The 71,620-nt window shown below is 42.7% G+C and overlaps 3 protein-coding genes and 2 long non-coding RNA genes across 7 annotated transcripts; 1 reads left to right on the forward strand and 4 right to left on the reverse strand.

Annotated features, from left to right (window-relative positions):
* Nucleotides 1-574: 574 nt before the first annotated feature.
* Nucleotides 575-25,549, reverse strand: LOC115183049 (pre-mRNA-splicing factor SYF1-like). Of its 2 annotated transcripts, XM_029744399.1 has the most exons (19): nt 25,391-25,549; nt 24,952-25,100; nt 22,042-22,165; nt 21,637-21,834; nt 19,642-19,776; nt 19,383-19,547; nt 18,903-19,047; nt 18,308-18,459; nt 17,676-17,795; nt 17,280-17,411; nt 16,731-16,862; nt 15,881-15,994; nt 15,415-15,577; nt 14,746-14,936; nt 8,015-8,137; nt 7,341-7,506; nt 6,955-7,081; nt 6,548-6,660; nt 575-768 (listed from the first exon to the last, which is right to left on the reverse strand). In XM_029744399.1, exons 1-19 carry the CDS (start codon nt 25,424-25,426, stop codon nt 701-703), a joined length of 2,553 nt encoding a protein of 850 aa, XP_029600259.1. In that variant the 5' UTR covers nt 25,427-25,549; the 3' UTR covers nt 575-700. The 2 variants fall into 2 exon arrangements, with proteins under 2 accessions (XP_029600259.1, XP_029600260.1); XM_029744400.1 differs by lacking the exons at nt 24,952-25,100; nt 25,391-25,549 and adding an exon at nt 22,477-22,705.
* A 139-nt stretch (nt 25,550-25,688) lies between these two features.
* Nucleotides 25,689-27,639, forward strand: LOC115183057 (uncharacterized). The gene is made up of 2 exons (XR_003873938.1): nt 25,689-25,949; nt 26,148-27,639. It is a non-coding gene; the product is annotated as an uncharacterized LOC115183057 (long non-coding RNA).
* A 211-nt stretch (nt 27,640-27,850) lies between these two features.
* Nucleotides 27,851-32,452, reverse strand: LOC115183058 (uncharacterized). The gene is made up of 3 exons (XR_003873939.1): nt 31,242-32,452; nt 30,716-30,959; nt 27,851-29,554 (listed from the first exon to the last, which is right to left on the reverse strand). It is a non-coding gene; the product is annotated as an uncharacterized LOC115183058 (long non-coding RNA).
* Nucleotides 32,453-38,528: 6,076 nt separating this feature from the next.
* Nucleotides 38,529-58,790, reverse strand: LOC115183056 (syntaxin-binding protein 2-like). 2 transcript variants are annotated; one of them, XM_029744417.1, is made up of 18 exons: nt 58,725-58,790; nt 57,530-57,579; nt 57,309-57,390; nt 56,862-56,938; nt 56,649-56,724; nt 56,340-56,443; nt 55,980-56,128; nt 54,089-54,173; nt 53,132-53,262; nt 52,714-52,821; nt 52,359-52,482; nt 50,295-50,375; nt 48,784-48,925; nt 48,315-48,421; nt 48,068-48,166; nt 45,890-45,975; nt 43,907-44,064; nt 38,529-38,967 (listed from the first exon to the last, which is right to left on the reverse strand). In XM_029744417.1, exons 1-18 carry the CDS (start codon nt 58,759-58,761, stop codon nt 38,888-38,890), a joined length of 1,776 nt encoding a protein of 591 aa, XP_029600277.1. In that variant the 5' UTR covers nt 58,762-58,790; the 3' UTR covers nt 38,529-38,887. The 2 variants fall into 2 exon arrangements, with proteins under 2 accessions (XP_029600277.1, XP_029600275.1); XM_029744415.1 differs by having other exon boundaries at nt 43,907-44,067.
* Nucleotides 58,791-69,532: 10,742 nt separating this feature from the next.
* On the reverse strand, nt 69,533-70,575 carry LOC115183054 (protein PET100 homolog, mitochondrial-like). Its single transcript, XM_029744408.1, has 3 exons — nt 70,489-70,575; nt 70,079-70,111; nt 69,533-69,628 (listed from the first exon to the last, which is right to left on the reverse strand). The coding sequence occupies exons 1-3, from the start codon at nt 70,573-70,575 to the stop codon at nt 69,533-69,535; spliced, it is 216 nt and encodes a 71-aa protein (XP_029600268.1).
* Nucleotides 70,576-71,620: the final 1,045 nt, after the last annotated feature.

Genomic DNA, 71,620 nt, shown 5'->3' on the forward strand with positions numbered 1-71,620 from the left:
AGCTTGCTATCATCGACAGAAAAATGAATTCCTAAGTTTATCAAGACATTTTGCAGGAGAATGTTGGGCTTTCTGTCCGCCAATTGAAGCTCAGCAGAAGTTGGGTGATGCAACAGAACAACGACCCAAAACACAGAAGTAAATGACTTCAACAGAAGAAAATACGCCTTCTTGGACTGGCCCAGTCAGAGTCCTGACCTCAACCCGATTGAGATGCTGTTGCATGACCTCAAGAGAGCAGTTCACACCCCCAAAGTATATTACTTAACTGAAACAGTTTTGTAAAGAGGAATGGTCCAAAATTCCTCCTGACCGTTATGCAGGTCTGATCCGCAACTACAGAAAACATTTGGTTGAGGTTATCCACCCTGCACTGTGAATGTTTATATGGTGTGTTCAATAGACATGAAAACTTATAATTGTTTGTGTGTTATTAGTTTAAGCAGACTGTGTTTGTCTGTTGTTGTGACTGAGATGAAGATCAAATTTTATGACCAATTTATGCAGAAACCCAGGTATTTCCAAAGGGTTCACATACTTTTTCTTGCCACTGTAGAAAAGATCAATGACAATGTTCACATTCCATACAATCTATTTTCATCATACATTTTACAGGGGTTGAAAAGGCTCCATTCGTAGACCATGGAGCTCGTCTGTGATGCCATGTCTATGGGACAGATACCATCCCAACATTCTGTATTCAATCTTCTCCTTCTTTCAGCCCTCCAAAGACAGCAGTGGGGACAGTCTTTTGTTCCAGCTGCACCTCTGGAGACAAACATAATCAAAGCACACATTTACATAAACACCATGGCAGTGTCTGAAATGGCACCCTGTCCTCTATATAATGCACTACCTTTGACAATATCAAAAGTAGTGCACTATATATTATTTAAAAAAAAAATATATATATATATATATATATATATATTTTTTTTTACATCTTTATTTTAACAGGGAAAACAGACAGACCTGGATCTCTTTTATGGCTGTGCCATGTGTAAACATGTTGACATGTACAGTTTTAGGCATACAGACAAGAACATTTCAAACATAGAAAACAAAGACACAATTCAACAGAAACAATCACAGACATCATCATATTGATCCTCCATAACATTTTTGAAATGGGCAAGGGACACCAGAGTGTCTAACTTAAGTTGGATCTGCAGTTTGTTCCATAAATAAAGTGCAAAGGAACTAAAGGCAGTCCTACCCAACTCTGTGGAGACCGCAGGAGTCTCTAATGTAATCCACATCTGTGATCTGGTTTTAAAATTAGTATATCTAGTGGAAATTAATTATGATATATATGGAGGTAGTTTTAAAAGAAGTGCTTTATAAATAAGAGAGCATGTTGCTCTCGCCTCACAGATAGAGTGGCCCAACCCACATGTTGATAAAGGATACAGTGATGAGTTTTGTAACTATCACCCGTGATAAATGGTAAGTAACTATCACCCGAGTGCACAATGGTAAATAGCATCCAGTGGTTTTAATGTGTTTGCCGATGCATGCATATAGATAATATCACCATAATCTAAAACGGACATAAAAGTAGCCTGCACAATTTGTTTTCTATTAACGGAGGACAGACAAGCCCTGTTTCTGTAAAGGAACCCTATCTTGAATTTGAGCTTTTTTCCCAATTCAGTAACATGTTTTTTAAAAGAAAGCCTATCATCTAACCATACCCCTAAGTGTTTATTGCAGAGACCTGTTTGATTTGAGTACCATCCAAGCTAGTGATTACAAAAGTGTTTCTAACTGAGAGTTGAGACCTAGAAAAAAACATGACATTTGTTTTCTTAGCGTTTAAAACAAGTTTAAGCTGTAAAAGAGACCCCTGTAGTATCCTAAAATCAGACTCCAACTGCATTAAAGCTTGGTCCGCTGTTGGAGCAATAGAGTACATCACTGTGTCATCTGCATATAAATGGAATTTACAATATCTGACATCATCACCAATGTTGTTTATATAAAGTGAGAACAATAGTGGGCCAATTATTGAACCCTGAGGGACCCCTTTAAGTAACTGTAAGGGGTCAGACTTGACCCCGTCGACCATGACAGCCTGAGTTCTATCTTTAAGATAGTCATAAAACCATCGGCAGGCATCAGTGCCCAGTCCTATAGATGACCGCTTACTCAAAAGGATAGCATGGTCTAGTGTCAAAAGCTTTTGACAAATCTACAAACAACGCAGCACAGTGCTTTCTATCATCTAAGGCAGGTGTGTCAAACTCATTTTAGCTCAGGGGCCACATGGAGGAAAATCTATTCCCAAGTGGGCCGGACCGGTAAAATCATGGTATATATAACTTAAAAACAACAACTTCAGATTGTTTTCTTTGTTTTAATACGATCAACATAAAACATAAAGCTGGAGCCTGAGGACAGTGTGTCCACAATAGTACAAGCACAACATCACTATTAATCATAAAACACCTCAAGTTTATTTGAAAATTCTAAAGAAAAAGAACACACAATGCCTCAGTGATTCACAGAAGTATATCACAGATCACAGAACTATATCAGGGTGTCTCATGCAGCACTTTAAGTGGGGTTGCATAGTTTATTTGACTCCTGATACCTGGCATCTTTTAGCTTTCACCAGCGCATCAATATCAGGCGTCACATCCTGAGTGGCAGCCAACTTCAGGATGTGATTCAAGTGCTTGTGCGTGAGCCTTGAGCGCAGCTGTGTTTTATTTATGCTCATTAGAGAGAACTTGCTCACAAAGATATGTGGTTCCAAACATGCACAACAGTTTTGCAGCGAGGGCTGTCAAGTTGGGGTAACCTGGCAAGAGATTCTGATAAAATGTGTCCAAGCCAGCTGCGGCAAATTTGCCCTTCATATCCGAGTCACACTGCAAGTCTATTATTTCAAGTTGGATGCTGACGGGCAGATCAGAGGGATTCACGGTGAATGGCGAGCAAAAAACGGTGTCTTTCTCCAGTTCACCAAAAATCTGAAAGCGTTGCTCAAACTCCCGTAACAGTCCCGTTATTTTATCTTTGAACCGCTTCATGTCTGCCACATGTTGGGTCGCGCACACATTTTTCAGACAGGGGAAGTGAGCTGCATCACCACCGGCGAGTTGCGTCTCCCACAATGACAGCTTCAACTTGAAAGAATGTATGTTGTCATAATACTGCGTGGCGACTTTGTTGCGCCATTGCAGCTGTTCAAGTTATTCAGGTGCTCTGTAACATCCACCATAAATGCAAGGTATTGCATCCATTCTGCGGAATGAAATTCTAACACTGGTTTGCCCTTTTCTTCCATGAACTGTTCAATTTCTTCTCGTAAATCAAAGAAACGCCTAAGCACAGCACCTCGGCTTAACCATCTTACCTCAGTGTGGTATGGCAGGCCATAGATGTGGTCTTTCTCTCTGAGAAGGCTGTCAAACTGACGGTGATTCAGGCTTCTGGATCGGATGAAATTAACAGTTTGGATGACCACCTTCATGACGTTATCCATCTTTAATGACTTGCAACACAAAGCCTCCTGGTGCAAAATACAGTGAAAAGTCCAAAAATCATGTCCTCCATTTGCAGATTGCACTTTCTCTCTGAACTTTGTCACAACGCCTGCTTTTTTCCCGATCATTGAGGGCGCACCATCTGTAGCCAGGCTGACAGCGTGGGACCAGTCCACTCCGACCCTGTCCAGCGCGCCGACGAGTGCGGTGAAAATATCAGCTGCTGTCGTATCTGTCATCGGCACCAACTCCACGAACTCCTTGGTGACGGTCAATGTGTCATCAACTCCGCGGATGAAAATGGCCAGTTGTGCAACATCTGTAATGTCCGTGCTTTCATCAATTGCAACTGAAAACCCAATAAATAACTTTACTTTTTGCTTCAACTGGCTGTCCAAATCCACTGAAAGATCGGAAATCCTGTCTGCAACTGTTTCTTGTCAGGCTGATATTTGCAAAAGCCTGGCGCTTTTCAGGGCACACAATCTCCGCTGCCTTCATCATGCATGTTTTTACAAATTCACCCTCACTAAATGGTTTTGAAGCCACTGCGATTTCATTAGCAATGAGGTAGCTAGCTTTCACTGCAGCGTCACTGATGTCTCGGCTGTGAGTAAACACAGACTGCTGTTTCTTCAGACCCGCCAACAGTTCATTCACCTTCTCTCTTCTCCGCTGTCCTTGAAAGTTGTCATATTTGTCGGCATGAAGACTCACATAGTGGCGACGAAGGTTATACTCTTTCAGCACTGCAACATGCTGTGAACACACCAAACATACAGCTTTCCCATTCAATTCCGTGAATAAATGAGGATGACCAGTTTTCTTGGAACACTCTGCGTCCACTTTTCTCTTTTTTGACAGAGACATATTGGGGCAATGAGGGTGCCAAAGCACATAATGTTAAAAGTAGAAGCCGTAATAAATATCGCGGGCAAAACAAAGTAGCTCATCCGGACTGGCTGCACTTGCTCTGCTCCGGTATAAACAGTTTGCTTGCTTAACACAATTGCTATTGCGCCATCCAGTGGACACAATTGGAACAGCAGTTTCTTTTATTGAAAAATTGCAGCTCATGTTTATACTTTACAAAATCATCCCGCGGGCCGGATTAAACCCCTTTGCGGGCCTGATCCGGCCCGCGGGCCGGACGTTTGACACCCCTGATCTAAGGCATTTGCAATATCATTTACAACAAGCATAGTGGCCGATGTGGTACTGTGTTTAGATCTAAAACCAGATTGATTGGTGCTAAGAATACTGTTAGCAGAAAGAAAAGATTGTAACTGTCTGTTGACTATAGATTCTAGGATCTTTGCCAGACAAGGGAGCCTAGAGATGGGTCGATAGTTATCCAAATCACTACCGTCACCTCCCTTATGTAATGGCAGAACAAAAGCTGCTTTCCACACCTTAGGGATATTTCCTGTGCTTAATGTTAGATTAAAAATGTGTGTCACTGAACCAGCAATGACAGGTGCAGCACACTTAAGTAAGTACGGGTCTAAATTGTCAGCGCCTAAGGATTTCTTAGTATCAATGGCACACAGGGCAGCTAGAACCTCTACTTCGGTTATTTTCTGGAAACTAAAAACAGGGTTACCATTTTTCATATAGGGGATTAGGGTGCCATTTGGAACATTGACACCACTCTCAAAGTAAACAGGTCACATGCTTGTTGCAGCCATCACGCTGTGCTGCAAGGCATCTCTCGCTCTTGCGAAAAGTATATGGACACCTGCTCGTCAAACATCTCATTCCAAAATGGAATTCCAAAATCAAACACATTTGGGATGAATTGGAACCTAATCAGCCAACATCCGTACCCGCAGCAATGTTCCAACATCTAGTGCAGTTGGTCCCCCCTTTGTTGCTATTTACAGCCTCCACTCTTCTGGGAAGGCGCTCCACTAGATGTTGGAACATTGCTGCGGGCACTGATGTTGGGCAATTAGGTTCCAATTCATCCCAAAGGTGTTTGATGCGGTTGAGGTCAGGGCTCCACCCTGATCTCGACAAACCATTTCTGTATGGACCTCGCTTTGTGCACGGGGGCATTGTCATGCTGAAACAGGAAAGAGCCTTCCCCAAACTGTTGCCACAAAGTTGGAAGCACAGAATCGTCTAGAATGTCATTGCATGCTGGAGCGTTAAGATTTCCCTTCATTGGAACTAAGGGGCCTTGCCCAAACCATGAAAAACAGCCCCAGACCATTAATCCTCCTCCACCACAAAACTTTACAGTTGGCACTATGCATTCGGGCAGGTAGCGTTCTCCTGGCATCCACCAAACCCAGATTGTGAAGCGTGATTCATCACTCCAAAGAACACATTTCTACTGCTCCAGAGTTCAATGTTGGCGAGCTTTACACCACTCCAGCCGATGCTCGGCATTGTGCATGGTGATCTTAGGCTTGTGTGCGCCTGCTTGGCCATGGAAACCCATTTCATGACGCTCCCAACAACAGTTCTTGTGCTGATGTTGCTTCCAGAGGCAGTTTAGAACTCAGTAGTGAGTGTTGCAACCGAGGACAGATGTGTGGCCTACCTCTTCGCGGCTGAGCCGTTTTGCTCCTAGATGATTTCACTTCACAATAACAGCACTTAGTTGACCGGGGCAGCTCTAGCAGGACAGAAATTTTACAAACTGACTTGTTGGACAGGTGGCATCCTATGACGGTGCCACGTTGAAAGTCACTGAGCTTTTCAGCAAGGCCATTCTACTGCCAATGTTTGAGATTGCATGGCTGTATCCTCAATTTTATACAACTGTCAGCAACAGGTGTGGCTAAAATAGCCAAATACACTAATTTGAAGGGGTGTTTATATATTTATTAATATTTTTTTTATTAGGGTTGTCAAGAAAACAGCTGGAACATATTCTATCAAGTGAAACACTCAAAACATTGCAGATAGAAATGTAATGTATAGAGTTGTCATGCTTCTATATTATATGACAGAATAATTTTCTGTAATCTACACAGTCCATTTCTATGTGAATGTTCTGTAGCATTGCTCCCTCCTGAACAGCGCCCCCTGGTGGTGTTGTAACTCACCCTCTGGGCCCTGGTCTTCATCATCACCATCCTCATCCTCATCATCAATATCAATCTCATCAGGGTTGGCTTGTTTGGCCAGTTCAGCCAGCTCACTGCGAGATGTGTCACTCCTAAACAAACAGATTCACAATGACACAGAGTTGTTAAGACCAGTATTGAACCATTTCTGCATGGTTGTATTTATATTAAATGACTGGCTACTTACTGGGCCCGTATCCACACAGCATCTCAAAATAGGAGTGCTGATCTAGGATCTGTCCATATTACCTTATTCATTATAATTTAAAATATTAGATCAGCACTAATATTCTGAGACGCTTTGTGAATACGGGCCCTGGTCTGCAGTTGGGTTTTCAGAGGTCAATGGAAAGGATGCTAAATGGGTGGGTGGATGGATGACAGACCTGACGAAGAGGATCTTCTCTTTGAGTTTGGGTTTGTCCTGTTCAGCTTCGGCGGCCAGCTGTTGGGCCTGCTGCTCCAACAGCTTCATATCATCCAGCCCCAGCTGGCCCGGGGCAAGGTCTGAGACTGCACAGACACAGAATAACAGAGTTCGATACAGAGGTACACCCTAACCAAGCCCCATCTGGCCTGTGTTTTTCATGAAAAACATTTACAGCTGTAAGCATGACACTTCCAAATCATGTTAAAAATCAACATGGAAGATTAATCAATTAATCAATCACTTATAGGAAAAACATGTCATGCTTGATTACAAGATTGTGTCATTAGAGACCGAAGGTGTGGGTGCGTATATGTTTGTATGCGTGTGTGTGTGCGTTCTTACTGGTGGCGTTGGTGGTGGCCTTCATCATCTGTGAGGACATGAAGTTGACCTGTGTGTTGTACGTGGCCTGGACGCTGCGCTTGATCCTCAGCATCTCCCGGATAGTGTCTTCGTTCCCGTGGCGGATCTCAAACTCCTTCCACGTCTGCCAGAACGTCGCCGTCATCTGAAGCAAACACACACACACACAGGAAGTAAAACTTTTTATCGCTACTGTGCACAAACCTGTGTTTCCACAAATTGAGGAAAGGACTGAAAACAGGGAAGGAGTACGTGGATTGTCCAATAAGAACAGCTAGCTTTCTGTTCAATAACATTTTCCTACGGTGTGCGTTACAGCGGGGACGATAAACTACAAATTATCGACACAGACCATACCAATAACTTAGCGCAGGCATTTTGCTTATATCATTAATTATGATAAGTAGCCTACACTAGAGAAATGTGAAGTTTGAAATTAAATAAGTTTGCCGAGTGATTGTTAATGGCATAATTTGTGGCTTCAACCACCAAACTCGTAGTAGTGGTAGCACATTAATGTTAAAAACGTATCATTCTATTTATTGTTATCACATCAATTGAGGCAATTTATTGCAATACGGATTTTTGTTCATATTGCCCAGCTCTAGTGTGCACTAATGAAGAGGACCCTGGGTCAGAGTGTGAGAGCTCACCCTTGGGTCACAGATCTGAGAGCAGTAGGAGTAGATGGCTCTGCCCCGGTCGATCTCGCCCAGTTTGCTCTCCATGTCAGCGAAGCGCAGGCACATGTCCCTGGAGTGTTCGTCTGGAAGTACCTGTAAGAAAACAACATATGATATTATATATTGGAATATATTAGTTGCATAACCATATACACCATCTCAATAAATAAAAATCACATGATTAATTTAGGGGTGTCTAACTCATTTTGCCATGGGGGCTGCATTCGTTCTTGAACGAGGTCCGAAACAGAAAATGTGTTATCTTTCTTCGCCGTCAGAATTAGCAAAATATTTTCCAACATCCATCTTTTGGGAAATGTTTTATGCTCACTGACTGTCTAGCTTTCATTTCAGTGATTATTAGCGAGCTGGAGACAGTCAAGAAATGGAATGAATATAGGTCCCTTATCATTTTTACAACATTTCTATTTGGTTTTAGTAATTTGAAAATATATTGAGTTTGTCGTCTCCCCCCATTTTTTTTTTATCTATATAAGTTTGGACACACCTACTTATTCAAGGATTTTTCTTTATTTTTACTATTTTCTACATTGTAGAATAATAGTGAATACATCAAAACTATGAAATAAGTGTTAAAAGTGTTAAACAAATCAAAATATATTTTACATTAATCAAATAGCCACCCTTTGCCTTGATGACAGCTTTGCACACTCCTGGCATTCTCTCAAACACCTTCACAAGGAATGCTTTTCCAACAGTCTTGAAGGAGTTCCCACATACGCTGAGCACTTATGGCTGCTTTTCCTTCACTCTGCAGTCCAACTCATCCCAAACCATCTCAATTGGGTTGAAGTCAGGTGATTGTGGAGGCCAGGTCATCTGATGCAGCATTCCATCACTTTCCTTCTTGGTCAAACTGCCCTACCAAGCAAAAAGGCAGTAACTGCTCAGAGTGGAACTAAAGAAAAATGGCTTTTATATACCTTGGTATCACAGTAACATTATGCAGTTACTGCTAACAGGACCCCCATTTTCTTCAAAACACAATAGAGGCAGGATACTTGTCCACATGATTAAGCATGTATTTAATGTAGCAAAAATGACTAACTCAATTTTGACCAAGTGAGCAGTTACTGCCTTTTTGCTTGGTAGGGCAGCATAGCCCTTACAACCTAGAGGTGGGTGTTGGGTCATTGTCCTGTTGAAAAACAAATGATAGTGGGACTAAGTGCAAACCAGATGGGATGGCATATCGCTGCAGAATGCTGTGGTAGCCATGCTGGTTAAGTGTGCCTTGAACTCTAAATAAATCACTGATAGTGTCACCAGCAAAGCAACCCCACACCATCACACCTCCTCCTCCATGCTTCATGGTGGGAACCACACATGCAGAGATCATCCATTAACCTACTCTGCGTCTCACAAAGACATGGCGGTTGGAACCAAAAATCTCACATTTGGACTCATCAGACCAAAGGACAGATTTACACCCGGCTAATGTCCATTGCTCGTGTTTCATGGCCCAAACAAGCCTCTTCATCTTATTGGTGTCCTTTAGTAGTGGTTTCTTTGCAGCAATTTGACCATGAAGGCCTGATTCCCGCAGTCTCCTCTGAACAGTTGATGTTGAGATGCGTCGGTTACTTGAACTCTGTGAAGCATTTATATGTGCTGCAATCTGAGGTGCAGTTAACTCTCATCCACTTATCCTCTGCAGCAGAGGTTAACTCTGGGTCTTCCTTTCCTGTGGCGGTCCTCATGAGAGCCAGTTTCATCATAGCGCTTGATGGTTTTTGCAACTGCACTTGAAGAAACTTTCACAGTTCTTGAAATCTTCTGGACTGACCTTCATGTCTTAAAGTAATGATGGATGGTTGTTTCTCGCTGCTTATTTGAGCTGTTCTTGCCCTAATATAGGTATTTGGTCTTATACCAAATAGGGCTACCATCTGTATACCACCCCTACCTTGTCACAACACAACTGATTGGCTCAAACGCATTAAGAGGGCAAGAAATTGCCCAAAATAACAAGGCACACATGTTAACTGAAATGCATTCCAGGTGACCTCATGAAGCTGGTTGTGAGAATGCCAAGAGTGTGCAAAGCTGTCATCATAGCAAAGGGTAGCTTCTTTGAAGAATCCAAAATCTAAAATATATGTTGATTTGTTTAACCTCTCTAGGGCCGGCGGGATGAAATCGTCCCACCTACTCAACAGCCAGTTGAATCCTGTGGCGCGTTATTCAAATACCTTAGAAATGCTATTACTTCAATTTCTCAAACATATGACTATTTTACAGCATTTTAAAGATAAGACTCTCGTTAATCTAACCACACTGTCCGATTTCAAAAAGGCTTTACAACGAAAGCAAAACATTAGATTATGTCAGCAGAGTACCCAGCCAGAAATAATCAGACACCCATTTTTCAAGCTAGCATATAATGTCACATAAACCCAGAAGACAGCTAAATGCAGCACTAACCTTTGATGATCTTCATCAGATGACAACACTAGGACATTATGTTATACAATACATGCATGTTTTGTTCAATCAAGTTCATATTTATATCAAAAAACAGCTTTTTACATTAGCATGTGACGTTCAGAACTAGCATACCCCCCGCAAACTTCCGGCGAATTTACTAACAATTTACTAAATTACTCACGATAAACGTTCACAAAAAGCATAACAATTATTTTAAGAATTATAGATACAGAACTCCTCTATGCACTTGATATGTCCGATTTTAAAATAGCTTTTCGGTGAAAGCACATTTAGCAATATTCTAAGTAGATAGCCCGGCATCACAGGGCTAGCTATTTAGACACCCAGCAAGTTTAGCCTTCACCAAACTCCGATTTACTATTAGAAAAGTTTGATTACCTTTGGTGTTCTTCGTCAGAATGCACTCCCAGGACTTCTACTTCAATAACAAAATGTTGGTTTGGTCCCAAATAATCCATAGTTATGTTCCAACAGCGGCGTTTTGTTAGTGCGTTCAAGACACTATCCGAATGGTAAATAAGGGTCACGCGCATGGCGCATTTCGTGACAAAAGATTTCTAAATATTTCATTACCGTACTTCGAAGCATGTTAACCGCTGTTTAAAATCAATTTTTATGCCATTTTTCTCGTAAAAAAGCGATAATATTCCGACCGGGAATCTGCAATTAGGTAAACAGACGAAAGAAAATAAAGCATGGGATCGACTCGGGCACGCGCCTAAGCCCTTTGTCCTCTGATCGGCCACTTGTCAAAGGCGATAATGTGTTTCAGCCAGAGGCTGCCTCGATATCGTTCAGCTTTTTCCCGGGCTCTGAGAGCCTATGGGAGCCGTAGGAAGTATCACGTTACATCTAAGATCCACAGTCTTCAATAAACAGAGACAAGAAGAACAACACCTTGTCAGACAGGCCACTTCCTGCATGAAATCTTCTCAGGTTTTTGCCTGCCATATGAGTTCTGTTATACTCACAGACACCATTCAAACAGTTTTAGAAACTTTAGGGTGTTTTCTATCCAAAGCCAATAATTATATGCATATTCTAGTTACTGGGCAGGAGTAGTAACCAGATTAAATCGGGTACGTTTTTTATCCGGCCGTGTAAATACTGCCCCCTAGCCCTAACAGGTTAACACTTTTTTGGTTACTACATGATTCCATGTGTTATTTCATAGTTTTGATGTCTTCACTATTATTCTACAATGTAGAAAATTGTAAAAATAAAGAAAGATCCTGGAATGAGCAGGCGTGTCCAAACTTTGGACTTGTACTATATGTATGTATGTATGTATGTATGTATGTATGTATGTATGTATGTATGTATGTATGTATGTATGTATAACAAGTATTTGATAACCTGCAAAATCGGCAGTGTTTCCTACTTACAAAGCATGTCTAGAGGTCTGTAGTTTTTATCATAGGTACACTTCAACTGTGAGAGACGGAATCTAAAACAAAAATCCAGAAAATCACATTGTATGATTTTTAAGTAATTCATTTGCATTTTATTGCATGACATAAGTATTTGATCACCTACCAACCAGTAAGAATTCCGGCTCTCACAGACCTGTTCGTTTTTCCTGTTCTCCACTCATTACCTGTATTAACTGCACCTGTTTGAACTCGTTACCTGTATAAAAGACACCTGTCCACACACTCAATCAAATAGACTCCAACCTCTCCACAATGGCCAAGACCAGAGAGCTGTGTAAGGACATCAGGGATAAAATTGTAGACCTGCACAAGGCTGGGATGGGCTACAGGACAATAGGCAAGCAGCTTGGTGAGAAGGCAACAACTGTTGGCGCAATTATTAGAAAATGGAAGAAGTTCAAGATGACGGTCAAATCACCCTCGGTCTGGGGCTCCATGCAAGATCTCACATTGTGGAGCATCAATGATCATGAGGAAGGTGAGGGATCAGCCCAGAACTACACGGCAGGACCTGGTCAATGATCTGAAGAGAGCTGGGACCACAGTCTCAAAGAAAACCATTAGAAAACACTACGCCGTCATGGATTAAAATCCTGCAGCGCAGGCAAGGTCCCCCTGCTCAAGCCAGCGCATGTCCAGGCCCGTCTGAAGTTTGCCAATGACCATCTGGATGATCCAGAGGATGAATGGGAGAAGGTCATGTGGTCTGATGAGACAAAAATAGAGCTTTTTGGTCTAAACTCCACTCACCGTGTTTGGAGGAAGAAGAAGGATGAGTACAACCCCAAGAACACCATCCCAACCATGAAGCATGGAGGTGGAAACATTCTTTGGGGATGCTTTTCTGCAAAGGGGACAGGACGACTGCACCGTATTGAGGGGAGGATGGATGGGGCCATGTATCGCGAGATCTTGGCCAACAACCTCCTTCCCTCAGTAAGAGCATTGAAGATGGGCCGTGGCTGGGTCTTCCAGCATGACAACGACCCGAAACACACAGCCAGGGCAACTAAGGAGTGGCTCCGTAAGAAGCATCTCAAGGTCCTGGAGTGGCCTAGCCAGTCTCCAGACCTGAACCCAATAGAAAATCTTTGGAGGGAGCTGAAAGTCCGTATTGCCCAGCGACAGCCCCGAAACCTGAAGGATCTGGAGAAGGTCTGTATGGAGGAGTGGTCCAAAATCCCTGCTGCAGTGTGTACAAACCTGGTCAAGTACGACAGGAAACGTATGATCTCTAATTGCAAACAAAGGTTTCTGTACCAAATATTAAGTTCTGCTTTTCTGATGTATCAAATACTTATGTCATGCAATAAAATGCAAATGAATTACTTAAAAATCATACAATGTGATTTTCTGGATGTTTGTTTTAGATTCCATCTCTCACAGTTGGAGTGTACCTATGATAAATAATTACAGACCTCTACATGCTTTGTAAGTAGGAAAACCTGCAAAATCGGCAGCGGAACCCCTAGATGTAAGAAGTTAACAAGAAATTTGTGGAGTGGTTGAAAAACGAGTTTTAATGACTCCAACCTAAGTGTATGTAAACTTCCGACTTCAACTGTGTATGTACAGTGAGGGAAAAAAGTATTTGATCCCCTGCTGATTTTGTGCGTTTGCCCACTGACAAAGAAATTATCAGTCTATAATTTTAATGGTAGGTTTATTTGAACAGTGAGAGACAGAATTACAACAAAAACATCCAGAAAAACACATGTCAAAAATGTTATAAATTGATTTGCATTTTAATGAGGGAAATAAGTATTTGACCCCCTCTCAATCAGAAAGATTTCTGGCTCGTTGGCAACAACTCAACTCGCCGTGTTTGGAGGAGGAGGAATGCTGCCTATGACCCCAAGAACACCATCCCCACCGTCAAACATGGAGGTGGAAACATTATGCTTTGGGGGTGTAAAGTGGTTGTTCCACTGGATATCTTAAGGTGAATGCACCAATTTGTAAGTCGCTCTGGATAAGAGCGTCTGCTAAATGACTTAAATGTAAATGTGTTTTTCTGCTAAGGGGACAGGACAACTTCACCGCATCAAAGGGACGATGGACGGGGCCATGTACCGTCAAATCTTGGGTGAGAACCTCCTTCCCTCAGCAAGGGCATTGAAAATGGGTCGTGGATGGGTATTCCAGCATGACAATGACCCAAAACACACGGCCAAGGCAACAAAGGAGTGGCTCAAGAAGAAGCACATTAAGGTCCTGGAGTGGCTTAGCCAGTCTCCAGACCTTAATCCCATAGAAAATCTGTGGAGGGAGATGAAGGTTCGAGTTGCCAAACGTCAGCCTCGAAACCTTAATGACTTGGAGACGATCTGCAAAGAGGAGTGGGACAAAATTCCTCCTGAGATTGTGTGCAAACCTGGTGGCCAACTACAAGAAACGTCTGACCTCTGATTGCCAACAAGGGTTTTACCACCAAGTAAATAAGTCATGTTTTGCAGAGAGGTCAAATACTTATTTCCCTCATTAAAATGCAAATCAATTGTATAAAATTTTTGACATGCGTTTTTCTGGATTTTTTTGTCGTTATTCTATCTCACTGTTCAAATAAACCTACCATTAAAATTATAGACTGATCATTTCTTTGTCAGTGGGCAAACGTACAAAATCAGCAGGGGATCAAATACTTTTTTCCCCCTCACTGTATATATGTGTATATTATATTTTTTTATATGTAATCAAACCACCCACGGGCCGGATTAGACGCCCCTCACGGGCCACTGATTTAGCTTATTGAGATGCACCTGTGTGTGTGCATAACAAAATGAGCCACTACACTCTTACCTCGATGGCTTTCTGGTAGATTGCTCTGGTGTAGGTGACGCCATAGATCTCTGCAGCCCTCTTGATGTAGATGTTGAACATGTGATGCCTCTCCGTGTTGTCCACCGCCTGTGTGGCTCTCTCGTACACCGCCATGGCGTGACGCGCCAACCCAAACTCCTCCTCCAGTTTGGCGTACAGCAGGTAGATGGCTGTCAATCACAACAGAAAATAGTTAACGTATCACTCGTCATTCCTGTAGCTGGGGGGATAGTACCACATATATAAGGCCATTATTACAAATAGAACCCAGCAGCAAACTGATTATAAAAACTGACAGAGGCTGAAAGATACTTGAACACCCTTTTCATACGATCATGCCAACCTGAACCATACTGAGCTGGCTCGGTCATGGTCTTTTAACATCTGTCATTCCCAGCACGGTTCCTGCAACTGTGGTGGATGCGTAACCAGGCCAGCACAGTACAGCTTGGCTTCGTAGTGTGAAAAGGATTGTATTTTCCTTGGTGCTTCTCAGTACCTAAAAAGCAACTGTGATGATGATGACTTCATTGTATCAGTCAGGAAATTATTTTTTCATCGTACAGCATGTCAGCTTAGACAGACATGCCATTCGTCACAAACATGCATTAGACATAAAGAAGTCACGTAGACAACAATGTCCCTTACTCTTGGCGAACTTGGCTGGACAGCCATCCAGCGCCTGCTCAAACAGGTCCCGGGCCCTCTCCAGCTTCTTGCCCCCGTAGCGGTCGATGAACTTGGTGAGGTAGGTGTTCCAGATGTCATAGACGTTGGGCCACCTGAAGAGGGCGATGCCGCGCTCGTACGCCTGCAGAGAGCGCATGGAGACCATCAGCAACAGGGATTTAGACCTGATCAAAATGCTGTAGTTTTAAGGGTGAAGGTATGGTTAGGGTCGTGTTCAGTAGGGAACTCGGCCCTGAACATGACCCAGTTGTAAAGTAACAGTTTGAACGCAGTATGAGTTAGAGTTTATATGCTAGGCTGTGAAATGTTAGACTGGTCCCAGTTCAGGCATCGTGACAATGGCAATAAGAGTTGTCAAGACAGCACAACAGAACTGGGACCAGGCTAGTGAGATGTGTGCAGCAGGGCAGGTGGTTGGTGTCACCTTGAAGCTCTCCTCAAAGTAGTTGTGCTCCTCCAGGAACATGGCATAGTTGATGATTATCTGGGGCGTGGCTATGCGCAGGTCAATGATGCGGTCGTACACTGCCTTGGTGGACTGACGGGGAGAAACGACCAAGACAAAAGGTAGGGTTGTTAGTTACATCGTATGGTCGTTACATGCATTGTTGTTACATGTTTGGTCCCTAAAACTGGGTCATCACTATGCACAAGATGCAATTTTCAGGTTCTCCTATTCTAACAAGATTTCATCTGAGAGAAGAAGAGCTCACAGAATACATAAACCGTACAAACCTAAACAATGTTAATCAATCCAATCCAGAAACCCTAATGAAGGATTTTTGGGCTCCCGAATGGCGCAGCAGTCTAAGGCACTGCATCTCAGTGAAAGAGACGTCCCTATACTCCCTGGTTCGGATCCAGGCTGTATCACATCTGGCCATGATTGGGAGTCCCATAGGGCGGCGCACAATTTGCCCAGCGTCATCCGGGTTTGGCCAGGGTAGGCCGTCATTGTAAATAAGAATTTGTTCTTAACTGACCTGCCTAGTTAAATAAATGTTACATATTTTGTTTTTAAATGAAAGCTTCTTGCAGCCAAAACGTTAGTTGACTATTGTTAGGCTGAGTATACACAGGCAGCTCAATTCTGATCTGTTTACCAATAAGATCAGATATTTTGCCAATAATGGGGCAAAAGATCCGATTTGGGCTGCCTGTGTAAACGCAGCCTTAGATGTGTTGCATCAAAGCTACCTTCTTTTCCTTTCTAAATCAGTGCAATTGAAATACAACGAAGACAGACACCGTAGAGGGAAACATGAAGAAAGTACCTGGAAGGTTCCCATACTCTCCTCCAGGTCAGCCAGCATGGACCAGACCTTCAGAGACTTGTACACTCTGTTCTGCACGGGCTCTGACACGTCAAAGTACTCCGCCTTCTTGGACGGGATGGCAGTTGCTTTCTACACATTTGGAAAGAGAGAAAGTCAAGGGATATTTGCACAGACATGCATCCAGTATTTATTCATCCCCCCTGTAACTATTCCCCAGGTCGTTGCTGTAAATGAGAATGTGTTCTCAGTCAACTTACCTGGTAAAATAAAGAAATTGACATCTATAGAAAGAATATTTGAAACTATGAGAAGAGCAGTCTGCATCACAGAATTTGAGATTAGATCACGGTATTCATTTATTGAAGTTATTAAATAGATACATTAAAAAAGCAAGTACAGGTCAGCCGCCCACACAGCAATGTGTAGCAGTTTAAACGCATAAGAAATAATTCAGGATGACAGAAAAGTAAAAACAAAATGTACATGTCTTTGGAGTGTGGGACAGACAGTGGGTCAGTATTTGTTGTGCCTGTGTCTCCGTCTCACCCTCAGTATACGTAGCGCCTGTTCGTAGTTCTCATGGCGTAGCTCCATCTCTCCGTATTCACACCACACGCCAGCCAGGTCGTCAACCTGCTTGTAGTTCACCTTGGTGGCTTTCTCAAAGATGGTCCGTGCCTGATGGTGGGGAAAAGTGGAAAAAGAACATTTAAAATAATAATTAAAACTTAACTTCCTCTTGGGTTGAAGGAGTAAATCTATGTTGTTTTTACCCTAAGTAGGGAGAAGACTTGATTGAGCTTGCAGTGGAACCAACAGAATAGTCCCAAAAGTGCCAATTCTACCCATATGGCACTCCAGGCAGGCTCAAATAAGGATTTGAAAGGTTTAAAATACAATTTCAACCCACGTGTGATGGGGAAACCTTAGTTTGAGACTCACGTCGTCTAGCTGCTCGTTCTCCTCGTAAAACTTGGCGAAGGAGACCCAGAGAGAGCTGGGTTTCCCTGTAGCCTTCATAGGGTCCACAGTCTGAACTGCCTCTGTGTAGGTGTTGATGATCTGAAAAAGGGGTTAAGACACACATTCTATACACTGTACATGTATGTGAGGAAGAGCATGCAAGGTACCTATTGCCAGCTAGAAAGACTAAGAAACCATGTTAAATGTGAAATCTGTAAACATGTATTAATAGCTACTCTCTACCAATAACACAGATGTAAACTAGCTCGGATTTTTCTCAAACCCTTTTCACATTATAATTCCAACCTGAACAGTACTGCGCTGGCTCGGATATTTTCATTTCATTTCACGGTTCCAGCTACAACAGTAGAGCGGAACCAGGCCAGGGCAGTACACCTCAGTTCAGTAGAATAGAATGGGTATTAGAGACAGTGTCAAAAAGATGGCACAAGTAAGACTAGGGCTAAGAGTTCAGGGCCTGTATCCACAAAGGGTCTCAGAGTAGGAGTGCTGATCTAGGATCTGGTCCCATCTGTTCATATAATCATATTCAGGCTAAACTGATCCTGGATCAGCACTTCTACTACGTGCCCACTTCTGGTTTCTGCTACCTGTCGTGGTTTCCCCTCGTACAGTTTGACCCTCTTATGCCACTCGTGGACGTTGTGGGGATTCTGTCTCAGCAGCACACTGTTCAGCAGGAGGGGCCTGCGGGCGATCAGCTGCTCAAAGCGGGCCAGACGCAGCTCCAGGTCTACGTCCTCTGAGGGAAAGGGAACACGAGTTGAGCATGACGACAAAGGCAAAGCATTGACTTGCGGCTGTGATTTTTTCCCCCCTTGTACTATTTATTTACACAGGTTATTCTCGTTGAGATCAAATCTATTTTTGCGAGAGATTGTGATACTCTACAATCCAGACACACTGGGTGCATCTCAATACTGTAAAATGGCTGGCTTCCCAAGACTACTCTCTTCAGTTACATTTATGTTGAAGGAACTAGAGCACAAGCATTTCTGTAAACTGTGTACGTGACGAATAACATTTGATTTAATTGGATTTTTTTTACTCAAAGTTGCAGCCAGGATTGGGAAAACAGTAACATGGATACCTAGGTCAGGAATCGATTTCCCTTAATAGAGTTATTTGAGATCTGAGCAGGAGACAAGGAGAGTAAGACACGTTAGACTATTGAGATGCACCCACCTTCTTCATCTTTCCCCAACTCGGAGGTAGTCTCCATCTTGGCAGCAATCATGCTCTCCTCAAACTGGGCGTAGCTGTCGAACACCTGGGTGAAATCTCTCACCGTCACCACCGTTAAGATGGCCTCCTCATACACATCCCGAGCCTGGTGGGCCACAACACGCAAGCATTCAAATTAGTCTGTGTGTGTGTGCATCCCAAAAATGGTGAATATATTTACTAACACTTGCACTACATAACAATATTGTAAAGCTTCATAACATGCATGATAGCTAATCAAAACGTGTCAAATATATATTATGACAATGTTATGGTGGTGAGGTACCCTATAATCCTACATCATTTCTAATGACCCTGATGCATGACGACAAAGTCAAAAGTGGACTATAAAGATGACATTGTCTATAGGGCGCTGGTCAAAAGTAGTGCACTACAAAAGGAATAGGGTGCCATTTGGGATGCATCTACCCAGACCAGTACCTTTTCAAAATGTCCACTGCGGATGTAGTAGTCAGCCAGGGAGCACCAGAGTTTGCCCAGCTGGTCTGTGAAGCGAGTGAGGCCTCCACGGATGATGGCCCCAACATTCAGAGAGTTCACCTTGTCTGGGTTCTGAGAGATCAGGTCACACAGCTCGTGCCATAGCTGTTAGATATTAACCAAACAACACGGGGATAACATTAGATATCAACCACACAACAACATGGGGATAAGGAGGATGAGCCAGACGTGGTCTTACCTGGTAGTTAGACTTGCCCTCCTTGGACACAAAGCTCTCATCATTGACAACGGCTGCCAGACGTACTGCTGCTTCATCCAGCTTGCCGCAGGAACGCAGGTAATCTATGTACTCCTCTGCATTCTCTGGGGACAGCTGCAGAGAAAGAGGGGGAGAGTCAAATCCAGGGGGCTGTTGCAGAAATAACTTTGTCATTTTGAGAAATATAGACTTTTGGCACTTGACAACCAATATATCGCTTTCTTTATCAACCATGTATCTAATAATTCTGGAATACGGGCCTCCCGGGTGGCGCAGTGGTCTAAGGCACTGCATCGCAGTGCTAGCTGTGCCACCAGAGATTCTGGTTTCGAGTCCAGGCTCTGTCGCAGCCGGCCGCGACCGGGAGGCCCATGGGGCGGCGCACAATTGGCCCAGCGTCGTCCGGGTTAGTGAGGGTTTGGCCGGCAGGAATATCCTTGTCTCATCGCGCACTAGCGACTCCTGTGGGCGGGCCGGGCGCAGTGCACACTGACCAGGTCGCCAAGTGTACGGTGTTTCCTCCGACACATTGGTGCGTTGGATGGGCATTGTGTCAAGAAGCAGTGCTGCTTGGTTGGGCTGCGTTTCGGAGGACGCATGGCTCTCGACCTTCGCCTCTCCCTCGAGTCCGTACTGGAGTTGCAGTGATGAGACAAGACTATAACTACTACCAATTGGAAACCATGAAATTGGGGAGAAAAAAGGGCTCAATGTAGAATAATTCTGGAATACCACACTGCTGCTTGTGTGGAAGACTAGAAAACGTATTAAGCAGAGAGAAAATCTTTTGAACGCATGTATATTGTCCTGTCCATTCCTTAAAATAATTACAAGAGCTAAATAAATATCTAGGGTTATCAGGGTAATGCATACAGGTAATTCCAATATGAACGCTAGAGGTCAGAGGACTCTTGACCCAAATATTCGGAAAATGTTTCAGATTTCTAATGATATATGATTTGGAGATAACACACACAAAGCTACCATTGCTGCAATGTTATCACACGTTAGGCAACTCTAGGGACAGGGCCAGTAAGTAAGCCTTGTCCAAGCCAGAACAGCACACTCTAGGTACAAAATCACAGACAAATCAACAACCAAAAAAATCACAGCCCCAGATGGTACCGACAGATCAAATTTGGGGGTCTGACTTATGGACTATAAGGTTGAATAGTTAACTATAAAACCAACAAGGACTAACTTCCAGTGAACTGGATTGCGTCAAACCTGGCTGTATGAAAAGAAGCTGAGAGAACTCTGGAATCAAAAAAAGGTTAGGCCGACCAATACAGGTTACTCAGAGAGGTATCAGAACCCAGGTGAAGGATGAAAACTACTGGATTTCTGATGGTGTCTCTGAGCTGCGGGACGACACCCCAATGACTAAACATGAGGTGGAATGCGCTGCAGAACTATAGAACTCATGCTACATGTTGACCCTCATGCTACAGCCCCTGTAAGACGGGTCTACTACTTCAGCTTCTTCTTTCATGCTGGAGGATATGAAGACTCCCACACATCCCTGTTCAATAATGAAGAGTGTATGCCTATTACATCTGATCACAAGTCTAGATGGGGGTAATGCAGTTACTCTACAGCTGGAAGTGGGAGATCAGGTCTACTTACACCTAAGGGCCAATGCACACGTGTGGGCTTCTCACACTTCCTTTAATAGTTTTCTGCTCACACATTTATTGGTAGCACTGTCATCTATTCCAGGCCTACCTTCTATGTTAAGTGATATCTTGTAGGTTTCTGATGTGATGTGTGGTTGGTGTTGTTATAATCTCATAACCAAGACAAAGTCTTATCACCATTGTTGAAAATGAATAGTGTTTATTAATGTGTATTCTGATTTGTTTTTATTTCCTTTTTAATCCTGTGACTATCTTCCATAAAGTGAGGCTTCAGTGGCTTCAGCTTTGGTTGTAGTTCAATCACAGAGGAGCAAATCTTCTAAAAATGTCCTCTTACCTTGAGGTACCTGCGGTAGACACGGATGGCGGTCTCAGGCAGGGGCAGGTTCCGGGCAAAGCGGAGGTACAGGGGCCAGATGCGAGGGTGCTGAGTGACAGGAAGGGCTCTGAGCGCTCGGTCAAATGTGCGTCTGCTCCTGGTGATCTTACACTGAGACACCAGGAACTGGCAGTAGTCTAGCCATATCCTCGGCATCTAGGACAGCCACGGGAAGAACAAGTTATGTGGGATACTATTCCTAACATCTCAGACGACAAAATCTACTTCCAAGTAAAAAATACTCTCACACAAACGTACTCTGTGATAGTCTGTGCCAATGAATGGACAATAATATTCCTCAGAGTTTGTGTGAGTATTTCTCTTAACAGGGGATGGACAGACATGACATAAGCATAAGCCTACCTTGTGCATGAAAACCAGTGCTCTTTCATGGCAGTTGTTGATCTCCTCGTAGGCTGGCTCCATGATGCACTTCCCTTTGACCTGTTTCCGTCTCTCTCGCAGGTAGTTGTACCATAACTTGTAACTGCAAGGTCACGTATGAACAATCCGTGAACACCCAGTCATAACATTTAGCAATGCCTAAAACCCTAGCCCAGACACTGGTATGGTATTCGATAACAACCATTCTACGGTTTTCAAATAAGCCTAGATTTTGGGCCGATTTTCCAGAGACTGATTGACAAATGTTTTTAGTCCAGGACTAGGTCTAAGATTTGTCTAAACATCAGACTGTTACCATGGTTACTCCATGGATATCAGTCTGAAAGAAGTTGCTGTAAAGACGCAATAGTCTCGACAAGCCAGAATGTTGAATACAATGATATTTTAACATACTTTACCGGTTGTCCATGCTGTTGGTTCTTTTGGTGGTAGGAAGTGGAGATAGGGTAACCACAGGAAAGTGTTGTTTACCTCACTTTTTGCAGGGCCAGAAGGTTCTGTTGCTTGCATTTTCCATCTCCTGACGCATTTCACGCGATGCACAATATGTAAACAATAGCCGAATGTAGCCGAATGTAACCGAATGTTGTCGACCAAAGCGCGTTCCCTCGCAGTCAGCTGGAAGTGCTTGTGAAATTTGCCAGCTCTTTGCGTGGGACAACATTTGGTCTGTGCTTCGGTTAAACTCGGCCATTGTTGACATATTGTGTAAGTTGCGTGCAAATTGCGTCAGCATTGAAAATACAAAACAGAATTACAAACCGACATACAGACCAGCGCACTGAAAGTCAGGTTAATAACACTACTCTGGATATTTTGTCTCAGAGTAACTCCTACATTAAGACAAAATCAGCAGACAACAGGTCAAGTTTATTCAACAGTCTGACTTGTGATGGAACTGGTCACAAAAAGTGAGCCTATATGTTGGAGACGAGAAAGAGGAGTCTTCCACTCTCGGATTCTTTGAAAGGCTAGTTTAAGATGTGTCCTGTAAATCGGTCCTACAGTTGAAGTCGGGAGTTTACATACACTTGGGTTGGAGTCATTAAAACTCGTTTTTCAACCACTCCACAAATTTTTTGTTAACAAACTATAGTTTTGGCATGTCGGTTAGGACATCTACTTTGTGCATGACACAAGTCATTTTTCCAACAATTGTTTACAGACGGATTATTTAACTTATAATTCACTGTATCACAATTTCAGTGGGTCAGAAGTTACATACACTAAGTTGACTGTGCCTTTAAACAGCTAGGAAAATTCCAGAAAAGAATGTAACGGCTTTAGAAGCTTCTGATAGGCTAATTGACATCATTTGAGTCAATTGGAGGTGTACCTGTGGATGTATTTCAAGGCCTACCTTCAAACTCAGTGCCTCTTTGCTTGACATCATGGGAAAATCAAAAGAAATCAGCCAAGACCCCAGAAAAACAATTGTAGACCTCCACAAGTCAGGTTCATCCTTGGGAGCAATTTCCAAACGCCTGACGGTACCACGTTCATCTGTACAAACAATAGTACGCAAGTATAAACACCATGGAACCCCGCAGCCGTCATACCTCTCAGGAAGGAGACGCGTTCTGTCTCCTAGAGATGAATGTACTTTGGTGCGAAAAGTGCAAATCAATCCCAGAACAACAGCAAAGGACCTTGTGAAAATGCTGGAGGAAACAGGTACAAAAGTATCTATATCCACAGTAAAACGAGTCCAATATCGACACAACCTGAAAGGATGCTCAGCAAGGAAGACGCCACTGCTCCAAAACCACCATAAAAAAGCCAGACTATGGTTTGCAACTGCACATGGGGACAAAGATTGTACTTTTTGGAGAACTGTCCTCTGGTCTGATGAAACAAAAATAGAACTGTTTGGCCATAATGACCATTGTTATGTTTGGAGGAAAAAGTGGAACGCTTGCAAGCCGAAGAACACCATCCCAATAGTGAAGCACGGGGGTGGCAGCATCATGTTGTGGGGGTGCTTTGCTGCAGACGGGACTGGTGCGCTTCACAAAATAGATGGCATCATGAGGCAGGAAAATTGTGGATATATTGAAGCAACATCTCAAGACATCAGTCAGGAAGTTAAAGCTTGGTCGCAAATGGGTCTTCCAAATGGACAATGACCCCAAGCATACTTCCAAAGTTGTGGCAAAATGGCTTAAGGACAACAAAGTCAAGGTATTGGAGTGGCCATCACAAAGCCCTGACCTCAATCCTATAGAAAATGTAATGGCAGAACTGAAAAAGTGTGTGCGAGCAAGGAGGCCTACAAACCAGCTCTGTCAGGAGGAATGGGCCAAAATTCTCCCAACTTATTGTGGGAAGCTTGTGGAAGGCTACCTGAAACATTTGACCCAAGTTAAACAATTTAAAAGGCAAAGCTTCCAAATACTAATTGAGTGTATGTAAACTTCTGACCCACTGGGAATGTGATGAAAGAAATAAAAGCTGAAATAAGTCATTCTCTACTATTATTCTGACATTTCACATTCTTAAAATAAAGAGGTGATCCTAACTGACCTAAGACAGGGAATTTTTACTATGATTAAATGTCAGGAATTGTGAAAAACTGAGTTTAAATGAATTTGGCTAAGGTGTATGTAAACTTCTGACTTCAACAGTATATGTGCAACAGTAACTGTCTGTGAAAATGTTCCTGTCTCTGGTTAGAGACAGACTACAAACAGTCTGGGACACTACAGTATTTTCCATGAACCTTTAGCAGTGTATTCCTATTCTGGCCCTGGGGGCCAAGGGGGGTGTATTTTGGGGCAAAAACAAAACTATGCATGGCACCCCTTTGGGTCCCCAGGACCAGGATTGGGAAACACTGCATCCATCTAGATGCAGAAACGTTGCCTCTACCTGCCAGGTAGCTCTTTCAGAGCTCGTTCATATATCATGTTGAGGATGGACATTGTGCCGTTTTGTTTGAACTCGATGTAACGCATCCAGCACTTGACCGAGTACGGATTCCTGATGATCTCCTCCTCATAAGGCAAGTCATCTTCCTCCTGAAAAATACCATCACCAACCCAGCAAAACGGTCAACAGGAAGTCTTCTCTCCTTCGAACTTTGGACACTTTTCTCTCATTCGAAAAACGCTGCACTATTCTCAAAACTAGTGCAACGTTTCTCGAAGAATAGAAAGGGCTACAGTATGCTGTAAATTCACACACAGTAGACGGAACAGTTTGCCGGGGAATTCAAATCGACACAGCCGAGGTCGAGGAGGCCGCATAAATATTACAGCATGCTGAGAGAATTCCACAAGAAAATATCAATATTCATGAAATAACTTACAAACATGACGTCCGGTTTCCCATTTAGAGACGGCATTTTTTATTTTAAGACCAAAATAAACGCCCGTAGTGTCAAAAGTTCCCAAAAATGTATGTATTGTTACTAAACGTCCTGACTCCTCCAACGTGTTCAGAACGTAGAATATAAACCCCACCCCATGTGGAAATATTATTGGGTAGTACAACGGTCACTCAACTGACTATCCAATCATTAGTCACGAAGAAAACAGCATATTATTAGCACTCCAGCCCAGCAGGTGGCGACAGTGGAAAATCTGATATGCTCGTGCATAGCCAAACCTATAGGTGAAAGGTTATCAAAACGTCGACAAACACAAAAGCGCTAGCCAGCCGCGTAGGCTACTTGGATTATTTCAAATGGCTAAAATACATGTTTCTCAACCAGCGTTTAACATCAACTGCTGAGGAGATATTTGTGGCTGTTGTGAAAACGATAGCAGAGTACCTGGAAGAAGTGTGTCCAAAAGAGGAGAATGGCCGTCTACAGAGGCAGCTTGATATCGTTCTCAAACCACCAGAGATACAATTACATAAGACGGGTTTGTCATTAGCTATTACATTTTTTCCTGTTGACATCAATATTATGCGACATTGGCCATCTTTTTTTATTACATTCGAGCACGATACACATCATGTCTTGCTGAAGGACACATTTTGTATAATGTTGCATACATGGAAATGTAATTATGGTCTCACGTCAGGTTTTACTTTTTTGTTGAATCCTTTCTCCTCTCCAGACCTTCAGCAGCTCTCTCACTGTCTTCGAAGAGGAGGTTCCCCCTGAACACAGGACCAGTCAGGAGGAAGAGTTTCATAATGACACCTTCATAATTAGCTCTGACTGAAAAGTGACTATGATCAGGATGAGGACTTATGTCAGCCCTCACATCTTTACCAAACCCAAAGTGAGGAATATGAACAGGGAGCCTCTCTACCTAGCCCCTCATCGGAACAGATCAAAGCTGAACCTGATGTAGAGGGCTACAGAGTATTAGAGCTAACGAGTGGCTCTCAGCCCCTCTGCAGGAAATCCAGACTGTTCTCCAATCCCAAATTAATACAGGGAAGGTGTCAAAGAAGAGGAAACAGAACCTTGGATTAGGTTTAAGCCACTCAAATCAAAGAAGGCACAGAAAATAACAAGCCAAATCTCCGGCATCTGGAAAAAAGGAAGGAAATCCACAGTCATTCCATTTGAGCCCACACAGTCAAAGCCACACCCTGTTGGTGTGGTGTGTGTGGAAATAAATGTTACTGAGTTTTTTAATAAAACATACACGAGAACACAGATGATATAGACCTAGATTGCCTTTGTGGTGTCTGTGGAAAACACTTTGAGTCCAAAGAAATTCTTATAGACCATCTCCAAACTCACAAAAAATATTTTTCTCTTATGTGGTCAATGTTTCAACTGGACTAGTAATCTGAAAAGACATATGATGATACACACAGGGGAAAGACCCCGTTGTTGCAGTGACTGTGGCAAAGGCTTCAGGTCGAGTGATTGTCTGACAAAGCATAGGAGGATTCACACAGGGGACACACCGTTTCCTTGCCCGGTTTGCCATCGTGGTTTTAACAGACGAGATAACCTGAAAGTGCATATGAGAGTTCACACAGGGGAGAGACCGTATATGTGTTCTGAATGCTATAAATGTTTTGCCACGTTAGCTTCACTGAATAAGCACCAGACAATGCACAAGGAGGAATGACCGTATGTGTGCACTGATTGCGGTACGCGCTTGAATCCCAAAGAAGGCACATGAGTGTTCACAAGAAGGAGAATGCAACATGACAATACCTTGTATGGGTTATGGTATCAGAAGATTGAGGCGCATTCTAACCAACATTGGACAGGAGAACAGCCCTTCAGGACAAATGCATTGCATTATGGAATCAGCACAGTAGTATCCATTACCCATTAGTTAGTTTACCAACCGCAAATAGCAGACAGAGGTTATTTATGTGCATGTGTTTCTATAAAGGGTCGCATTCTGTATCTTGTTGACAGCCAAGCTCTTTTTTAATTTTTTAAAAAATAAATCCACAGTGGGACGCATTTAATTGGCTGGGATGCTGGATCCGGCCTAACCCAAATCCAGGCCTACGTAAACCCGACCACAGAAGTGATCTGTATAGATTAGAGCTAATGTTGACCTGTTATGATGGGAATGAAAATGATCTTCTCAACATCCTGAATAAAGTTTGCATTTTTGGCCTCAATTTCAACTCATGATTCAATTGTGTGCTATTCTGCTTTTCTCCATTCCCATTGGTGATTGAGAGACTTCCATGGCACGTTTGGTCTTTGACTGTGATGCTGCAGACTGAACCAAAGCCATTATCTGCAATGTTCTGAACATTTAACATGACTGAATACACACTAGGACATTCTTCAAAAAGGACTCAACATGAATTCAAAATTCAATGAGAAGCAATAGAATTTCAACCAATCATGTATTTTTTATTGGATAGCTATTAACAAGAATTACACTGACTTACAACTTCAACTTGCTGTTCAAAACAAGAAGTTTCACATAATGCTGCATTCTCACCTGCAGCTCATCATAAAATGCATAACATGGCTGAAAAATATGACTATATATCATAAAACATTTGCAAGACATTTGAGATTTTGATATGGTGGTGTTGTTCCAGACAGCCATTTTTTTCAATGGGGATACACATCTTGGAAGATTAAAACACACAGGAACACTTCACCAGGCTTTGTGAGATCTGATCATCTGCAACATGATTGCAATAAATACGACCTGGAACGGACCCATTTTCCACCCTAACTTTACCTCCCTGAGCATGACAAAGTCAGGAATTGCTTGGCCCATTTCACTTTCACGCAAAGACAAACAGAAACAACAATAACAGACAATGATAAATAAAAAACAATGAACAAAGATTGTATTTATATCAACCCCTGCAAAAACAATTTGCCATCTCTGTACTGCAGCTCAACCTATCACATCTCCAGATATTCCACATTTGATTGCCAACTATCTTTTCCTACCTCCCTCCTTCCTGTCTTTTCTTCCATCCCCCTTCCTTGATCCTCTTTGACCTTTCCCTTCTCTAGATCTCCTCTCCCCCACTAGTCCCAGACCCTTCTGGAGCTGTGCAATGCTCACTCTCTGGATCCATGTTGAGGGATAGGGGTCTTCCTGGGGTTAAGCTCAGAGTGACCACCAGAGCCTCTCCTGGGGGTCCCAAATCGAGGAACATTTCTGGTAAGGAGCATGGCATTTGTTGTTGACCTTGCGTCCCTGAGTGAAAGAAACTGAAAACTAATTGTAATATGAATTCTATTGCGTTCTTAGTCTTATATAACTGCATTCTGTAACAGCCTTTATGAGTTCCCAAATTAGTAATCAACACAGTGTTGTAGGTTGACGTTTTACCGGTTGACCACAATACTGACATACTGTATGACCACAAGCAGACTGTCACCAACATCATGCATGAGCTTACCTGTTGTGGAGTGAAGCACATGAAGGTAACACCTCAATGTTACCTTCAGGGAGAAAATATCACAGTTATTGTCATTAAAAAACAATACAGACAACAATAAAACGATTCTTTCAGAGTTCAGATGTTGAGTAAAGCAAGCATAGAATAAACTGATTTAATCATGCTTTCAAAATACAAGCGTCTGATGGTGGGAATGTATAAGAAGCCAAGTGAATAAATCAACATGCATCCATAATCAATAGACATCTGTTTATCAAAATGAGAATGAAAATATATAATGAAAATGAAATATAAGAAAACATGAAAACATTAATATATTTACTTGATTTTCCCTGTTGCGTAGTGACTTGCCTGTCTACCACACATATGAATACCTCTGAATTTGTTTTCCTTTTTGTTTTAAATGTGCATGTGATGTTATCCCACAAAAGCAATAAACATTTCAAGTGAATATATTTACTTGAGCTGGGGGATCCTGTATGGTCTATTCAGAGCCAGGGCTAAAGGAGGCTGACCTTGGTGTGTCTCTCTGGGAGTCTGCTGGTTCAGGAAAGGCGCGCCCTCAAAGCATGTACAGCTGTTGTGTTTTCAGACATTTTCAATCTTTCTCTAGCCCAGGCCATTATCCCCAATTGCTTCAAAACGTCCACTATCCTCCCAGTGCCTAAGAAAGGGAAAGTAACTGAACTGAATGACTGCATCACCTCCTCCCTCCCCGACACACTCGACCCTCTCCAATTCGCCTACCACCCAATAGATCCATGGACGATGCAATCACCATTGCACTGCACACTACCCTCACCCACCTGGACAAGAGGAATGCATACCATCGTGTCTTAGCTCGTCACAATGCTCACAGCTCCGGGACTGAACTCCCGAAGCAGCTGGGTCCTGGACTTCTTGACGGGCCGACCCCAGGTGGTGAAGTTAGACAAGATTACCTCCTCCACACTGATCCTCAACACGGGGGCCTCACAAGGGTGCGTCCTCAGTCCCCTCCTGTACTGCCTGTATACCCATGACTGCGTGGCCTCACACAGTTCCAACTCCATCATCAAGTTCACTGATGACACAACAGTAGTAGGCCTGATTACCAACAACGACGAGGCAGCCTACAGGGAGGAGGTTGCCATGTAAACAACCTCTCCCTCAACGTCAGCAAAACAAAGGAGCTGATTGTGGAATTCAAGAACGCCCCCATCCTTATCAATGGGACCGCCATGGAGACGGTCAAAAACTTCAAGTTCCTCAGCGTACACATCTCCAAGGATCTGAAATGGTCAAACCATACTGTGTTGAAGAAGGCACGACAGCGATTCTTTAACCTCAGAAGGCTGAAGAAATGTAGCCTGTCCCCGAGGGCCCTCATAGTGTTCTACAGGAGCACCATCGAGAGCATACTGTTGGCCTGCATCACAGCCTGGTACGGCAATTCCACTGCAGCTGACCACAAGGCACTACAGAGGGCGGTATGCTCAGCCGAATGCACCATTGGGTGCACACTGCCTGCCCCCCATGACACCTACAACATCAGGTGTTGCAGGAAGGCCACGAAGATCATCAGGTTCCTCAGCCGAGCCACAGCCTGTTCTCCCCGCTTCCATCACTCAGACACAGGCAGTACAGGATTATTATGATTAAAACGAACAGACTGGCCAATACCTTCTACCCCCAGACCATCAGGCTGCTAAATAGCCACCAATAGTCAGCTACCTGCTCTCCTTGTCCCCCTCCTACCTCTTGGAAGTAGATGCTAAAATGTGCACCCCTTTGGGAAGAAAAACACTGGGCTAGGGGTTGATTTGGAAGTCAGAATAGGGCCTACCTGGGGTGTGACAGATGGACCGGGTCCAGCCTTTGTCTTCACCCCATCCTGATGACCAGCAGTATCCCTGGCAACAAGGGAAGGGTCCCTTGCTGGTCGTCAAACCGATGCCCCTGGGTGTTGGCCAACAGGTTAAAGAACCAGTCAGCATCTTGTGCTATCAGAAAGAGAGAGATGGAGAAGTGAGAGAGGGGGGGTTGGAGGGGGAAGAAGAGAGAGCGAGAGAGAGAAATTGAGAGTGGGACTGAGGGAGAGAAAAAGGGAGGAGAGAGAGAGAAAGAAATAGGGGAAGGAGAGAGAAAGACGACAGAACAATCAATACCAACTTTTCCAAGATGAATAGAAAGAACCACTGGCAGCTGTTTGTCTGTATATCTGCATTTTCAGTACAGTATCATCCTTAGCGGCGTCATAAAAACCATACATTATCTTCAACCTAGCTTCATTTTCCCCTGAAAATCTGATGTGAGGATCCTGCAAGGGTATTTCTTTAACGCCTGCTACGTTAGGTTAGTACAGTACTGACCTGAGGGTATAGTAGTGGTGTGTTTGGGGGTAGAGGGAGTGGTCCCGGTAGGGTTCAAGACAGTGCTGCTCTTCCATACGACCACGTTGGGCTTGACTCATCATGGTGAGGAACTTGTCCTGCTCAGCTGGTGCTCCCTGTTGGACAATAACAAAGAGTTGGTCCCGGGAACCGAACCCCCAAACCTGGCATTGCAAGCTCCATGCTCTACCAGCTGAGCTACAGTGGACCATAGCAAATGCCAGATGTATAGGCCTGTTATATCCCCTTTATCTAATTAGAAATGCTATAAATGACTTGAGAATCATGTGGTGTTTATGAAGACCTCATGAATGCTCTAAGCCTTTATACATTAAAACAAGTGGGACAAATATTTGCTATTCAGACTGAGACAATGCAGTACTAAGAGGTGAGGTTAAGCATGCATAAGTAATTAAGCTCAGTGTCCTAAGGTCTCTAATTCTAAACAGGCTTATGGTCAATGTCAATTACATTAAACAAAGACCTTCAGCATCGATTGTGAAAGCCATCGAAATGGAAATTAGAATACATGCTACAAGACATAAAGCATGCTTGTTTGCCATAGAAATGGACATTAGAATTAATGTATGCAATAAATATAGGGACAGTTTCCTGGACACATTATGCCTAGTCCTGGACTAAAAATAATCTCAACCTAAAGTGTTTTTCCAGGCTTAATCTGCACCCGGTGCCCAGACTAGTATTGTTTTCTCCTGGCTTCAACACCAGAGATTCTCTAGGCATTCTCATGGCAGCTAGAACATATGACATTGCAATATAAGACGTAATGTCCAAAAAGTAAAATGTATGCATATTGTTTATTCATAATTGACTAAAATACAAAAGACAAAGGCCCAAACATGAAAGTGCATGATTTCCGAGGCACACTACAGTAGTAAAGACATTCAGACATATGAAAACAATTGTAACTTGAGAAAGTATTTAATGGTCCCCACACAAAAGTTGCATCTCAATAGTCTAGAGGCCACTGCTCCTTATGTCCTTTAGTTCATCTGCACTAACAGGACAAAAGGAGAGGAAGCTACTTTAGACTGTTGAGATGCAGCCCATATTTGTAACTCAATTACAGTTGAAGACAGACAGCTTAAAATGATCCTCATAATATAAGGACTGTTTTAATTTAATATTCAGAGCAAAAAAAATGTTCATCACAGCATTACATTAATACGTATTGTGACGGCCCTGAATGTTTCTGAACCGTCTCAGTGCTTCTCCTTCAAATAGGGCGCTATCCCTTTAATTCCCAATTAAATAGCCAGCATCAGCTGCGCAAAAGTGGAGTTGTGATGGAAACATGAATGAGGATGTGTTCGACCCTCAGTTCTGAAGCGTCTCTCTTCCGTTTGTTGTGTTGATGTAAAAGTGTGCTTTGTGTAGCCTAATAGAAAATCTACCCAGGATCGGATCCACTCTTTGCCTCCGTGGACTACACCTCCGTTGGTTTTCGTGGCCTTTCTCCGCTGGAGATCTGTCGGCGGATTGGATTCTCTGACTGACCGACTGACTACAACCTTTTTTGTATACGGTATTTCATTTGTTTTGGGTGTGATGTATACCATGATGAATTATGTAGTTAGTTGTAGTTGAGGATTTATTGAAATGTGTGGTAAAATATTTGTTCTTTTCATTGCATGATTGACACTGTGTTTACGCTACACTGTATGAACGGACCCCCATTGCGTGACTAAGGTCAGTTGAGTTCCCTGAACTTGTTTACCGGGCTGGACTCTTTTTAGGCCCGAGGTACAGGACATTTCTGAAGGAACCAGAGCTGTTTAAAGCTCCTTATTGTTATATTGTTGTGTGTGTGTGATCATTTATGTTGTTAATACATCCACGCAAAAGAATACAGTTGTTTTGAAGTTATTTCCATTGTTTTAAGGGTTCATGAAACGTGTATTTCCATCCTGACATTTACATGAGTCCTTTGTATTGGTGTAGACTTGACGGACCAGATGGGACTCATTCCCTATCAAACTAAAAGGAGAAACTAATATTTTCTCTGGTAGGCACAACCTACCTGGCACCCCTATAAATTATAACCTCAAGTCAAAACCGTTACATAAAAAATGGCACCCCAGATGGGACCTCAACATTGAGAAATAACCAAAGCAAATCTTTTGTGTGGAATTAAAACAATGGATTCACCCCAAGAAAATGCCACATTGAGGAATGTGTTGCATGGGACAGCTCGAGACTGGTGGGATGTGGCACGTCTCACCACTACCTCCTGGGCTGACTTTGAGGCCAAGTTTTCCTCTGCATTTCTGTCTGAGGACTACACAGATGAGCTGGCAGACAGAGTCAGGAATCGAGTGCAAAGAGAGAAAGAGAGTATCCGTGACTTTGCATATGGTTACCACTCCCTGTGCAGAAGGTGGAAACCTGGCATTGAGGAGGAAGAGGTCATTAAATTGATCTTGAAGAACATCAACCCACTACTAGCCAGTCAACTCAGAGAAAGAGTCACCACTGTTGATGGACTGGTTCGCCTGGGACAGCAGTTTGAGAAGGACAGAGAATGCCAACAGCAATATGAACAGAGAAAGAAACAGACACCCAAACCGTTACCCAAGCCAGACCATCAACAACAGCCAGAGTATCCAGCCAAGACACCTCCCATGTTCTGTTGGAGATGTAGCCAAAAGGGACATTCTTCAGCCACATGTCCAAGACCATATCAAGTAAACCCTTCCAGAAACCACAAATCACAACAGGCCAACACACCTAACTCCCTTCGCAGGAACGACCATCCTACTCTGGGTGCTTTGACCAGAGTTGAAACCCCAAGAGTCACTGCCTACGCCCCCCCAGCGACATCCCCTTCCTTTCAGTTAATACCGCACCAACTGGTGGTACCCCTGTCCATAGGTCCATGGACAGGAAGAGCCATCCTGGACACCGGGTCATCCTACACACTGCTCAATGAGAAACTGTGGAAGGAGGTTAAAGGTCCACACTACAACTTGAAGCCGTGGACAGAAGGTCCACTCTATCTGGCTGATGGTGAGGCTAAACGACCACTTGGATGGAGTGAGGTAGAGTTCCGTCTGTGTAACCACTCCTATATGATTCCTTCTGTTATCCTACAAACCAAGAACCTTGCTTTTCCTGTCGTGTTGGGAATTGATTTCATGTACTTCAGTGGTGTCCAGATTGATATCGCACACAATTGCTACTGGTTTCCATACAATCCGAGCAAGAAGCATTTCTTCCAGTCAGAAGCTACAAAGTTACATGATTGGGGTCCAAATGTGGCAGTCTTCTCTGCCATTGCTCCAGTACCACTAACCCTTGATAATCCTTCTGATGATCTCCTTTTACAGGCTGTGAGAAGAGCTCAGCTGGAACAGCCAGAAGAGTTAAGGCTGTTGGAACAACTGCAGAATAACGCTGATGTATGTACTTCAAAGCTGGGACGTACCGGGCTCCTGAAGCACAAAATATTCCTTACACAGGAAATGCCGATCAAGCAGAAGCCATATCGTTTGTCCCCAGCAAAGCGAATCATCCAAAAGGGACTCATTAATGATATGTTGACACAAAATATAATTGAACGTTCATCCTCTCCCTGGGCTGCTCCTGTTGTCCTCATCCCAAAAAAGACCGGTGGTCTTAGATTTTGTGTGGACTATAGGAAGACCAACAAGGTTTCCCAGACTGATGCCTATCCTCTTCCCACCATCCAAGAGATCCTGGAGTCATTGTCTGGTGCGGTTGTGTTCACTACCCTTGACCTCAATAGTGGCTATTGGCAGGTTGAGATGGACCAAGAAAGCAAGGACAAGACTGCTTTTGTCTGTGCTGAGGGCTTGTTTTCCTTTAAGGTGATGCCTTTTGGATTAAAGAATGCACCTGCCACTTTCCAAAGACTCATGGAGATTGCGTTAGGTGAGCTCAAAGGGAAGATCTGTTTCGTCTACCTGGACGATATAATTATCTACTCCCAGACCAGAGAACAACATTTTCAAGATCTTCAAGCAGTGTTGGACAAGCTAAGGGAAGCTGGTCTGACATTGAACATGAAGAAGAGCAACTTCTGCCAAACCTCCCTGAAGTTCCTTGGACATATTGTGTCTTTTGACGGCACTCATGTGGATCCCGAAAAGACCAAGGCGGTACAAGATTTCCCTGTCCCAACCACACTCAAGGCCCTTCAACGGTTCCTTGGGATGGCTGGATGGTACCATCGGTTTGTGTTGAACTTCTCCCAGGTGGCAGAACCCCTCAACGCATTGAAGCGAAAAGGTGCGAAATTCCGATGGACGGCAGAGTGCCAGACCTCTTTTGAAACCCTGAAACGACACCTCGTCACACCTCCCATTTTGGGTCATCCCAACTTTGATTGCCCTTTTGTTGTTTACACTGATGCAAGTGATGTTGGACTTGGTGCTGTCCTAGTCCAACAGACTGGACTTGGCACTGAAGAAGTGCTAGCGTTCGCCAGTAGAACATTGAATGGAGCAGAACGGAACTACTCCACAACCGAGCAAGAGTGCCTTGCAGTTGTCTGGGCTTTGGAAAAGTGGAGGTACTACCTGGAGGGAAGACACTTCACTGTGGTCACTGACCATTCCTCCCTTGTGTGGGTGTTCAAGACCAACAAACCAAGCACCAGACTTATCAGATGGGCTCTACGGTTGCAAGAGTTCACCTTTGCAGTAGAATACAGGAAAGGAAAATACAACACTGTTCCAGATGCCTTATCCAGAGCTCCTGCTGGTGGTAATGGTGGCCCTCATCTTACATGTGCTACTGTCCTGTCAAGCAGTCGAGACTCACCCAAAACTGACTTTCCCATCTCTGATGAGGCCATTTGGAAAGCCCAACAGGATGATCCAGAAGTACAGGCTTTGTACCAGACTATCCTGGAAGATGGAGAAAAGATGGTCAATCCTACCACCAAGCTGACCATCATTGAAGACAAAGTCTACCGAGTTGTACAACTACCTCACAGAACACTATACCAAATGTACATACCTCAAACTCTACGCCTTCAACTGCTTCAACATTTCCATGAAGACCCGTTAGCTGGTCATTTGGGCAGGTTCAAAACCTACAAGCGCTTGCAAGCATTACTGTACTGGCCACATCTGAGCATGGATGTGAAGTCACACATCCAAAACTGTCAGGTTTGTCAAATGTACAAACCAGAAGGTAGAAAGCCTGCTGGCAAGTTGCAGCAAACTGTGGTTACCCGACCTTGGGAAATGTTAGGAGTGGATTTGATGGGTCCATTTCCTAGAAGCTCCAATCAGAATGTGTACATGCTTGTTTTTGTTGATTACTATTCCAAGTGGGTGGAGCTCTTTGCCCTGCGTCAGGCCACAGCAAGGACAGTCTCTAACATCCTTACGAAAGAGATCCTGACTCGCTGGGGAGTGCCTGATTACATCCTGTCTGATCGAGGTTCCCAATTCGTCTCTGATTTCTTTGAGGAGACCTGCCAAAGATGGAACCTGAGACAGAAGTTGACCACGGCCTATCACCCACAGACCAACCTCACTGAGAGAGTTAATCGAACCTTGAAGACAATGGTTGCTTCCTATGTAGGGACCCAGCACAAACACTGGGACAAGCACCTTCACGAGTTTCGATTTGCCCTGAATTCTGCTGTGCAAGAGTCCACTGGAGTCACACCTGCAGAGCTGAACCTGAGTCGTCCCCTCCGAGGACCCTTGGAGATGGTGCTACAGCCCCAGCAGGTTACTCCAGACGCTGCTTGCTATGACCAGGTAGTCCATCTCCACAACTTGAGAGCTCTTGTCTCAAAGAACATGATCCGGGCTCGACTCAAGCAGAAGCGAAATTATGATAAGAAGAGACGAGACATGCAGTTCCAGCTTCGTGATCGGGTGTGGCTTCGCTCTCATCCTTATTCAAAAGCTGAACAATTCTTCTCGGCCAAGCTTGCTCCTAAATGGCAAGGACCATATAGGATTGTGGAGCAGAGCGGCCCTTTGAACTATCGAGTGGTGAAAGAGGACACAGGTGAAGATATGTGCGTTGTCCATGTCTCACGCCTTAAGGCCTGTTACCCCTCGGCTAAGGAATTGGAGGAGATTGAGCGCCGCAAGGTCCTGGAGATCTTTGAAGAGGAAAGTGAGGAGACTTTTCTCGGATTCCCAGACCCAGAAGTCTCACGTCTTAAGGCCTGTGACCCCTCGGCTGAGGAGCATGAGCGCCAAAAAGTAATGAATATTTTTGTAGAGGAAAGTGATGAGGAGACCTTTCTCGGTTTCCCCGACCAAGATGTGCCTTCCAGGGCAATGGTCGGCTTTTTCCAGGGGAGGGGGTGTGTGACGGCCCTGAATGTTTCTGAACCGTCTCAGTGCTTCTCCTTCAAATAGGGCGCTATCCCTTTAATTCCCAATTAAATAGCCAGCATCAGCTGCGCAAAAGTGGAGTTGTGATGGAAACATGAATGAGGATGTGTTCGACCCTCAGTTCTGAAGCGTCTCTCTTCCGTTTGTTGTGTTGATGTAAAAGTGTGCTTTGTGTAGCCTAATAGAAAATCTACCCAGGATCGGATCCACTCTTTGCCTCCGTGGACTACACCTCCGTTGGTTTTCGTGGCCTTTCTCCGCTGGAGATCTGTCGGCGGATTGGATTCTCTGACTGACCGACTGACTACAACCTTTTTTGTATACGGTATTTCATTTGTTTTGGGTGTGATGTATACCATGATGAATTATGTAGTTAGTTGTAGTTGAGGATTTATTGAAATGTGTGGTAAAATATTTGTTCTTTTCATTGCATGATTGACACTGTGTTTACGCTACACTGTATGAACGGACCCCCATTGCGTGACTAAGGTCAGTTGAGTTCCCTGAACTTGTTTACCGGGCTGGACTCTTTTTAGGCCCGAGGTACAGGACATTTCTGAAGGAACCAGAGCTGTTTAAAGCTCCTTATTGTTATATTGTTGTGTGTGTGTGATCATTTATGTTGTTAATACATCCACGCAAAAGAATACAGTTGTTTTGAAGTTATTTCCATTGTTTTAAGGGTTCATGAAACGTGTATTTCCATCCTGACATTTACATGAGTCCTTTGTATTGGTGTAGACTTGACGGACCAGATGGGACTCATTCCCTATCAAACTAAAAGGAGAAACTAATATTTTCTCTGGTAGGCACAACCTACCTGGCACCCCTATAAATTATAACCTCAAGTCAAAACCGTTACAGTATGTACATAATTTATTTGACTTAAACCGTAATTAAAGAGAAATTCAATAAAAGATTGAGAATCAAAAGACACTATCCTTTATTGATGACTACATCTTAAAAACTGCACTTTGTTTTACAGTTAGACGAGTACACAAGCGTCTCATAATGAGCAGACCTGGGCTCAAATAGTATTTGTTCTTTCAAATACTTTAACTGTACTAAATTGAACTTGTCTAACCCAAAATAACCACTGGAACAGTCCTAAAAGTGCAAACCCCACTGATCTGGCACTCCCAGCAGGCTTAATCAAAACGCTCAACATATTTGAAAGAAAACAAACACAATTTGAATCCAGGTTTGTGTTCAGAGCCATTCTCCCTGCAGACTCAGGCCAGCTCCCTTCCAGGCCGAGGAGTGAAGGGAGGGTTATATCTAGCTTTCAGGAGTTGGATCCAGGTCCAGCTTCTTCAGGTCATTTAGGAAGCTGGTGGGTGTGACAATGTGAGACGAACCTATAGAGAGAAGGTGAACAGGCAATACAGAAACATTAACACAATAGTAGTGCTTTTCTGAAACCCAAAGAGGCATACATTCGTTGTGAAGATTCACAACAAAAATGTATGGAGAGAGACAGACTTAGCGGTGCATTTACCAGACAAAGATAAAATAAAAAAACATGCATGCTGGGGGATATACAGTGCCTTCAGAAAGTATTGACTTTTCCCACATTTTGTTGTGTTACAGCCTGAATTTAGAGATGTTTTGTTACTAGCCTACACACCATACCCCGTCAAAGTGGATTATTTTTATTTTATGTTTTCAAATTAAAAATATTTAAGCTGAAATGTCTTGAGTAAATAAGTATTTAACCCCTTTGCTATTGAAAGCCTAAATAGGTTCAGGAGTAAAAATGTGCTTAACAAGTCACATAATCTTTATTTTAACAGGGAAAACAGACTGAGACCTGGATCTCTTTTACGGCTGTGCCCTGTGTAAACATGTTGACATATACAGTTTTAGGCATACAGACAAGAACATTTCAAACATACAAAACAAAGACACAATTCAACAGAAACAATCACAGATAACATCATATTGATCCTCCATAACATTTTTAAAATGGGCAAGGGACACCAGAGTGTCTAACTTAAGTTGGATCTGCAGTTTGTTCCATAAATAAGGCGCAAAAGAACTAAAGGCAGTCCTACCCAACTCTGTGGAGACCGCAGGAGTCTCTAATGTAATCCACATCTGTGATCTGGTTTTAAAATTTGTATATCTAGTGGAAATTAATGATGATATATATGGAGGTAGTTTTAAAAGAAGCGCTTTATAAATAAACAAGAGAGCATGTTGCTCTCGCCTCACAGATAGAGAGGCCCAACCCACATGTTGATAAAGGATACAGTGATGAATTTTGTAACTATCACCCGTGATAAACCTGAGTGCACAATGGTAAATAGCATCCAGTGGTTTTAATGTGTTTGCCGATGCATGCATATAGATAATATCACCATAATCTAAAACGGACATAAAAGTAGCCTGCACAATTTGTTTTCTATTTACAAAGGACAGACAAGCCCTGTTTCTATAAAGGAACCCTATCTTGAATTTGAGTTTTTTTCCCAATTCTGTAACATGTTTTTTAAAAGAAAGCCTATCATCTAACCATACCCCTAAATATTTATATGCAGAGACCTGTTTGATTTGAGTACCATCCAAGCTAGTGATTACAAAAGTGTTTCTAACTGAGAGTTTAGACCTAGAAAAAAACATGACATTTGTTTTCTTAGCGTTTAAAACAAGTTTAAGCTTTAAAAAGAGACCCCTGTAGTATCCTAAAATCAGACTCCAACTGCATTAAAGCTTGGTCCGCTGTTGGAGCAATAGAGTACATCACTGTGTCATCTGCATATAAATGGAATTTACAATATCTGACATCATCACCAATGTTGTTTATATAAAGTGAGAACAATAGTGGGCCAATTATTGAACCCTGAGGGACCCCTTTAAGTAACTGTAAGGAGTCAGACTTGACCCCGTCGACCATGACGGCCTGAGTTCTATCTTTAAGATGGTTTTATGACTATCGGCAGGCATCCGTGCCCACTCCGATAGATGACAGCTTACTCAAAAGGATAGCATGGTCTACAGTGTCAAAAGCTTTTGACAAATCTACAAACAACGCAGCACAGTGCTTTCTATCATCTAAGGCATTTGCAATATCATTTACAACAAGCATAGTGGCCGATGTGGTACTGTGTTTAGATCTAAAACCAGATTGATTGGTGCTAAGAATACTGTTAGCAGAAAGAAAAGACTGTAACTGTTTGTTGACTATAGATTCTAGGATCTTTGCCAGACAAGGTAGCCTAGAGATGGGTCGATAGTTATCCAAATCACTACCGTCACCTCCCTTATGTAATGGCAGAACAAAAGCTGCTTTCCACACCTTAGGGATAATTCCTGTGCTTAATGTTAGATTAAAAATGTGTGTCACTGAACCAGCAATGATAGGTGCAGCACACTTAAGTAAGAACGGGTCTAAATTGTCAGCGCCTAAGGATTTCTTAGTATCAATGGCACACAGGGCAGCTAGAACCTCTGCTTCGGTTATTTTCTGGAAACTAAAAACAGGGTTACCATTTTTTAGAGTAACGGTTGAAAAGCAAGACGAAAAATCAACTAACTGGCCAGTGCCACAATGGCCACTTTTCCTTTCAAATAAAAAACCAGCAGACATGAAATGCTTATTAAAAGCATCACAAATATCATTTTTTTCCACTTAGGATACAGGAATCTGAGGTAATTTGCTTAGGAAGAGAAACAGCAGAATTCCCCCGTTTCAGTTAATTAACGGTTTTGCCTTTTTGACAGCTGCAGTACATTTATTTCTCAATTGCCTAAAAAACAGCCAATCAGCTGGAGTACCTGTTTTCCTCGCCAAGGCCCAGGACCGATTCTTTTGCAGGAAAAGTCCTGACAATTCAGGAGAGAACCAAGAACTGGTTCGGTTTCTTACTCTGTGTTTCTTAAGCGGGGCATGTTTATCAGACATAGAGGTAACAATAGAAGAGAAAAAAGCAAGGGCTAAAACCGGGTCCAGAAAGCAGCAAGTGGATAAAAACTCAGAGTTATATAAGTCAAGGGTAAAAGCTTGCTGTGAGAAATGTTTATAATTTCTCTTAGACATTATACAGGGATCAGAGTGTTTCAGCCTGGTATTTCTAATACAAGCAATAGGGCAGTGGTCACTGATATCATTTGCAAAAACCCCACTGGCTGTGTATTTATGGGGGGTATTTGTTAGAATAATGTCTAGTAGAGTAGATTTTACTGGGTTCTTAAAGTTGGGACGGGTTGGTTTAGTTATCAGCTGAGTTAGATTTAGCTCAGTACAAATGTCTTTTAATTTATCGGATACTGGTGAAAGCCAATCCAGGTTAAAATCTCCCAAAATCAGTAATTCAGAGTTTGCATAATTAGACAGTATATCAGATAATTTGCATAGACTACAAGGAGGAGCTGAGGGGGGGCGATATACCCCTCCTAGAGTTAAACGAGCATTATTACCAAGTACCAAATTTAAAACTAGACATTCATATTGCTTTAATAAGTTGCATGGACTCACTCTATGTGCAATAAGTGTTCTTCATGATTTTTAAATGACTACCTCATCTCTGTACCCCACACATACAGATAATTGTAAGGTCCCTCAGTTGAGCAGTGAATTTCAAACACAGATTCAACCGCAAAGACCAGAGGTTCTCCAATGCCTCGCAAAGAAAGGCACCTATTGGGAGATGGGTTTAAAAAATAAATAAATAAATAAAATAAAAAAGCAGCCATCCCTTTGAGCGTGGTGAAGTTATTAATTACACTTTGGATGGCGTATCAATACACCCGGTCACTATAAAGATACAGGCGTCATTCCTAACTCAGTTGCCGAAGAGGAAGGAAACCGCTCAGGAATTTCACCATGAGGTCAATGGTGACATTAAAACAGTTAGAGTTTAATGGCTGTGATAGGATAAAATTGAGGATGGATCAACAACATTGTGTACTGATTAAAAATAAATGCAACATGCAACAATTTCAAAGATTTTACTGAGATACAGTTCATACAAGGAAGTCAGTCAATTGAAATAAATTAATTAGGCCCTAATCTATGGATTTAACATGAATGGGTTTGGGCACAGCCATGGGTGGGCCTGGGAAGGCATAGACCCACCCACTTGGGAGCCAGGCCCAGCCAATCAGAATGAGTTTTTCCCCACAAAATGGCTTTATTAGAGACCGAAATACTCCTCAGTTTCATCAGCTGTCCGGGTGGCTGGTCGGAGACAATCCCGCAGGTAAAGAAGCCGGATGTGAAAGTCCTGGCGTGGTTACACATGGTCTGCGGTTGTGTGGCCGGTTGGACGTACTGACAAATTCTCTAAAATGACGTTGTAGGCGGCTTATGGTAGAGAAATTAACAAAATTCTGGCAACAGCTCTGGTGGACATTCCTGCAGTCAGCATGCCAACTGCACATGCCTTCAAAACGTTAGACATCTGTGGCATTGTGTTGCGTGACAAAACTGCACATTTTAGTGGCATTTCACTATCCCAAGCACAAGGTGCACCTGTGTACTGATCATGTTTTATCAGCTTCTTGATATGCCACACCTGTAAGATGGATTGATTATCTCGGCAAAGGAAAAATGCTCACTAACAGGGATGTAAACAAAATTGTGCACAGAATTTAAGCGAAATAAGCTTTTTGTGCCCGACCTGGTTCAGTCTGCTTCAACTTGACAGCAGGACAATAACCTAAAACACAAGGCCAAATCTACACTGGAGTTGCTTACCAAGAAGACAGTGAATGTTCCTGAGTGGCCGAGTTACAGTTTTGACTTAAATCTACAGCAAGACCTGAAAAATGGTTGTCTAGCCATGATCAACAACCAATTTGACAGAGCTTGAAGAATTTTGAAAATAATAAACGTACAAAATGCACAATCCAGGTGTGGAAGACGCTTAGAGACTTACCCAGAGGATTAAGGTGCTTCTACAAAGTATTGACTCAGGGGTGTGAATACTTACGTAAATTAGATGTATAGAAATATCAATTTCATTTTCAATACATTTGCAAAAATGTCTGAAAACATGTTTTCACCTTGTCATTATGGGGTATTGTGTCTAAAGAAGAAAAAAAACAGCCTGAATTCAAGATGGATTACATGTAACACAACAAAATGTGGAATAAGTCAAGGGGTATGAATAGTTTCTGAAGGCACTATAGGATCTTTTAGCGCCACCAGCAGGGGAATTCCAAACAAGGGTACATGGTGTGTCATCATTGTAAATATTTTTTTTTATTTAACTGCCTTGCCTGGTTAAAGAAAATGTTAAATTAAATATAAAAGTGTACACTATTAAGGTTCAGTCCAACTATTGTGTTCCTTACCAATCAGGACCTCCCATTTTCCGTCGGTGGCTCGAGTGACCTCGTAGGCGGAGCGCATCTCGGAGTGGGACACACCTCCTATCATGAAGATGATGAGCCGAGGGCCGGAACGATACTCCGTTGGAGACTTGTTCTTATGCCATTGTCCAAACCGAGCACTGCTGCAGTATGATATAAATGTTAACATAATAAAACATGTACATTCCTAATTATGTACAAATTACCTGCTGCGGCAAAATAAAAACATGTACAAAAGTTTGGGGTCACTTAAATGTTGTTATTTTAAATGGACAAAAATGTCTATCAGAAATACAGAGTAGACATTGTTAATGTTGCAAATGACTATTGTAGCTGGAAACGGCAGATTTTTCATGGAATATCTACAAAGGCATACAGAGGCCCATTATCAGCAACCATCACTCCTGTGTTCCAATAGCACGTTGTGTTAGCTAATCCAAGTGTATCATTTTAAAAGGCTAATTGATCATTAGAAAACCCTTTTGCAATTAAAGTCGGAAGTTTACATGCACCTTAGCCAAATAAACTCAGTTTCACAATTCCTGACATTTAATCCTAGTAAAAATTCCCTGACTTAGATCAGTTAGGATCACCACCTTATTTTAAGAATGTGAAATGTCAGAATAATAGTAGAGAGTGATTCATTTCAGCTTTTATTTCTTTCATCACATTCCCAGTGGGTCAGAAGTTTACATACACTCAATTAGTATTTGGTAGCTTTGCCTTTTAAATTGTTTAACTTGGGTCAAATGTTTCAGGTAGCCTTCCACAAGCTTCCCACAATAAGTTGGGAGAATTTCGGCCCATTCCTCCTGACAGAGCTGGTTTGTAGGCCTCCTTGCTCGCACACACTTTTTCAGTTCTGCCATTACATTTTCTATAGGATTGAGGTCAAGGCTTTGTGATGGCCACTCCAATACCTTGACTTTGTTGTCCTTAAGCCATTTTGCCACAACTTTGGAAGTATGCTTGGTGTCATTGTCCATTTGGAAGACACATTTGCGACCAAGCTTTAACTTCCTGACTGATGTCTTGAGATGTTGCTTCAATATATCCACAATTTTCCTGCCTCATGATGCCATCTATTTTCTGAACCAGTCCCTCCTGCAGCAATGGGATGGTGTTCTTCGACTTGCAAGCAACCCTCTTTTTCCTCCAAACATAATGGTCACTATGGCCAAACACTTCTATTTCATCAGACCAGAGGACATTTCTCTAAAAAGTACAATCTTTGTCCAAAAAGTCTGGCTTTTTTATGGCGGTTTTGGAGCAGTGGCTTCTTCCTTGCTGAGCGGCCTTTCAGGTTATACTTTTGTACCCGTTTCCTCCAGCATCTTCACAAGGTAATTTGCTGTTGTTCTGGGATTGATTTGCCCTTTTCGCACCAAAGTACGTTCATCTGGCCTTCTTTAGACTAGTTGAGTATCTGGAGCATCAGCATTTGTTGTAGAAAGGATGATCAATGAAAACAGGATGAACCTGAGCTCAATTTCAAGTCTCATAGCAAAGGGTCTGAATACTTTTTTATTTATAAATTAGCAAACATCTCTAAAAACCTGTTTTGCCTTGTCCTTTTAGGGTATTGTGTGTGTAGAATGATAATTTTTTTTTGATTAATACATTTTAGAATAAGGCTATAAAGTTAGAAAAATATGGAAAAAGTCAAGGGGTCTGAATACTTTCCAAATGCACTGAACAACATGAACAAGCTATGTCAACAAACTAAAAATAAAATAACTCCTGGTATGGGGCGGGGGAGATTATTCACAGGCTGTCTAATGGCAGCTTGGATCAACTAACTTTTCACCTCTCCAGCTCACATAACTACAACAAAGCTCTATTTTCAAGATGACAAGTGAGGTTAAAGTGTTAATGTATGTGACCCTTCTGTCTCTGTCCCTGGTTCAGCCCCACCCCTTCCATGTTGCGCCCCCCCCCCCCCCGTGGTGTATACAGTATACACACCTGACAGTTATCTGCGTGGTGTTAATGGGGGCAGGGTCAGAGATGAATGGCCACTGCTTCCTGTCCAACATGTCTGTTATGGCATTCTGGGAAAATAGACAGACAGGGTTGGTCAGACTTGAGCTGTGACAGTCATGGAATTTTGGATGACAGTAATTGCCAAGCGAAATGACCGCAGTCTTCGTAATAACCTTTCAAATAGCAAAACATAAAAAAATTACTTTTAATACACTCCTCCTGACTACATGTGCTGCCATAGAAATAGAATAGGCGTCCCTATTCAAGTCAATGATGGCATAATGGGTGGACTGGCAGCCATTGCGAATGTACCCATAGAAGCAAAGCAGGAAGTATACCCATCAATATGTGCTGTGATTTGTTGATTCAACTCAACTGACCTTACAAAAACACATTCCATTGCATAAGCCACATCAGTTAACATTTTTTGAATGAATATTCTTTATTATCATAGAAATATTGCCTCACAATAGTCCCAGTCAGTTCTCATGTAATAAGGAATTCGACCACGCCCACAAATTGGGGATAACCAACCTTCTTTCCTGTTATTCCCCATTGTAGAGGAAACTGTCATAGATTTTTTTGGTTATACAGAAACAACAAAACATGCAGAAAAGCTGCTGTGTTGTTAATATACAGGTAGCCAGGTCAAAAAGTAGGCTACACATAGCTATGTGTTTGGAAAACATTTAATCACAAGACATTTAACTTGTTTAGTACAGCCCGTTTCTAACTCCACTCACTACTTGTATAGTCTGTTTGTTTGAGTTGTTGGTCTTGGCTAGCTTAATGTTCCAGTCGGTAGCTAGCACGCTCACTCAAGCAAACAGAAAAGGGGGATGTGGGAAGCCTTGCGTTTTTTTTTAATAAGCAGTGAGAATGCTAGAGAGTAGGCAACGTTGAAACGTAATCTTTAGATCTGTACTTTTCTTCAATGTATTTTTGTAATTGACTAAAACAAGGAAATTGTGGTTGAAAAAGGTTTTTGCTGTGAGCCACTGGGGTAACCACAGGTTGTCTTCCCCACAGACGGGCAGGGTCGTGACGTTCTATCTAATACCGACTGGGTCTATATCAGAAAGCCATTGCGAGTGTACCCATGAGTTTACCAGTCAAATTGCCAGGGTTATAGGTTCCAAGCCAATTCTATTTCTGTGTGCTGCTGCATTGTGGGGGGTGTTTTTGTTGCATGTTTCAGCAAGGAGCAACAAAGTTTAATCACTTTGTTTAGAGTCCATGTTACCGCCAAAACGGAATGCCCGGCAGTCCTGGCTTAAGTCAGCTGTTCACGGATCCACCTGTACCAAAATACCCATCTGGATCCAGAATTCTAAATAATGTCACACGTCTTATATTATTGTCACGGTATATGTAATTTTAACGGACTTGTCCAGAAGGACTCATACAGGTCCGAATGCGACGGCTGCAGGGAGAGAAATTGTATAATATATGTTGCTTTTCACGAGAGCGGCGCTTAGAGCTTGTTGTTGGCCAAGCATAAGTAATCAAAGCGGCAATAGGCTACAGTCAGACCCTCCGTGTCTGGCAAAAGTTAGGAGATATATAATCAATGGAATTAAAATGACGGTATTAACTGTTAAAGGAGAACGAAAGGCTACAACAACCAAGAGGTAGGCTGCTACGTAATAATCTGAATGGTGTTATTTGTAACTGTGTAAGACAAGAAAGTGCATGCAGCCTCAATTAGACTAGCTTCATGTTTGATGCAGTCAAGACAGGCACTATGTAATCATATTGAATAATAAATAACCTAACTATATCAGCTATTGGTCTACTATAGCACAAGTCTTTCTTGGAGTCTCTCCTTCCCTCGCTCTCACAGTTCAGACACACAGCACGGTCCCTGCTAGACAGCCACCTCTCTTCCTCACACTTTATCAGCTCTGGTTAATAAAGTATCTTAAAAATGTACTTTTCTGCTGCTTCCCTCATTCAGATCGGACCGGGTCTGGATCCGACCAGGTCTATATGGAACGGGTCTACTTGTCCCGGGTCCGTTCGGAAAGTGTCTCTATATTTAAAAAATGTATACATATCGGGTCCGGGTGGGAAAGCCCCAGGCCCATTTCGGAACAGGTCCAACAATTTGGACATGTGAAGTCCTCTACCACACTGTCTGTCTATCCTTCTCTTCCATACCTCCATCACATCTTTGATGGTGGGTGTCCATCGAGAGAGCTGGTACGTGCTCTCCTTGCGCTCTTTCTTCTCAGGCAGTGTTTTCCCAGCATTGGGAGCCTGAAACAACATTTCACATCATTCAAATATAAACAAGGGGAAAAAAGGCTTCACTGTAAAGAGATGCAATTGTTCAATGTGTGAGAGAGAGCAACAGAGAGACAGTTAGAGGAGCGAGCGAGGGACGGACAGACAGAGCCCTACTGACCCCAGCGATGATGGGGCAGCCCAGGTGCTGTAGGTTGGTGATGATGTTGGTGTTTGCCTGCACGTTGGCATGCTGGATTAACTTGGTCAGGTTCTCCTCTCCAATGCCTGTGTGTGAGGAGGCCACCGTTATACAGAGTAGAGCTGGAGAAGGTAATGAAGACTCATCACCAAGTTAACCTAATCAAAACTGATTCATTAGCTAGCCTGTTGTCATTCCACGAGGATCAACAGTAACCACATATATCCTTACAGAGACCAACATTATATACAGAGTAGAGCCAAGTGCTCAACCTAAAGATCACCATCTGCTCCTCTTTAATTTCAATAGCGGTCATGTGGTGTAGTAGCTGTGTCGTATCATATTAGAAACACTCATATTGCTGTACCTGCTGTGTGTATCTTGACAATGCACTGACAGAAAGTGGACACATTGGGATCATGCAGCCAGTGCCATTCTGTTGACCTACCCTTCTTCTTGTGGAAGATATAGAGCAGTATGATGCGGATCTTGTCGTAGGGTTCGATGTCGGTGTTGAGGAGTACAGGGACGATGCTCTTCATGGCATCCTTCAGGGGTTCCCCATCTACATCAGTCCCCATGGCCAGGTCCTGGGAAACATATAAGGGGAAAACAACAATCAGAGAATGATGCTTTTAAGTCCTCCCCATCTACATCAATGCATTAACACTTCAGATCATAATCCCACAACCAGCCCCAGATTACATCACTCCTGGACATGCTAGGAATGTCTCAAATGATCGACCACTAAACCTACTATATTACAGACTATCAAAAACAATCCTGTGCGGAGCTATTAGAACTATTAAGACCAAAACAATGCTTGCATCCCAAATGGCACGCTATTAGTAATGCACTAAATAAAGACTAGGGTGCCATTTGAGATGTAGTAATTGTGTTGAGGGAGAAAGTAGGAGCTGTTCTGGGAACTAGGAAGGGAAAGGGGTTATAGTCAGATGTTTGATGCCTTATGGTGTAAGATTTCTGGAAGACGTGGATGGATGGATGGATGTAGTAATAACAGCCTGGCAACATGAATGGTCTTTAAAAGACTAGGCATGACATAACAGCTTCCTGTGCATTACTGTAGGTTCAGAGAGGGACAGTTGATCCAGGTGTGCGACACGTCTCGTTTCAAGCCCTTTACACAACATTAGTGAAGTGGATGCCCACTAGGCCGCCAGAAAGCGTCAGACAATGTCTGAGTCTCAAATGGCACCCTATTCCCTATATAGTGCACTACCTTTGACCAGGACACATAGGGCTCTGGTGAAAAGTAAGCGCTTGTCAAAAGTAGTGCACTAGTGAATAGCGTGCCATTTGGGAAGAAGCAGCCTATGAAGCTTTTATGAGACTCAGAGGTAAAAATAGAGATGGGAACGTGGGGGGGGGGGTCAGCACCCCAGTGGAGGCTAGATGGGGTGAGTGGGCGAGCATTATTATATGACACGATAGTTCTAAATATTAAAATATATTACACAACATCATAGTGACCTGGTCATTCATGGTTTAACCACCTAAGGCTAACAACCAGGGATGTGATTATTCAAGATTGTTTTCTATATATAAAAAAACATATATAAGGAAGGAGGAGGATATCAGTTTGGGAAAATAAACATTTCAGTGTAGAACGGATGTAAGGAAAGATGGGAAAATCACAGAACACAAACAATTAAAATGCTATAGGTCGCTCTTGAAAAACAGATGATTCATCTCAAGGGTCTTGCTGGTTAAAAGGTTGAATAAAAACATGCTGTGTTTTACACTTCCGAGAATCAAAAACATGCTCCTGGGAGTACCTGCCAGGTCATTTGCATATGGTTTCATAAGAGAGGGAGGGAGCTTGACAGCACCCTATATAGTGTACTACTTTTGATCAGATCCCTGTGGGTCTTGGTCAAAAGTAGTGCACTATATAGAGAATAGGGTACCATTTGGGACTTTTGTAGTAACACTGACCTGTTCCACCTCACACAGCTTGTTCACCGAGGCTTTGAAGTTCTTCATGCAGGCCTCAGCCAGGTGCAGGTGAGTGGAGTACTGCAATCAAACATTACTTATTAACTAATAAAAAGTTGATGTCATCACTCCACACTATAATAATACTCCACTTTGTTGTTACAGCCTGAAATCCAAATGGATGAGAAACTAGAATTTAATCCATCTACACACACACTACCCTATAATGACACAATCAAAACATGTTTTAAGAAATATTTAATTGTGTGTGGGGGGTGAAATACAGTATCTCATTTTCACAAGTTCACACACCCCTGAGTCAATACTTTGTAGAAGCACCTTTGATTATACAGCTGTGAGTCTTTCTGGGTCTCTAAGAGCTTTCCAAATCTGGATTGTGCAACATTTCCCAATTATTATTTAACAAATCTGTCAAATTGGTTGTTGATCATTGCTAGACAACCATTTTCAGGTCTTGACAGATTTAAGTCAAAACTAACTCGGCAACTCAGGAACATTCACTGTCTTCTTGGTAAGCAACTCCAGTGTAGATTTGGCCTTGTGTTTTAGGTTATTGTCCAGCTGAAAGGTGAATTAACCTCCCAGTGTCTGGTGGAAAGCAGACTGAACTCGCTTTTCCTCTAGGATTTTGCCTGTGCTTAGCTCCATTCTATTTATTGTTGAATCCTGAAAAATTACCCAGTCCTTAAAGATTACTCTGAACAGGCTTCCTTCATTTCACTCTGTCAATTAGGTTAGTATTGTGGAGTAACTACAATGTTGTTGATCCATCCCTAATTTTCTTCTATAAACAGCCAATAATTTCTGTAACATTGTGAAATCCCTGAGCAGTTTCCTTCCTCTCCGGCAACTGAGTTAGGAAGGACTCCTGTATGCGTGTAGTGACTGGGTGTATTGATACACCATCCAAAGTGTAATTAATAACCACCATGCTCAAAGGGATATTCAGAGTCTGTATTCTTTATTTTTTTTACCCATCTACCAATAGGTGGCCCTTCTTTGCGAGGCATTAGAAAACATCACCGGTCTTTGTGGTTGAATCTGTGTTTGAAATTCACTGCTCAACTGAGGGACCTTACAAATAATTGTGTGTGGGGTACAGAGATGAGGTAATCATTCAAAATTCATAAACACTATTATTGCACACAGAGTGAATCCAACTTGTGTAACTTAAGCAAATGTTTACTCCTGAACATATTTAGGCTTGCCATAACCAAGAAGTTGAATACTTATTGATTCAACACAATTTTACATTATGGAGTATTGTGTGTAGGCCAGTGACAACATTTTAATTTAATCAATTTCAAATTCAGGCTGTAACAAAACAAAATGTGGAAAAAGTTAAGGAGTGTGAATACTTTCTGAAGGCACAGTAGAATGAAGAAATACTACTGGACATGCATTATAAAAGTGGCCTGCTCCCCTTGATGCGCAACGTTTGCAGAGGGTAATACTCTCCTATTCATTTAAATTAAAATCAGGCTCGCACCCCTTGAGGGTAAAATTCACTGCTTTTTTACGTGCAGCTCACGCCCGAGAACAATGACTTGCCCTTTTGGGTGAGGATCATAGGCGACATTCAGAACGAGACTGACGGTAAATAAGAATTAATGAACTGACTGACTGATGTAAGAGATATTTATATTAGAGTTTAGTCAGGAGATAGTAACGCGTTAAATAACTTTCCGTGGTGCCCCAGACTACTACTTAATTGTTATAGGATTAATTTAATCGCGTAATAATTGAACGTGGTACGTAATCATTTTATAAAATAACAGCCGAACACATTAATGATAGTCAAGACACGAAAGTAGCTTGCACTATGCTTTCAGCGTTGCAGGTAAAGAACATACTGTTTGCTAGTATGGACATTGGAACATGGCCCATGTCTTTGCCAAAACACCCAGGTGCTTTTCTATATGCTATTAATGGGAATAGAACACGCGTTGACATTTAGACTGACAGTATGTGATCACTGAAGAGACATGAAAGCCAGTCTCAACCAATCGACTGATTTTAGATGGAAAGACAAGGAATACCCACCAAGCTGAGTTCCTTCTGGTACTGTGGCATCTTCTTCAGCATCTGAGACAGGTCTTTGATATTGGCCTTATCAGTGGACATCCTCTTGCTCTCACAGAACACACGCAGCAGCTCCGTCACTTTCCTGGAACACGAACAATGAGCATCAACATCTGACAAAGACTATACCAGGGTTGGGTACAATTCAGTGTTCAATTAAGAAAGAGTATTCACAATATTAATTTTTATAATTCACTTCCTGAATAGAACACTAAACTTACCTCAACCAACTCTGGATCATATCATCTCTTATTGGTTGAGGTTAGATTAGTTAAAAACACTAGTTGTATGCAATCTTAATGATTGTGTGTCTTACTTGGTGACGTCAGCTATGTGCATGTGTCTCAGCTGGATCCACAGCTCATCATCTTCGTCCAGGAGAACCTCCTTCTCCTTGGAGTCCCCGATCCCAGTCGTCTGATATCTACAACACACAGGGATTGTAGTATACAGGGATACCATATGACAGATACAGATCATACCATAAGTAGAAGAAGGCAAGTATACATTCATACTATGTATGTATGTACATTAAATTAACAATAATAATGTCGGAGAAAGGTTATACCTGTAAAATGACTAACCAAAATGTAAAACTAACCCTTAACCAATTCTGAAATGAAGAATCGTTTTCCAGGTCAGGAGTGTCTGTATAGCATTTTCCATATGTTCATCATAGGCCCTGGTCAAAAGTAGTGCACTATATTGGGAGTAGGTTGCCAAACTAAGCCTACTTGTAGATGTCCTGTTTGATGTCCAGAAGGTCATAGACCATGGCCTGAAAAGTCAGCTCGTGCAGAATGGGAGAGATGGGGTCAAAGCCACGATCCACAATTAATAGCTGTGACCTGGCCTTGTCAGGACCCTGAAAACGCATCGGACATTTCATGTCAGGGCAAGAAATGATACCTAGAAATGTAACTTATTATTTACCAGTTAACCACTTCAATGCTTTGGCAGAAAGGACATATTGTTTTATATCAAATCTATTGCCTCTAGCTCCACAATAGAATGTCAGGAATGCTTTTGGGTAACAGGTTTAACCAACAAGTCACCCAGTTAGTGCCACTATCAGACTTTACCACATTCAGAATAGTTCTTCTTCTTCTAAAGTACAACCACAATAACAAGAAAATATATATTCCTTGTGTATTCTAATACCCTTCTCACACTGTAATGCACTGGCCTGCTTATGCACCCACCACAGTGGATATTTTGTTGTGAAAAAAACATAAACCGTACAGTTCTGCACGATAGTGTGAAAATGGTATTACTGTGCTGGGCAGAGACACCATGGAGAAGATAAGAGCAGAAATGATATCAAATGAATACATGCCTTCAGAAGTCCAACACAGGCTTAAGGAAATGCCAGCTAGGAAAGACAGAAAAGGAGAGAAAATGCAGCCGAGCAGAGAGTGTGAAAGATAATTAACAGGAAATCAAGTGAGAAAGTAGAAGTAGCTATGAGAAACTCCCATAGGACGTAAGACTCTCAAAATGTTTCAATAATCATAAGACTAGTATCATAAAGACAAATCATTTGATGGTTTCAGATATTTGATGGGTTCATTCAATGCAGTGTATTTTCAGGGAGTGAATGGTCATTTTGAGCCAAGCAGACATGGTACTATTAGTACTGTAAAGAAGTGTTGTGTATTGCGAGAGGTGGTGAGGCGTTGGTGTCCCCTCACCTCTCCCATGCTGGGGTTGTCTGCTTTATGGGTGTTCAGACGCTGATACACCTCCTCAGCCAGTCTGGCATTCTCATCAGGACCGCTATGAGGGAGAGAAAGAAAGAGAGGGTAACTCAAGTACAGTAGCTTGCGAAAGTATTCATCCCCCTTGGCATTTTTCCTATTTTGTTGCCTTATAACCTGGAATTAAAATAGATTTTTTTTTTGGGGGGGGGGGTTGTATCATTTGATTTACACAACATGCCTATGACTTTGAAGATGCAAAATACTCATTGTTAAACAAACAAGAAATAAGACAAAAAAATGAAACATTGAGCATACATAAATATTCACCCCCCCAAAGTCAATACTTGGTAGAGCCACAAGCTTGGCACATCTAACCACTGGGGATTTTTGCCCATTCTTCAAGGCAAAACTGCTCCAGCTCCTTCAAGTTGGATGAGTTCCACTGGTGTACAGCAATCTTTAAGTCATACCACAGATTCTCAATTGGATTGAGGTCTGGGCTTTGACTAGGCCATTCCAAGACATTTAAATGTTTCCCCTTAAAACCACTTGAGTGTTGCTTAACAGTATGCTTAGGGTCATTGTCCTGCTGGAAGGTGAACCTCCGTCCCAGTCTCAAATCTCTGGAAGACTGAAACAGGTTTCCCTCAAGAATGTCCCTGTATTTTGCGCCATCCATCATTCCTTCAATTCTGACTCATTTCCCAGTCCCTGCCGATGAAAAACATCCCCACAGCATGATGCATCCACCACCATGTTTCACTATGGGGATGGTATTCTTGGGGTGATGAGAGGTGTTGAGTTTGCGCCAGACATTGCGTTTTCCTACATTTTAGTCTCATCTGACCAGAGTACCTTCTTCCATATGTTTAGGGAGTCTCCCACCTGCCTTTTGGCGAATACCAAACGTGTTTGCTTATTTTTTCTTTAAGCAATGGCTTTTTTCTGGCCACTCTTCCATAAAGCCCAGCTCTGTGGAGTGTACGGCTTAAAGTGTTCCTATGAACAGATACTCCAATCTCCGCTGTGGAGCTTTGCAGCTCCTTCAGGGTTATCTTTGGTCTCTTTGTTGGCACGGACCAGGCCCTCCTTGCCTGGTCCGTGAGTTTTGGTGGGCAGCCCCCTCTTGGCAGGTTTGTTGTGGTGCCATATTCTATCCATTTTTTAATAATGTATTTAAATGGTGCTCCGTGGGATGATCAAAGTTTCAGATATTTTTTTATAACCCAATCCTGATCTGTACTTCTCCACAACTTTGTCCCTGACCTGTTTGGAGAGCTCCTTGGTCTTCATGGTGCCACTTGCTTGGTGGTGCCCCTTGCAGGCTCTGGGGCCTTTCAGAACAGGTGTATATATACACTGAGATCATGTGAAAGATCATGTGACACTTAGTCCACCTGCATGCAATTTAACTAATTGTGTGACTACTGAAGGTAATTGGTTGAACCAGATCTTATTTAGGGGCTTCATAGCAAATACATATATATGCACGCACCACTTTTCGGTTTTTTATTTGTTTGAATTTGATAATTTTTTGATTTCATCAATTTGGTCTATTTTGTGTATGTCCATCACATGAAATCCAACAAAATAGGGAAAACGCCAAGAGGGATGAATACTTTTGCAAGGCACTTTACCCAAGAGAAAAAGACGTGCAAAAAGACCATTGAAGACAGGCTCTCTATTTAAGACCTGTGTGATGAGCTTTGAAAAAGTGACAATTCGCGATCGATTTGGGGTATTGCTATCTTTTTCCACTATTGGAGGACAAAAGTATCTCTTTACTCAGATGAGCACCCAATTGCCACTGAAACCTCTGGTAGCACTTGCATGCCTGTATTTATCCAACATGTCTAAGTTAGGGTATGGTGTGTATAGGTACCTGCGATAGCGGATGGCAGGGTACTCCTTCAAGGTGTCACAGAGGGTGGCGATTTGCTCTGCCAGATTCTCCATCATTCTGTCTTTATTCCCATCTCCAACTGGACTGTAGAACAAGTGCAGGGAGCTGGGATCGTCCAAGGAAAATACCTAGAATAGTGAAGGGAGAGGAAGGGCATGAAGGAGTGAGACCGAGAGCTTACAATTACTGGGCATTTTCACTGGATACTCCTTAGAGCGATCAAACTACCATAAAATGTGTCATTTTCAATGGGAGGCGGCAAGATGAGACTTTTTCCAATTTGGCCATGCGACCAGAGTTGAGTGAAGTTCAAAGAAGGTGCTGTAGGTAGGTACCCACCTGGGATTCATACGGCAGGAAAGCCACGTTGATCTCCTTCAGAGTCTTGATGACTCTGGCAACTCTGGACTTGCCAATGTCAGCAAACAGAGCATCTGGGCAATCTGCAGGATAGGTGATTGTCACAAAACCAACAGTTTGCTAAACATTCATGCTTTTAGTCAATTTACAAGGTTCATCTCATTAAGATTTAAAATCTCATTCAAGAGAAACATGACCAGAATGACAAAACAACATTTTTTGTATCAGACGAGGGAAGAGTATAGTTTTAAATGAAGTTTTATAATACTTTAAAACAAAAGGTCTTACTGTCTGTAAAGAAGATGTGCGCTGCTTTGTAGGTGAATGCAATCTCTTTGAAGTCATTGATAAGCGCATGAACTGACTGAGAACATCCGCACACACACACACAGGAGAAAGAGAAAAAGAGGAAGATGAAGAGTGTGAGATGGCTTTACAGCAGTACAGGATATGGCAGTTGATGACAGTGAAAGTGGGAATGACAGGGGAAACACTTCTCACCTTCTTTGAAGGAGAGATCAGATAAATGGCCTCCAGGCTGGAGATGGGTTCCCTGCGCTTGTTGATGTCCTCCACAACTGTGGGAGGAAAAGGAAGATAGGATGTACAGTGACTAACTTAACTGAAGAACACCTCCACAGACACTCACTTCCTCACACTATGACCCATCCCGGGGTTCAAATTGTTTTTCTTTCAAATACCGTTTAATTGAGCCTGTCTCGAGTGCCAGATGGGAGGGGTTGGGTTTGTACTTTTGGGGCTTTTTATTCCATTGCACCAGACAAGCTCAGTCAAGCACAGCTTAAGTATTTGAAAGAAAACAAACACTGTTTCAACCCAGGTCTACTCTGACCCTAGTTTAGAATGATGCCTGGGGTGTCCCTTGATATAATAAATAGTTGTTGACAAATACAAGTAGCCTATCCCACTGGCCATCCCAACACTTACTAGTCACCCCCTCTGCCATGATATCTGACATCTTGCAGCAGGACGACAGGATTCGCATGCTGATGTGGTCCACAATGAGCACCTGGACAAACAGAGATGGCCGTTATCAATTAATATTCAATTGATCATTAGGCTATCATGATAGACAATTTGACAGAGTCAGACATTATGTATTTTGACCTGGATCTTTTCAGAGCAACACTAAATACTTTTTACAATACCTTCCATTCTCCATCCTTCTTCACACTTTTGATAACTCCATTCAGGATTTCTTAAGAGATGAGGAAAGACAGACAAAGGAACTATGAAATATTACAGTACCAAAACTGAAATGTGTCCAACAACTCTGTTGCATTTTAGATTTAGAATACGTAGTGGTGTTTATTTTACCTGGGGGCGGTCAATTAAGAAAAATCTTATTTACAATGACGGCCTGGCAAGAGGCAAAAAAAATAAGGAAATAGACAACAGTAGTCTAGGGTCTGGAATCTGTTTTTTTCCTGGTTCCATACAGAGATCTCTTAAAGTTGACCCAATTGATCTATGTTTTTTCAGATGGCATTTGTTAGCCAGTGTCAAACAGTAACTAATTGGGTAGTAAAAGGCAAAGGAACTTATACAGGTAGTAGGTACACATTGACTTCCTTCACATGCATAGTTGATCACAAGGCAACCCACAATCAACTAGCTACACCCAACTTGATGCCCAACTTGATGTCTCCTAGAGGTCTGAACCAGGAGTTTGATATCAGACCATTTTTTACATGAATGCCATTTTGATTTGTCTTGCCTTCCAGGTCATATATATTATTTTCTGGAACGACTACATGTACCCATCTCATTGTTATTAAATTATTAGAGATAAATTATTTTGCATCCACCATGCGTCATGTCCGCAATGGTCATGTGAGGTGACATTTGTATATTTTGGGATGTAAGCACTCAGTTTGTTCGACATGACGAGGATCCGTTTCGAATCTGTGAATTGGGAGCTTTAACAGTGTGCGGGACTTCTTGTTCTTTATTTAGTATTCTTCATTAGCCCAGCACCTATGTTTTTAAGGATGTGCGTATGACCAAACGTTTCTTGTCAGCAAAACACTCAGGTTTTAGAGCCTACTTGAAATACTACAACTAGTGATAAGGCATACTCTTCCCAGTCACATTTTATATTTCAATTGTAAATAGCCTAATGACAGCTAGCTATCAACCACGGCCAGGCATTACTAGGAAGCAACTTGCTTGAGTGACGAAAGCTATGTATCGCTAACTAAACCAGGCAGTTTGTTTGGATGTTTTCTGTTCTTAATTTTCGTGACAACAAGCTAAAAGCTTGATGGTATAAAACATTCAATATTTCTACCATCGAACAATAGAGATTTGATAGTTATAAAATGAACAAGTTTCTTGACTTACTCTCTCCGACCACCGCCTTCAGTCCGCTTGGAGCCATCTTGACACTTCCGTGTTGCCAATTTTTCCGCTTCGTTTATCAAAGCAAGAAAAGTGTTCAAATGCACTCAAAAATAATAAGCAAATAAGAGCTTCCAATTTGACTAAAGCGTTATTAATATTCTTCATGAGTGCATTTGCATTAAAACAATAGTCATTTACAGTAGGTCTCTGATATAGTATTAGGAGCAAAGAAAATAATATTTTCTTGTGGTTTGGGTGCGAAACATCTTTATTTCAATATATTTATTTCATTATGATGACATTCTCTTAACTTTCAGCATGGGAGTCCCCGTTGAGCATCACTAGAAATCCAATTTAGAATCAGAATCTCATTACATTGGAATCAACATATGACAATTAAAGGATCAGTTGAGATCCATCTTCAAGAGGCTACCTGTTCTGTATGTGAGTGACACCAAGGGTTGTGCTGCCATCCTGACCAACAAAGAGTGCAAGTCCAGCTTCTGTAATAGATATAGATACTAAGCATTAGCATTCTCTATTGGGTAATATGTCATGTTTTTAATCCTACATAGGCTAGGATTAATCTGTGTTCTTGAAACCAGCATCAAGTTCAAAGTACCCTCCATGGGATGAGGGAGCTCAAATACTGAGCCCAAGCTCTCCAGGCAGAGATTTTCAAACACATCCTGGCCATCCAGCCGTGTGTTCCCAACCCGAGTCAACTGACCGGCAACTCTGGCTCTCTCCTTTGCCTCCGGGTTCTAACTGAGCATGGCATCCAGCAGCAGCCCCCGCTTCATCGCCAGCTGCCTTCTCAGGGTGTCCTCTGATGAACCTGAAATACATTGTGGGGTTCACTTCAAATTGGTGGTTGCAGTTGGCGATGAAGTTGTTGGTGGTTGCAGTTTGATGAGGATAGTTAATTGGTGCATCTCTTTGAGTTGGTGTGTTTGCCTGATAAGTACAAGCATATTAAACAGAGATCGTTAGGTTAACCACACAAGTCTAAGTCTAACCAATAAATCAAACATGTTACACAGGATTGGTTTTGTTACAAGACTTTGTTTTCACCAAATGTACTTATCAACTGCAAACTTCCATTACTCTAAGAGCACCCACTTTTTGTTCTTTCACTATGACATAAGCTCTGCTGTCTGAGGACAATCTACTTTTCCTATTCTCCTTTATAGTGCACTCCTTTTAGCCAGGACCTAAGGGGGTCTGGTCAAAAGGAGTGCACTATAAAGGGAGTAGGGTCCCATTTGGACCTAAATAATTGTGACTGATCTTGAGAAGGGAGTTGTCCAGCTTGTTGTCCTTGTTCATATATCCCTCTAGGAGGCAGTGTCGGGTCACACACCCAGAGCCTGCATACTCAGACAGGTTGAGGTCGATGTAACCCACCTAATACAAATAACATGGAAATTGGAGAGATACTATTACTGAAGGTGTGAGAAAAAGTGATTCCCTATGGAAAAAACAACCCTCATGCATCTATACCTTCCATGTCTGCCAATCTAAAGGGTCTGGATAAGTGTAAGCAAAACATATGCTGTATGTTTTGCATTTGTATTGATTATGGATCCCCATTAGCTGCTGCCAAAGCAGCAGCTACTCTTCCTGGGGTCCAGCAAAATTAAGGCAGTTTGTACAATTTTAAAAACATTACAATACATTCACAGATTTCACAACACACTGTGTGCCCTCAGGCCCCTACTCCACCACTACCATATATCTACAGTACTAAATCCATGTGTATGTACAATGCGTATGTTATCGTGTGTGTGTGTGTGTGTGTGCGTGCATGCGTGCGTGCGTGCGTGTGTGTATGTGCATGTGTCTGTGCCAATGTTTGTGTTGCTTCATGGTCCCCGCTGTTCCATAAGGTGGTTTTTTATCTGTTTTTTTAAATCTAATTTTACTGCTTGCGTCAGTTACTTGGGGCGGCAGGTAGCCTAGTGGTTAGAGTGTTGGACTTGTAACCGCAAAGGTTGCAAGATCAAATCCTGAGCTGACAAGGTAAAAAAATCTGTTGTTCTACCCCTGAACAAGGCAGTTAACCCACTGTTCCTAGGCTGTCATTGAAAATAAGAATTTGTTCTTAACTGACTTGCCAAGTTAAATAAAGGTTAAAACATTTTTTTATGTGGAATAGAGTTCTATGTAGTACTGTGTGCCTCCCATAGTCTGTTGGGGACTGTGGAGCATGGGTGTCAGAGCTGTGTGCCAGTAGATTAGACAGACAGCTTGGTGCATTCAATATGTCAGTACCTCTCATAACTAAAAGTATTGATGAAGTCAATCTCTCCTCCACTTTCAGCCAGGAGAGATTGACATGCATATTAATAATATTAGCTCTCTGTGTACATCCAAGGGCCAGCCGTGCTGCCCTAATTCTGAGCCAATTGCAAGTCCTTTTTTATGGCACCTGAACACACGACTGAACAGTAGTCAAGGTGCGACATAACTAGGGCCTGTAGGACCTGCCTTGTTGATAGTGTTAAGGCAGAGCAGCGCTTTATTATGGATATACACTGCTCAAAAAAATAAAGGGAACACTAAAATAACACATCCTAGATTTGAATGAATGAAATAATCTTATTAAATACTTTTTTCTTTACATAGTTGAATGTGCTGACAACAAAATCACACAAAAATAATCAATGGAAATCCAATTTATCAACCCATGGAGGTCTGGATTTGGAGTCACACTCAAAATTAAAGTGGAAAACCACACTACAGGCTGATCCAACTTTGATATAATGTCCTTAAAACAAGTCAAAATGAAGCTCAGTAGTGTGTGTGGCCTCCACGTGCCTGTATGACCTCCCTACAAAGCCTGGGCATGCTCCTGATGAGGTGGCGGATGGTCTCCTGAGGGATCTCCTCCCAGACCTGGACTAAAGCATCTGCCAACTCCTGGACAGTCTGTGGTGCAACGTGGCGTTGGTGGATGGAGCGAGACATGATGTCCCAGATGTGCTCAATTGGATTCAGGTCTGGGGAACGGGCGGGCCAGTCCATAGCATCAATGCCTTCCTCTTGCAGGAACTGCTGACACACTCCAGCCACATGAGGTCTAGCATTGTCTTGCATTAGGAGGAACTCAGGGCCGACTGCACCAGCATATGGTCTCACAAGGGGTCTGAGGATCTCATCTCGGTACCTAATGGCAGTCAGGCTACCTCTGGCAAGAACATGGAGGGCTGTGCGGCCCCCCAAAGAAATGCCACACCACACCATGACTGACCCACCGCCAAACCGGTCATGCTGGAGGATGTTGCAGGCAGCAGAACGTTCTCCACGGCGTCTCCAGACTCTGTCACGTCTGTCACATGTGCTCAGTGTGAACCTGCTTTCATCTGTGAAGAGCACAGGGAGCCAGTGGCGAATTTGCCAATCTTGGTGTTCTCTGGCAAATGCCAAACGTCCTGCACGGTGTTGGGCTCTAAGCACAACCCCCACCTGTGGACGTCGGGCCCTCATACCACCCTCATGGAGTCTGTTTCTGACCGTTTGAGCAGACACATGCACATTTGTGGCCTGCTGGAGGTCATTTTGCAGGGCTCTGGCAGTGCTTCTCCTTGCACAAAGGTGGAGGTAGCGGTCCTGCTGCTGGGTTGTTGCCCTCCTACGGCCTCCTCCACGTCTCCTGATGTACTGGCCTGTCTCCTGGTAGCGCCTCCATGCTCTGGACACTACGCTGACAGACACAGCAAACCTTCTTGCCACAGCTCGCATTGATGTGCCATCCTGGATGAGCTGCACTACCTGAGCCACTTGTGTGGGTTGTAGACTCCGTCTCGTGCTACCACTAGAGTGAAAGCACCGCCAGCATTCAAAAGTGACCAAAACATCAGCCAGGAAGCATAGGAACTGAAAAGTGGTCTGTGGTCACCACCTGCAGAACCACTCCTTTATTGGGGGTGTCTTGCTAATTGCCTATAATTTCCACCTGTTGTCTATTCCATTTGCACAACAGCATGTGAAATTTGTTGTCAATCAGTGTTGCTTCCTAAGTGGACAGTTTGATTTCACAAAAGTGTGATTGACTTGGAGTTACATTGTGTTGTTTAAGTCTTCCCTTTATTTTTTTGAGCAGTGTACTTCTCCCCATCTTAGCTACTATTGTATCACTATGTTTTGACCATGACAGTTTACAATCTAGTGTTACTCCAAGCAGTTTAAGTCATCTCAACTTGCTCAATTTCCACATTATTTATTACAATATTTAGTTGATGTTTTAGGGTTTAGTGAGTGTTTTGTTCCAAATACAATACTTTTAGTTTTAGAAATATTTAGGGCTAACTTATTCTTTGCCACCCACTCTGAAACTAACTCTTTGTTGAGTGTTGCAGTCATTTCAGTCGCTGTAGTAGCCGATGTAGTAGCCGACGTGTATAGTGTTGAGTCATCCGCATACATAGACACTCTAGCTTAACTCAAAGTCAGTGGCATGTCATTAGTAAAAACTGAAAAAAGCAAGGGGCCAAACAGCTGCCCTGGGGAATTCCTGATTCTAACTGGACTATATTTGAGAGGCTTCCATTAAAGAATACCCTCCGTGTTCTGTTAGACAAGTAACTCTTCATCCACATTATTGCAGGGAGTGTAAAGCCATAACACATACGTTTTTCCAGCAGCAGACAATCATCAATAATGTCAAAAGCTGCACTGAAGTCTAACAAGACAGCCCCCACAATCATTTTATCATCAATTTCTCTCAGCCAATCATCAGTCATTTGTGTAAGTGCTGTGTTCGTTGAGTGTCCTTCCCCATAAGCATGCTGAAATTCTGTTGTCAATTTGTTTACTGTGAAATAGCATTGTATCTGGTCAAACACCATTTTTCCAGAAGTTTACTAAGGTTTGGTAATAGGCTGATTGGTCAGCTATTTGAGCCAGTAAAGGGGGCTTTACTATTCTTAGGTAGCGGAAAGACTTTAGCTTCCCCCCGGGCCTGAGGGCACACACTTTCTAGTATGCTTAAATTGAAGATGTGGCAAATAGGAGTGGCAATATCGTCTGCTATTATCCTCAGTAATTTTACATCCAGATTGTCAGACCCCGGTGGCTTGTCATTGTTGATAGACAACAATAATTGTTTACCTCTTCCACACTGACTTTACAGAATTCAAAAGTACAATTCCTGTCTTTCATAATTTGGTCCAATATACTTGCATGTCTAGTGTCAGCGTTTGTTGCTGGCATGTCATCCTTAAGTTTGCTTATCTTGCCAATGAAAAAGTCATTAAAGTAGTTGGCAATATCAGTTTGTGATGAATGAGCCATTTGATTCAATGAATGACGGAGCCGAGTTGGCTTTTTCCCCCCCAAATTTCATTTCAGGTGCCCCAAAGCGTTTTACTATCATTCTTTAAATAATTTATCTTTGTTTCATAGTGTAGTTTATTTAAATTTTTATTTAGTTTAGTCACATGATTTCTTAATTTGCAGTATGTTTGCCAATCAGTTGGGCTGCCAGACTTAATTGCCATATCTTTTGCCTCATCCCTCTCAACCGTACAATTTTTAAATTCCTCATCAATCCAACGGGATTTAACCGTTTTTCCAGTAATTTTCTTAATGGGTGCGTGCTTATTAGAAACTGGAATAAGTAGTTTCATAAATGCGTCAAGTGCTGCGTCTGGTTGCTCCTCGCTACACACCACAGACCAGCAAATATTCTTTACATTATCAACATATGAATCACAACAACACTTCTTGTATGACTTCTTATACAATATATTAGGCCCAGCCTTTGGAACTTTGGTCTTCCTAGATATGGCTATTATATTGTGATCACTACATCTTATGGACTTGGATACTGCTATTAAGCAAATATCTCCAGAGTTAGTAAAGATGTGACCAGTACATGTTGATGATTTAATTCCTGTGCTGTTTGTAACTACCCCGGTAGGTTGACTGACAACCTGATCCAGGTTGCAGGCACTGGTTACAGGAAGTTTTTTCCTGAGTGGGAAGCTTGATGATAGCCAGTCAATATTTAAATCACCCAGAAAATATACTTCTCTGTTGATATCACATACATTATCAAGCATTTCACACATATTATCCAGATACTGACTGTTAGCACTTGGTGGTCTATAGCAGCTTCCCACAAGAATGGGCTTTAGGTGAGGCAGATTAACCTGTAGCCATATTACTTCAACAGTATTTAACATTAGACCGTCGCTAAACTTTACAGGAATGTGGTTCTGAATATAGACCTCAATACCGCCTCCGTTGGCATTTCTGTCTTTTCGGGTAGATGTTATAACCATGTATTTCTACCACTGTGTCATCAAAGGTATTATCTAAGTGAGTTTCAGAGAGAGTCAGAATATGAATGTCATCTGTTAAAAGCAAGTTATTGACTTCATGGACCTTGTTTCTTCGGCTACATATGTTAATATGGGCTATTTTTAGCACTTTTCTGGGTTGCTTGATTATTTTTAATGCTTTACTGGGAAGATTATCAGAGGTAGACTTACTCGTGTTATTTACATTGGAGCTGATAGTGCAGGTTGAGCTGCATAATGTGGTCTTCCTACTATTGCACACCGCCTCAGTGATAACAGTGTAACTCTTATAGGCTCATGATTACTGCTTACACTTACTTTGTGTTTGCCAATGCCCCTAAGATCATGTACATTTGATGCAGCATTATGACGACTCATTGTCACAATGGTAGGGATTAACTGAGCTGGTCTTGGATAATTTATGGGGCGGCCGGTACCCTAGTGATTAGAGCGTTGGGCCAGTAACCGAAAGGTTGCTAAATCGAATCCCTGAGCTGAGTTGACAAGGTAAAAATCTGTTGTTCTGCCCCTGAACAAGGCAGTTCCTAGGCATCATTGTAAATAAGAATTTGTTCTTAACTGACTTGCCTAGTTAAATAAAATAAAATAACATTTACCAGTAATTGTTTCAACGCAGCCTTGAAATGCGTGGACAGGAGCCAAGGTGATTTGGATGGACTCTGTCATTCCTATAGAGTATCTTCTGTTTCCAGAAGGTGTCAATAAAAGTGACTCTAGCAAAGCTACAGTAGTCTTTTAGCAAGATGTGTAATGCCAGCAGTCCGCTGAATCTTTCACACCCGTGGCCCAACGATGGTACTGGACCTGAAATTATTGGCCATTTTTTGGTCTTTTAATGCTAAAATTAGTTCTTTAAAATCAATTTTCAAATGTTCCGAGATAGCCCTCCTGATGTCGTTTGACCCCAAATGGACTATGCCAGTGTCAGCTCCCAGCATCTGTGGTAGAACAGACGGAAGCAGCCTTGTTATGTCCTGTACTCGTGCTCCTGGGTAGTACAGGGTTTTTGCCTTGCGGACCGAGATGTTTCTCACCATAGAGCTGCCTATGATGACAGCTGGTGATGTTGAATGGGCCGGTCTCTCAGGCAGCCTCATGGTTGGGAGCTCCGAGGATCTGAACACGAGGTAGAGGCCACCGGAGAGGGAGACAGAGCCGAGGACGAAGACGCAGGTACCTCCGGATCCGATCTTGATTGGGAAGCCACAAAGGTTGGAAGCATGCCCATGAAAATGTGGAACAGTGGTCACTCTCCTCTCAAACATACCTTTTGGTATGACCTTCCTCCCTTTGTGTCCTGCATGAAGAGAAGAACATGTTGTTTAATCTTTCTCATAATTTCTCTTTCATTCAGCACATTTGAATAAGATTCTGAAATGGAACACAACACGTCTAATTTCATGTATGCTGTTTTACCTAAACTCAGCAAAAAAAGAAACATCCTCTCACTGTCAATTGCGTTTATTTTTAGAAAACGTGTAAATATTTGTATGAACATAACAAGATTCAACAACTGAGACATAAACTGAACAAGTTCCACAGACATGTGACTAACAGAAATAGAATAATGTGTCCCTGAACAAAGGGGGGGGGTCAAAATCAAAAGCAACAGTCAGTATCTGGTGTGGCCACCAGCTGCATTAAGTACAGCAGTGCATCTCCTCCTCATGGACTGCACCAGATTTGCCAATTCTTGCTGTGAGATGTTACCCCACTCTTCCACCAAGGCACCTGCAAGTTCCCAGACATTTCTGGGAGGAATGGCCCTAGCCCTCACCCTCCGATCCAACAGGTCCCAGACGTGCTCAATGGGATTGAGATCCAGGCTCTTCGCTGGCCATAGCAGAACACTGACATTCCTGTTTTGCAGGAAATCACGCACAGGACAAGCAGTATGGCTGGTGGCATTGTCATGCTGGAGGGTCACGTCAGGATGAGCCTGCAGGAAGGGTACCACATGAGGGAGGAGGATTTCTTCCCTGTAATGCACAGCGTTGAGATTGCCTGCAATGACAACAAGCTCAGTCCGATGATGCTGTGACACACCGCCCCAGACCATGACGGACCCTCCACCTTCAAATCGATCCCGCTCCAGAGTACAGGCCTCGGTGTAACGCTCATTCCTTCGACGTAAAACGCAAATCCGACCATCACCCCTGATGAGACAAAACTGTGACTCGTCAGTGAAGAGCACTTTTAGCCAGTCCTGTCTGGTCTAACGACGGTGGGTTTGTGCCCATAGGCGACGTTGTTGCCGGTGATGTCTGGTGAGGACCTGCCTTACAACAGGCTTACAAGCTCTCAGTCCAGCCTTTCTCAGCCTACTGCGGACAGTCTGAGCACTGATGGAGGGATTGTGCGTTCCTGGTGTAACTCGGGCAGTTGTTGTTGCCATCCTGTACCTGTCCCGCAGGTGTGATGTTCAGATTTACCGATCCTGTGCAGGTGTTGTTACACGTGGTCTGCCACTGCGACAACGATCAGCTGTCCGTCCTGTCTCCCTGTAGTGCTGTCTTAGGCGTCTCACAGTACGGACATTGCAATTTATTGCCCTGGCCACATCTGCGGTCCTCATGCCTCCTTGCAGCATGCCTAAGGCATGTTCACACAGATGCGCAGGGACCCTGGGCATCTTTCTTTTGGTGTTTTCCAGAGTCAGTAGATAGGCTTCTTTAGTGTCCTAAGTTTTCATAACTGTGAGCTTAATTGCCTACCGTCTGTAAGCGGTTCCGCAGGTGCATGTTCATTAATTGTTTATGGTTCATTGAACAAGCATGGGAAACAGTGTTTAAACCCTTTACAATGAAGATCTGTGAAGTTATTTGGATATTTACGAATGATCTTTGAAAGACAGGGTCCTGAAAAAAGGACGTTTCGTTTTTTGCTGAGTTTAGATGGGAGATTTTATCTAATTTTACTGCACTTAGCAACAATTGCCATATCTTTATCCTAAATGGAACCCTATTCCCCATGTTGTGCACTATATAGGGAATAGGGTGCCATTTGGGACACATCTACAGTTTTAAGGCAGAGCCTCTTATTTATGATAAGTTAGCGAACCTTACGAACTGACAGTCTACACATGCAGTCGTCCAGGACTCCAGACAAGTTGTTGACTGCTGTTTTGCACTCAAATTCAAACATCTTTCCCCATTGGACTGAGTGGTGCTGGACTTCCAGTCTGTGGGTTACACACACACACAACTTGATAATAGTATTTCTGTAACTTTGGGTGAATCAAGTCTTTCTTCAAATCTTGGATGTTCGCCTCTAATGCTGTCTGTCCTTGCTTCCCTCTGATGTTTTCAGGAGGCAAGAGGAATCGAGGAGACTTTACAGATTCAACTACAAGCTCCCTTTCACTCTAGAGTTGGTGACACAACACCCTATTTCTGCTGTACCACCCTCCATGCTCACCTTGGAGATTCCTCAGTAAAGAAGCCATCAAGCAAGCGAACTTTGCAGAAAAATCAACCCTGTGACTTGTGCCACATTGCCCAGCTCATCCTAGAGTAGGGAGACAGAAGTTGTGCATCCAGAAGTGTTTCCCGAGCACTGTGCAGGTATGCAGGCAAGCTGCCAACCGCCTACTATCCTCCATAGTCCCGTTTCCAGAGGCCCCTATACAACTTTACTTACTAGAGGGCAGATACAGTAGATGACGATATGCAGGGTTGTGTTCATTAGAGCACACCGTAGCAAAACGTTTTACGACGGAAAATGGAAATCTGTGTTCTCATTGGATGATTTCAGCTAGTACCTGCCAGATTCGAAACGTTTTCTCCCAACTGAACACGACTCAGCAATAAAATGACATGTCACACCATGGTCCAAATCACAACACAGGGGCTTTGTGACATACTGTTTCTAGACCAGAATGGTCATCTTCCAAACTAAGTTAAGTCATCACAAAACAAACTGAAGAGGTTCAACAAAGACACATTTAAACTTTAATTAAGGACAGAGTTGAAACAACCATTTACAAAAGACATGTATTCTAAATCATAAAAAATAAATAACATTCCAAGCCATATGATTCTGTCCTCATTCACACACACACAAGGTTTACATCAAAACCATCACAGAGCAGATCATCAACAGTCAAGTCATGGTTTGACTGCAGTGAAATAAAGCATTTCATAAAAAGCTTTTCAGTGAGACTTCAGTTCAAAGGGGTAACTTTAAGGTCCCCCTCCAGCACACCCTCCCAAAGGGTGTATAGTATAGCCTACATGCTCCACGACATCCAAAATCCTCCAACCCCAAATGGCACCCTTTTTCCTATAAAGTGCACTACGTTTTACCTTAGCCCTATGGGCCATGGTCAAAGTAGTATACTAAATAGGTAATAAGGTGCCTTTTGTGACAGGGCACATGTTCCAGTCCACAGGCCTGACAGTGAGACTGCTCCCGCTCCTGTGGAACAGCAAGTCTTCTGATTGGGCATCGTCCTACTCTGATTGCCTCTCTGAACTGTCCTCCTCACTCCTTCTCAGCCTCATTCAAGGCCATCCGTTTCAGTAGCCGCCGCTCCTTCCGGTCTCGCATCCGCTCTTTGAAGTATTCCAGCTCTTTCCTCTGTAACACAGATTGTTCAGTCATAATCTACCACTGTCAATCAAAACAGTTATTTTTAAACTTTATTTATAGATGTTCAATTATGAGGACAGAGACATTGACAACAAATACAACATCCTCTGTCCTTCGATCCCCCACCAAATCAAAACAGTTCTTAAAGGGATATTCTACTCAAAATATTATGTTAAATTGTATTGGGAGTGGGATATTCCTTTAATCTCAAATCTTTACCCTCCAAAAGTATCACTATTGGTAGGCATTGATATTTGTCATACTTCATTGTTCCTAAATCAAGAGAAAATGTGTTACTTTTCTTTGGGGGTATTTTTTTTAACTGCATTGTTGGTTAAGGGCTTGTAAGTAAGCATTTCACTGTAAGGTGAAACGCATGTAACAAATAACACGTGATTTGATATGTTGGCATAATAACATGACATTATTCACACTCACATGCATCTTCTCATCAGGTGGGAAAATCTCCCTCTGAAGGTTGTAGACGAGATCACCATGAAAGAGGAAAAGAAAGTTTAACATTAATGAACATCAGGTAAAAACTACTTATGACATGGTCATACACAAAATGTCAGAATTTGCTTTAGTTTGTCAGACAGTACTGTCAACATTTTCAGACTGTCTACACAATCTAATAATGTGTAGCCTAAACAATGTTTAAAGCACTGAAAGAATGAACCAGAGCCTAACAACCCGTTGGGCTTTATTGTGTATTAGCCTCAACAATTGTTATGCATTTAGCAACTGTTGTCTCCGGCTGAAGCAACCTTAGTTCTATGTACTTTTAAAAATGAAATAAAATAAATGAATCAAATCAACCAATCAAATCAAGATAAGACAACACTAACCTTCCTCTTCACAATATATTCTTCAAAGTACTCTGCTTGGTTGGAGATCCAGAACATGGTCACAGGGAAGGACAGATACAGCATCATCTGACCATCTCTTTGTTAGACATGTCACATGACAGTCAATATAATAGATATCAACATTGATTTGTGTATCAGTTACCACTAATGTCATCAGTCAACAATCAGGCAGTTGGTGCTTTCAAGACAACTGGGACGTCGGGAAAAAAACATGACGTTAGTGATCTTCAAGTCGGAACTCTAGAAAGATGCCATTGTTTCCATCTTGGAATTCCGAGTTGTATGCTGCTTCAAAGCGATTTTTCCCCAGTCGGAGCTCTCTCCCTCCCCACAAATATTTTTATTCAAGTAGTATTTTACTGGGTGTACTAAACGGCTTCGCAAAACACAGACCACGTGTAACCACGCCAGTCCAGGACCTCCACACCCGGCTTCTTCACCTGCAGGATCATCTGAGACCAGCCACCCAGACAGCTGATGAAACTGTGGGTTTGCACAACTGAAGAAAATCTCCACTAACTGTCAAACCCATCTGCATGCTCTTCGTCATCACCATATTCTTGCCATGACTGCAGTTTGGCGTCCAACTTCAGGGGCTTAATGCAGTTCCATCTACCGCAGTCATGGCTACCAGACGGCACTCACCTTCCTGCTGCAAATGCTCACCTTCAATGGCCAGTGGCACGCTGGAGAAGTGTGCACTTCACAGACATATCCCGGTTTCAACTGAACTGGGCAGATGGCAGACAGCACGTATGGCATCACGTGGGCAAGCGGTTTTCTGATGTCAACGTTGTGAACAGTGTGCCCCACGGTGGCAGTGGGGTTATGGTATGTGCGTGCAGGCATAAGGTACTGACAACAAACACAATTGCATTTTAATCGATGGTAATTTGAATACACAGAGATACCGCGATGAGATCCTGAGGCCCATTGTCGTGCCATTCATCCACCACCATTACCTCATGTTTTAGCATGATATTTCACAGCCACGTTTCTCAAGGATCTCTACACAGTTCCTGGAAGCTGAAAATGTCCCAGTTCTTCCATGGCCTGCATACTCACCAGACATGTCACCCATTGAGCATGTTTAGGATGCTCTGGATTGACA

The sequence above is a fragment of the Salmo trutta genome, unplaced genomic scaffold (assembly GCF_901001165.1).
Source record: "Salmo trutta unplaced genomic scaffold, fSalTru1.1, whole genome shotgun sequence".
Lineage (NCBI taxonomy): Eukaryota > Metazoa > Chordata > Actinopteri > Salmoniformes > Salmonidae > Salmo > Salmo trutta.

Excerpts from the sequence above, each read along its gene's own strand:
- LOC115183056 (XM_029744415.1), bottom strand. The coding sequence starts at position 58,761 with ATGGCTCCAAGCGGACTGAAGGCGGTGGTCGGAGAGA. Across the intron at positions 54,174-55,979 it reads CCTGCCATCCGCTATCGCAG|CGGTCCTGATGAGAATGCCA; the intron begins GTACCTATACAC and ends TCTCCCTCATAG. Across the intron at positions 38,968-43,906 it reads AAAATGGGAGGTCCTGATTG|GTTCGTCTCACATTGTCACA; the intron begins GTAAGGAACACA and ends TTCTCTCTATAG.
- LOC115183049 (XM_029744399.1), bottom strand. The coding sequence starts at position 25,426 with ATGCCGTCTCTAAATGGGAAACCGGACGTCATGTTT. Across the intron at positions 19,777-21,636 it reads TCTACCGCAGGTACCTCAAG|CTGTCCCCAGAGAATGCAGA; the intron begins GTAAGAGGACAT and ends CTTTCTCTGCAG. Across the intron at positions 769-6,547 it reads TGAAGACCAGGGCCCAGAGG|AGGTGCAGCTGGAACAAAAG; the intron begins GTGAGTTACAAC and ends GTTTGTCTCCAG.
- LOC115183054 (XM_029744408.1), bottom strand. The coding sequence starts at position 70,575 with ATGATGCTGTATCTGTCCTTCCCTGTGACCATGTTCTGGATCTCCAAC. Across the intron at positions 70,112-70,488 it reads AATATATTGTGAAGAGGAAG|AGGGAGATTTTCCCACCTGA; the intron begins GTTAGTGTTGTC and ends TACAACCTTCAG. Across the intron at positions 69,629-70,078 it reads CACCTGATGAGAAGATGCAT|AGGAAAGAGCTGGAATACTT; the intron begins GTGAGTGTGAAT and ends TCTGTGTTACAG.